Source organism: Ruditapes philippinarum, unplaced genomic scaffold, assembly GCF_026571515.1.
Source record: "Ruditapes philippinarum isolate M1 unplaced genomic scaffold, ASM2657151v2 ctg9476_1_1_1_1, whole genome shotgun sequence".
Classification (NCBI taxonomy): domain Eukaryota; kingdom Metazoa; phylum Mollusca; class Bivalvia; order Venerida; family Veneridae; genus Ruditapes; species Ruditapes philippinarum.
In genome coordinates, this window is record NW_026867171.1 from 1 (window position 1) to 72,089 (window position 72,089).

The 72,089-nt window shown below is 31.3% G+C and overlaps 2 protein-coding genes across 2 annotated transcripts; both read right to left on the minus strand.

Annotated features, from left to right (window-relative positions):
- Positions 1 to 2,133: 2,133 nt before the first annotated feature.
- LOC132735139 (uncharacterized) lies at positions 2,134 to 14,822 on the minus strand (the record flags this gene model as incomplete). The annotated part of the gene is made up of 5 exons (XM_060722038.1): positions 14,311 to 14,822; positions 13,858 to 14,115; positions 10,334 to 10,530; positions 9,669 to 9,846; positions 2,134 to 2,343 (listed from the first exon to the last, which is right to left on the minus strand). Coding segments are annotated over exons 1-5 (868 nt in total), but the record flags the coding sequence as incomplete, so codon positions are not given.
- A 3,399-nt stretch (positions 14,823 to 18,221) lies between these two features.
- LOC132735138 (uncharacterized) lies at positions 18,222 to 36,453 on the minus strand. Its single transcript, XM_060722037.1, has 3 exons — positions 35,300 to 36,453; positions 20,564 to 20,653; positions 18,222 to 18,594 (listed from the first exon to the last, which is right to left on the minus strand). Exons 1-3 carry the CDS (start codon positions 35,448 to 35,450, stop codon positions 18,431 to 18,433), a joined length of 405 nt encoding a protein of 134 aa, XP_060578020.1. The 5' UTR covers positions 35,451 to 36,453; the 3' UTR covers positions 18,222 to 18,430.
- Between the last annotated feature and the right edge of the window lie 35,636 nt (positions 36,454 to 72,089).

Genomic DNA, 72,089 nt, shown 5'->3' on the forward strand with positions numbered 1-72,089 from the left:
AAGTACTAATGATTCTGTATGAAACAAATGATAATCTGAACATATTTACTTTAAAAAATGAGTTTCTCCATGTTTCCTCAACCGAACAAAAATTGAGAAAAATAAACATGAATTCTGAGAATAATTAGAGATATTGAAAAAATCGTTTCATAGGATTTTCTATTTTTTTGTATGTTGTGTAAAATTTAATGACAAATTCAAAAAGTAAAAGAAAAATATATGTTGGCGTGTTGGATTTTTTTTAAAATGGCAGTTTCCATGGTAACCGTATATCTCAAAATTGTCAAAATAGCCAAACTGTGTTATAATAATGTATAAAATAGCTTATTTCACTCACAATAAACATAATTTTATACAAAGCTTGCTTTATCTTAGGATTCTGTATAAAACAAACGATAATTGGAACATATTTCTTTAAAAAATAAGTTTTCATGCTTTTTAACTAAACAAAAAATGACAAAAATAAACATGAATTCTGTAAAAAAATTAAAGCTATCAAGAAATGTTTTTCATAGAATTTTCTACATTATTGATATATCAAGTAACATTTGATGGTGGATTCAAAAATAGAAATAAAATAGATATGTTGACGCGTTAGTTTTTTGTAAACGGGCAGTTTCCGTGGTTACCGCATATGCCAACTGTCAAAATTTCCACGCTTTCTTAAAAAATATCAGTGTTATACTAAATGTATTGTCAAATATACAACAAAAACATGTTGTAATAAAAATTTCTTTTTCTTTTGATGTTATATTTAAGTTAATGATACTGAATATCTTTTAAAACATATCTAGGGCCATATTATTTTTTTCACTCGACTAACATACCCGAACAGTAAGCAAGTATTCAGAAATTTACAAAGAAATAATGAAATTCGGAAACTTTCTTAGATATTTATTTTGTTTTTTTATTCAACACTTTTAAAATATATCATTTTAAACTTCTTTGCCCAGTTGTCTGCCAGTAATCAAGTCGCGGCGCACTTTCGTCACTATACCACCAAGTGGGTGGTAACGCGCGCAGAATAATCATCAATGCTGTCGTACTAATGCTTGGAGAAATCCTTTATGTGATGTTGTCTAAACGACCTCTTATTCTTTTGAACCGATCTCCTTTTGAACATTTAGAAATATCTATTCTGTATTATTTACTCATTATTTGCTTATAGTCGAAATTTAAACACTTATCCGAATACTATTCAACTTGACCTTCATTTGAAGAGTAATAATCCGTGATTATCTTTCTTGGAAGCGCATAACGATGCGCACAGAAAACTACCGAAAACGTCTTTAAATACCAATATATTGTGATTACTCAAAACGTACTGAATTGGCTTTTATGAAAATTGAAGAACGGATAGGAGAGAGAGAGAGAGAGAGAGAGAGAGAGAGAGAGAGAGAGAGAGAGAGAGAGAGAGGGAGAGAGAGAGAGAGATTTTTGTCTAATATGCACAGTTGTTTTTAGGATTAGAAAGAATATGTTAAGCTTAATAGCATGCTTGAATTTTCTTGTATAATAAATTATCCACGCCCTGTGTATGTTTCAAAACCTTACCTTCAGGTAAGGAATGTTAAATATTAATTCGTCAAATACTTTATTCTTAACTCTGATAGAAGAGAATGGTTGTAAAAACCATGTTGAATAGAAAGTTAAAAAAATGGTACAGATGAAAAGCCTTCAAAAAGGCGAATGGCTTGCATAATTATGACTATTCCATCGATCGTTTATCATTAAAACAGTTTCATTACAATAAACTTTTATTGGTAATGTAGCCCGTTATTGGGCTCAGACACAAAGAAGTGAAGTTGCAATTGACCTATCATGAAATAATTCTCGTTACCGCAAGAGAATGATTAATATTCAAAAGATCTGTTAACATAGGACGAAAGCAAGAGTAGATACCAATAACATTTTTTGGTAACTAGCCATCATTTGCAGAGCTTACACAGAATGATTAAACATATTCAAACATGAAAGTATTGTTGTGTTAAGTTAAGAATAAAGACAAATTGAACATAAACAGTTACTGTGTAACCATTATGCATTTACTTTACACAAGAACCCATCAATATTCATTTACACAAAATTAAAAAAAGAACAACATAGATTTCTATATTATTAGAATTAACTTACCTAAGCCTATATATCTAAAACATGCTATGCAGACATCAATGAAGGTGATGACGATGCTTTGATGTTTTCCGGCTTGAATTTCAAACTCTTCCCACTTGAATGGGTGATTCAAATAAGAAAGGGATACAAGAAACATACTTGGTTTATTGCACAGTTCTTGTCTAATATTGGACAGTCCATTTGAATGTAGTGAAAAACAGGGTGGAGTGTCTGGAAGAAAATAAATAAAAAGCTAATTTTTTGTTTAGTTTGTATGGTTTAATATATAATGTCATATTCCATTGCATTTGTAATTTAATGAATATATTTATACTGATAAATAGGTTTGGAACAGGAAACAAATGAACAGATCATTGTGTACCTAAGTAGGTAGCTTAAACTGTAAAGTTTTTTTCAAGTTTGGGATTCAGAACTACGTCGTATCCTATCAAATGTAAACAAACGCCACAATCTTAGAACAAAAAAAAAGAATGTTTTGGTTTATTCCGCTTTTTGTTGGAAATGATTGAAATCAAGATATATGTATTAACACTCTCAACTATTTTCCGCTTCATTCGGTGTAGATTGCTTGCACAATTTTTTGTAAAACAAAAGTTATTGCGAACTTGCAACTCGAAGCCGGCAAGAAATTTTATGAAGTTTGTGGGTACGACGCAGTTTATTTTGCTTTATTCCATCGTTTTTTACCTCCAATCTACTATATACTCGTTTCAGAGTTTACCATGAATTTTAAAAAAATATAATTTTGCAAAATTCACAAAACTTCATTAAACAAAGATATGTTTTTTTCCAAGGAAATAATGATTTGTACGATATGATACGAAGGAGGCAAGGACCTCAAATGTTGCAACTGCAGAGACACTTCGACATTTTGGAGCTAGCTTGATAGGTTTTCCATGAGTAGGAATAAAAAATCCCTGGTGGTTTTCAAATTTACAGTAGTTCAGCGTATATAAAATTCGGCCTCGGTCGGATACACCTGTTTGATTTTTTTCCAACAAAATTTGTGAACTATTGTGTAATTTCAGCTGTACAAATAAACATTTTTTTACAAACCTTTGAAATGAAGTTTTAAGATTAAAAATACTTGAATTAATTAGAAATAGAATAACTATTTTTTTGTTGAAATGAATTACGTTCTTGCGCTCAAGGATCCCTTTTTTCTTAGATATTTACATTAAAAAAATAATAAATTTATAAATGTGTCAGTGGTGTGAGGAGCAGAGAAAATTACAATGTAAACAGGGGGTAATCCCCTTTAAAGTCATTGTCTAAAGAAAAGAATTGTTTATGTGTCAGGCAATACACCATTATCATAGAACAATGACACTTTAGTATAAATGCTCTAATTTAAGGAATGTCTTAAGTCTATGGGAAACTCAATACGATAATCCGACCCAAATATTGATAAAAATGTACAATGCTATTGAATCAATTCATACATCGCATATACCACTATCAAGTTTAACGGTGCCAAGTGTAAAATACCTTTTCAAAACGGACAACTCCTTGACAAAATTATTTGTAGCTTTTATCATTTTACTCGATATTGAATATTCAGAGTTTATTATGGAAAAGAATGATACTGTATTTCAAATATCTTATTAATTTTAAGAAAATATATTTCGTCTGTTCTCATCGACGATAAAGAAATGCAATACGACAAAATCAGCGATAAAGTTCCACGGATGAAACGACTGCACGAAACGCATACCTTACTTGCAAAAATATCGTAGCTTAACTTTATAATATAACACTAAAAATTAAATGTGGATTTTAGAGATAAATAATACATTATTTCAAATACCGATTACAGTTTCATATGTTCGATTATTAAGAAAATGAATACAATAAAATCGGCACTTAAAGACCTAGGTAATAACGGAATTTTCCAATAGCAAGATAGAATTTTTTTTGTTTTTTTATTGTTATTACTGTCCAGGAGAGGTTTCTTTGGAATATTGAAAATTTGTATCACAAAACTGCAAATAAAAAGTAACCTCCCCCATTCCTTTCGAACTCACAATAACAATTATCAAGCATGTTAAGGCAATACTAGAACACGTTGTCATATGGGTGTGCGATCACTGTAACTTTCAATGTATGTAGCATTTGATACACCTTTACTAAATTTGTAGATGCTTATCACAAGTGCTTAAAACAAGACTGAAAAAAATGAAGCCTTAATAGAATGTTAATACATTTTCCATTTCGTGGAACCAGTGAGTGACCTATTGACTTAAATTGTATACAAGAACACATGTGCGCATTCATAATGATAAAATATTCACAAACAATAAATGTTGTAACTAGCATACTTAGCGCATGTTTTTACAGTTGAACCTTTATTTAGCTTACAATGAATTTTCAACTGCGTCGTATCATATTTTCTTTTTAAACTGCACGGTATCATTTCGTTCAAATCATTATTTTGTTGGAAAATAAATATTTCCTATTAATGGAATTTTAATAAATGATGTAAATGTATATTTCGAAGTTTAAATTTAACTCTGAAAAAATATGTCATTGATTTGAAGATAGAAAAGATGGATTTTGCAATATGAACTGTGTCGTACACAAAACTTTATAAACATTCTGTCCCGCTTCGAGTTCCTTAGTTCGCTTAAAACTTTTGTTTTACAAAAAAATTGTGCAAGCAAGCGGAAAATAGTGGGGCGCCTTAAAACATATGTCTTGTTTTCAGTCATTCCCCACAAAAAGAGTAATAAACTGAAAAAAATATTTTTTGCGTTCTAAGATATCGGCGTTTGTTTACATTTGGTATGATGCGACGCAGTTAAGATTCCAAGCCCCGTTTTTCGTCTTTATATGTTAATATTAACTACATTGGCAAGCCGAAACCACGAACACTTGACACAGTGATCAGTTTGTCGTTTTACCGCGTTTTCGTGATTTCGTTATTTTGTCTGGCGCCCCGCGGAGCAAAAAGCGAAAGCACGAACGATAGACAAAGATATCGTAGGGATATTACAACAAAGTATCTACATAGTCATATTCATTTTGCGCCCTGCGGACCGAAAATAAGACCTGGCACAAATCAACCAGCATAATAAATTGAATGTAAGACTTTAATCACTGGATTCAAAACCTTGATTTAATCTATCAAGACATTTTATATATCGGATTCGTACTGTTTACAATCATTTCAAATGTGATATTTCAAAGACTACAATTTTGCAGACTGTTTACTTAAGCCACTGTATGACCATACTCGGTATTGGCAAATTAGATCATTACTGTATCAGTCTTCTGGTATTGATACAAGGAGTCAGAATCCTAATAGGTCACCTACAACTTTTTTATTTTTCTCGGTAAAAGAGTGAGTAAATAAAGACAAAATATAAAGATAACCTTAAATAGAAAAAAAGGTCTATAAATAAAGAACTCCAGAACGGGAAAATTGAAAATATTGCAGGGTCAGTTTCCTTATGCCAAATAGTGGTAAATCTAAGTTTTTGTGCAGATTGTCTTCAAAATAAATAAGTCTAGCACAGAAATGTTAAATAAGATTATATTTCAAAGGCAGTCATCCGCTGAATAAAAATTCAAAAAGTAACAAAGCATACAGTACAAAAAGTTTTATATTTGCAAAGAATGAATGTTAAAACTAGAGCAACAAATGTTCTTTAACTTTGTTTTATGAAATACAACTGTAATTGACAAAGATATGATTTTTTTTAAGGTTTTCCTCCTACGTTTTAGTTGCCTGCCTTGTGCTCTTTGTATCCAATTTAAAAGCAGATAATTAAATACTGTGGCAAGCAACACATCGTTTGATTTGAAATTAAATCAATGTTTGTTACTTTATTCCCTGTCAGGATGCAAACTTTTCCTTTTATTCTTATGACATGATTTTATTTTATTTTGTATATGCTGTAATGAAATGATAGAAATAAAGTTCCAGTTATGCCAAATTATTCTACGAAAAATACAGTCGCTTTACTTATTGAAACATAATTGTAAAATGTCTATTGGAAATTAAATTTTCTTTAAGTTAAAAAATCTTTGTAAAATAACTGAACATGAGCTAGAAATGTGTCCATATGTCACGGGCACCCCCAAAATGTACTGTTTAGTCAATCTTATGATTCTAGGTCAAATATTTTTGGGCTACATGTGCCGCAAGTTGAAAACTAAAATGTTTACTAAGTAAAGGGAAATAACTTTACAAATACTGCATACATCCACAAGCTAACCCCAAGGTGAAATAATACACATGCTGATCAACATTCTTGTACACTTACAGGCCTACAGGTCAAATACTTTTTGAGCTCTGCATAATCAAGTTGAAAATTGCAAATTTATACTAAGTCAAAGGCACAAAGGCAATACTCTAACAAAACTAAAAAAAGGCCACATGATGCATTGGTTCAAAACGATGTTGATTATTATTCCCGCAAAGTTGATTGATTATAACTCAACCACTCAAGGAACAAATAACACAACATAATGAAACGGTTTTTACTAAGTCAAGGGTAATAACAAATACTGGATAAATCCACAAACAAAATCCATGTTGCACAACTACATATGCTGATCAACATTCCTGTTAAGTTTCATGACTCTATATTAAATACATTTTAAGTACGCTTCACACAAATAGAAAATTGTAAATTTTCACTTAGTCAACGGCAATAACTCCAAAAATACCACTTCACAAGCGAAACCCCTGATGCAAAACTTCACATGCTGATCATCATTCCGGTAAAGTTTCATGACCCTATGTAAAAAAAACTACATGTGACAAAAGTCAAGGACAATAACTCTAAAATACTAAATAAATCTAAAAGAAAAGAAACACAGGTGCACAACTGCACATGCTGATCAACATTCCTGTGAAGTTTCATAACCAGGTCAAATACTTTTTTTTAGCTATGTGCGACACAACTTGAAAATTGCGAATTTTTACTTAGTCAAGGGCAATACCTCCAAAAAGACTAATTATATCCACACAGAAATACCAAGGTGCACAGTTTTATATACTGAGCAACATTCCTGTAAAGTTTCATGACTCTAGGTGTAATACTTTATTAGCTACGTGCGACACAAGTTGAATATTTCGATTTTTGTAATAAGTTAAGGGCAATAACTCTAAAAATACCAAAAATATCCACACGAAAATACCAAATTGCACAACTACACATGCTAATCAACTTTCCCGTCAGGTTTCATGACTCTAGGTCAAATAAGTTTTGAGCTACGTGCGACACAAAAAGGAACGGACGGACGGAAGGACGGACATGTCAGCATTTAGGGTTTATGTGATTTTACTTTGATCTTTATGTGGCATTTATCCCCATAAACCAGTAAAATTACCACATGAACCAGTAGGTTTATGGGATTTTCTTCTTCTTTTAACTAAAATTAAGGACGAAATGAAGATCATAGACAATTGGATGTTCGCCCGGATGGACGGACGGACGGAGGGATGGACAAGGGTAAATCTAAATGCCCCCCTTATGTGGGGGCACAATAAAAACTGAATAATTTCAAATTCAATAATCTTTGTTCTGACATGCATTTTTAGAAGCCTGTTCTTGATAAAATTGTATAAGCTTTTTGAAACGCTTTTAGTAACCTGCATGAAATGCTTTTAACTCACTTACATGTGCAGATTTACTAAAAAGCAGGATACTGACCGCTAAGTTGTCATGACTTGATTTAACTATAATATTATAAAGTCAATCAATGTGAAAGAAAAGGATTTACTCTAGTTTACATCTATAACGATAGTTTATAGAGACAAATGAATTCTAAGCGCCATTAGATTCTGACGGCAAGCATTCGAATGGCATAGATAAGGTCGTGTATGTTATATTTGGCATATCTGTTGTTTTTATATTAATGAATAAACATATATGTGATTTGATACCTCAAGTGATGTTGTGCGTATGACATAGAACATATTAAGCTCATTACTTGGTGAATGTATGTAATTAAATAATATGTAAATGATGTTACAAATTGTTTATTTTTGGAAATGTTTAAATCATTACATGAATAGTAGGTCCAACGTTGCCGGGTGTTGTGAAAATAAATATATCCTCATTATGTATATTCATAACACAATGTCACTTTAATAAAATTTACTTAATTTATCGTAAACATTGCAGTTTAGATTACTGCACTAATCCTAACAACTCGTTCAATTCACATTTTTTCAAGCCGCAACGTGATTTACGTGTTTTGTTGAACTTTGGTATTGTATGATTGATTCATATAAGACAACTTGATTTGAAAAAGAATATTCATTAATATCTTACTGTTGTAAATTGTTTGTTATTTATCTCCTTGAAAACATTAACATCGAACTTTGTTTTATCAAACAAATTATCTGCTTAATTGTCTTCAAGTCAAATCAAGTTAAGAAAACAAAACCTGGTCACTTAATCATATTTTAATTTTCCTAAATGACAGCTCATTGTAGCGTTATGATAATATTCATTAGAGTGTGGCTATCTCAGTTGTAAAGCATCTATGAACAAACTATTCAAAGTGATGAACCAATGTACTTGGCAACATGGACAAAAAGTCGTTTTTGTTTGTTTGTTTTGGGTTTTACGTCACATCGACACAGTATATGTCATATCGCGACGTTCCAGCTTTACTGGTGGAGGAAGACATCAGGTGCCCTTCCGTGCATTATTTCAGACACAAACGGGTACCTGAGTAGAACCACCGACGTGCCGTAAGCTAGCTGGATAACTTTCTCACATGAAAAAATCCAAAGACCCTGTCGGGATTTGAAACCACAGAGGTGAGGGGCAAGTGGTTTGAAGTCAATGACCTTAACCATTCGGCCACGGACGCCCCTACAAAAGTCGTGTCTGTCCGTAATTTGAGCAATTATTTATGACAAACTAGTATATAAACTAGGAAATATTATTGTCTGTAGTTAAACTTGTAATACATCTAAGGAAAATTACTTTCACTTTTAGATCACCTTAGCACAAAGTGACTAAAGTTAAGTTTTTGTGAAACTAATTTAAAGATGTTTATTGTCATTCATACGTTGTGATTTACTATGTCTTTAAACTACATCCCAGTTTTAGCTGCGTTAAACGTTTTTATCAAATTTCACAGTAATGATCCTAAGGTGGCACTTCAAAGGTATACAAATAGTTATACACAATGAATTATTACGTCTGGTCATTACTTCAACATTTATGACACTTATAAATCAATTGTAAAAAAAGGAACGAAAAACTTGGTAATTGTACTTTTTGTCCCTAAGTACCAGAAATATATTTAAAAAAAGAACGGACAGCATTTAAGGATTAGATACAAAAGCGTAAAACTGATTAAAATGTATTCATACATACCCAAACAAGACAGACACACAAGAAAATCTGATTAATGACTCAAAGAATTTAACTTTGTCAAGTTGTTGGAGTTGTAAATTAAACTAAAGTATTAAACACATTTCAACTTGGAAGGTAGCAGTTGGCTTTTTTTTAACCATAATACAATAGTTATTATAATTCGAAAAAGAAAATAAGTAATATTATAAGTACCCGCAGTTGTAACAATTGCCCGGAATTTTATCTTTGGTGGCAATCTTGCCGTGTTTGGCATTGCTGATAAGAACAACAGGTTTTTATCTGTTTCTAGTACAAATACCTTTTCGTTGTACCACGCGTCAATGCTAAATCCTTTGTTACCATCTTTCGATGTTTTAACAATGAGTTTACACTGCGTAAAAATAAAACATATAATGTAGCAATTCTAAAACAATCTTGACTACCTAACCAGTAAATTATCATTAAGAAAATATACTATCTTCAGGGCATTTAGTTGTGACGAAAATAATGTAAGGTAAACTAACAAATCAAATTGTTACTTACATAATGATATGAAAACATTTTAAGTTCCGAAAAAAAGACATTGGATTACATAACAGCAGAGTTTTGTTAGAACGACACTGTGTTAAGGTAACGTCAGTTACATTAAACAAATTGTTATTTAACATTTTTTCAATATTCAACAACAGATAAGTTGTATTTAAATGTTTACTTACAAATTGAAATTGACTATAAAGTGATATTTCTCAAAATTAGTAAAGAAGCCAATATTAACTGAAAAACGTTAATCTTACAATTTATAAAATAATGAATTTACTAACTTATATTGGAATGGTTTTAGAACCTAATGTGTCAGTGATAAAAAATCGAATGCATACCTCAGATAGTGAAACATTTGTGAATACAAATTTGGCAAACCGTCCTTGTGCAAAATTTACTATCCATAAAATATCATTGTCTAAAATTGCCGTCAGTGGGTAACTGAGTGATGTAATTATAGAGACGCCATCTATGTACTGTACGGTTCTAAAAAACGATTCTTTCTGGTAAGCCCTCGGAAAGGATACCATAGATACTGTGTTAACAAGAAAACAAGTTGATAGGAAGAAGATAATTCACTTGGTAAAATAATTTTAAAAAAATTACGGAAACAAAATCAAAATCCTGGTATGATTTCCACAAACAGGACTGCATTGAAATGCAATATTACGTGAAGCACAAATGTTAAAATGATGTCATCAATTCACTAAAAATCCTTAATGCTTCAGTTGAATGAAATATAGAGCGAATTATAAACGAGAGTTTTTGAGCACTGAAACAAGAGGCTATTTATCAATCTCGAGGGTTGATAGACCTTGCGTACAAATTTCTAGCTTATAATCATTATTCCTATGATATGCAGCCTTCGAAATCCTTATTCAACCTTGTTATGCCTCGAGTTACGTTGTTGTAATATTGATATGGAAAAGTAAATTAACCAGTGAACATTAGCAATGCAAAATCATAAATTTGTTTTCATTCAAAGTCCTTCTAAGTTTATTTCAGTTTTCTTTTTCTACTCTTTTAAACTTTTTGCGCTATTTCAAGTGCAAGCCTTGTTTATCCCCAGAATCTCCAGTTAACGCACCCTTATTGCGTATAAACTATATATCTTTGACACTTTTCCATAGAAAAAATCTTCTCAACTTTTGTATCGTTTGAGCCGTGTAGAAATGCAACTTTACATATTCAACTAATGCGATTTAATGTATCAGACAAGCATGTTTGTATTTTTGTCGCCGTTCGGTGACATATACGAGTGAATTGATTTAGCCATTTAGATCCGTATATTGCCTGTCCTAAGCAATCAGAATAAAGAATTTAATACCAAATTACAAAATATGGACGAAAAACAGTCTGAAGGAGGGTGTCTACAGCGGAACGCAATCCGCCACGCTTTTGTCGGGTGAGGGGCAAGTGGTTTGAAGTCAACGACCATAACCACTCGGCCACGGACGCCCCCAATGTTACGTATTAATGTAGTTAAACAAAGTGCATCAACGTACCCCGCAGCACGCCGTCATATAACACGCCAAGATAATGTCATATCATTAGAGCTGCGCATAGATTTCGATATAGCCAAAAGGACATACATTTTCTGCTTGGATATCCACTTCTAGTAGGTTTACTTAGGAAATATAGCAACAATGAGCTGGAACACATTTTAATCAAAATCTTTGTCTTTTTAAGTGACGCTTTAGTAATGGAAACACTCAGGACCAGATCACAAAGAGAGTGAACTAGAGATTCAAATTCTAGAACACTGTTCTCAAACATTGCTGAATTGGCACCTTGAGCGGGCGCGTTGACCTAGTGTAAAATGACACGTGTGAGACCTAAACCTAGACAAGTTTTGTACAAGGTTAAATGTTTGGTCGTACTTTCAAATAATTGTCTGATGCCATGACTCCTCTATTTCTACATACTGTTCTGTTACAACAACTTTAGGTCACAGCATACAGCGTTCACATTATTCGAAAAGTACGTCAAGGTACTTATGTCAAAGCCATAACACTATATCCTGTTATTTTACGAAAACGTTAACAAAATAATATGTTAAAAGCTGAAAGTTCCGAATGACGCTACTTCTAAGAGTTTTCAAATATGATTACAGAAAGAACGTTTTATAGTTGTCGGTTAGATATACATGTTAACTATGTAAATACCTTTACCAGACATATTCAATTTTTTAAGAATGCAGCTTAATAACGGTGAATTATTAGAAAGATCCTATTATAAATGAAGGAATTATAGCCAGAGCCTAGGAAATATCATACAGCCTACGTAGAACTTAAATGCTATCTCAATAGTCAATGCTTGAAACAATTTGATTTTCTTCCCGCGGGGGGTTTAAAAATTTTGGAACACTTTTAACAAAAAATTTTCAATTTTTTAAGGGGACTTAAATATTTTACTTTAAAAATGTTATACAACGCTAAAAAACTTAAAGTTAAAATTTTTCATACTTTTCTTTCTAAATTGCCCCAAAAATTTGGGAAGTCATTTAAAAATAAAAGAAACAATTGGGGGAAAAATTTTAAAAACAGATAAAAATCATGAAAACAAAAAAAGTAAAAATAACTTCAATATGTTTTTTGATTTGGGGGCCATTGTTTTCGGGAAAACCCTTGGCCAAAAACGAAAAATTGCCCTATTGTATTCAAAATTTAGCGTTAGGGGTTAACAATTTTTTCATATTGGTTTTATGACCTGGGTTTTGACCCTGGGTAAACCAATAACTTGCCCTAAAAATCATAAAAACAATTTTTCCAGATCGTTTTCCAAAGGAAAAAGGGGAATAAAACAGAAACCCTTTTTAAGTAAAAAGGGTTTTTATTTGGGGTCCAAAACCAAAAAAATAAGGGTTTAGGGGACTTTTAAAGGCAAATTTGCGTTAATTGCAATTTCCTAAAGGAGTCCATTTTTTTGAAGGGGTTAAAATCCCTAAAAGTACACTAACAACCAAAAAAATTTCGGGGGAAATCAACCCAAAAGTTTATAAATAACCCGCTTTAAATTTTTCAAGAAAATATTCCCGAAGTCGAATATTCAATTTGGGTTTTCATTTTTATAGATATATTTGTTACATAACCCATGATTTTTTACATCTTTTAGCGCGAAAAAAACAAAAAAAAAACACAAATTTATAAATAATATTTTTTCTTCACCGACAAAAAAATTTCCACCGGGGCCGGGGGTTTTGGAACGCTCGCATCAAGAGAGGTCTAGAGTTCGAATCCCAGTAGAGGCAACTCATTTTTTTTTTTAATTTTAAGTCAAATAAACATTGAATTGACTATCAGGGTTGCAATTAGTCTTATAGCCAATTTACTACAGTTAAAACACTGGAAAGCATTGGTGGCACTTTACAAAAACAAATTGGTTTATAATCTCACAACCTTCACCTTTCTAATATTCTGATACCCAAACAAATTCAGCGCCTTCTGTGCTTTGATTCAGTTTCGGGCTGAGTGACCTAATTGTTTAACCCAAGAGACCTATAATCGGACTTGACCTAGAAATCAGTAAAATATCCTTTCTGACCGAATCATTTTTTCTTCACTTTTTCTTTTTTTCATATTTTCGTACGTAGTCAATTTATACAGTACATGCTTAATTAAAATGTTTGAGTTCAATCATTTTTTATATTTGTGTTAAAACTTAAAGAAAAATAATATTGACAATCGCCTTAACAAACATTTTCTGTCTGAGGCCTTCATTCGAAAAATAACAATAAGTTAATCTTTTTAAGAAAATACAATATACACGCACATGAGTAGTAATACTGCCACAGACATATCCACCGCTTATATTGGACAGGTGAAAAAATGATAAATTATTTCATGACGAAAGAATGACATACCATTGTTTTGTAGCTTAGCAAACCATTGACTGCCGTTTGTAATCTTAGTATTTTTCCAAATCCCAAGTTCACTACCCATATAGTGATAACAAATGTTCTGTTCATTGTGACTGACAACACTACAGCCATTTTTAGATTTACAAAGATGTTTACATTCCTCAACACTTGTATTTCTAATGAATGATGAGTTTCCGGATCGCAATTCTTGATCTAGAGGTAGCATTTCAGATAAACTGTTGCTGGTAAGGTCAATGATACCTGTTTACAAAACAGAAAAGTTCTCTGTAATATACATTTATCATAAAGATACCAAAACCAAAGTAACTTAGTAAATAGCAACAAGAAAGGTGAAAATATGACCATCTTCATGATGAAATTATAGCCTCATTCAAAATGTTTGCAGTAAATATTCAATTTGTAAAAAGAAAGTGATCAATTAAAATTTATACTTACTTTTCAAGTTACAACCGTAAACCATAAAATCTAAGCGTCGTCGTTTAAGTGTTGGATTTGCAAGTGATTCATTTAATTTTACGTATCTTGCTTTGATTGGTCTAGGAAAAGTTATTGTCTGATCTTTTGTTAATACACTTTCAGGAAAAATCCGAAATTCCTAAAAGTAATGAATTACAGATACTTAATAAATTAAAGTAACTTCCACATCTTCATTTCATTCTCATAAGCAAAAATAGAGCAGATTTTATCTACTTTGGACAAACTGTTTATGATAAAGCACAAAACCTTATTGATTCATTATCTCATGATATTTATATATTTTATAAACATTCTAGCTTTTTATAAATGATATGTGAATATTGTATGATATAGAAGTTGAATAAGTAAAAGACATTTCAATAATATGTCAATAAGGTGTATTTATCTTAATGAGTCAAATTTATGTAAATTTCATTAAAGTTCACCCAAAGTGCATGGTTTATGATACTTTTTTTTATAATTTTAGAGGTAATTTCACACTCCCTGTTTGACGCATTCTCAATAAATCCAATTCATATAACCTGTTATTTAATTTGCCGATTAAATTTCTGGTTTAAAATTAAGAAAAGCACGATGAAAATAATATGCATCCATAGTTTTGATGTGTTCATACGGCAGTGATCACTAAATGTTGATTATCAATTAAATGTGAGAATACGGACTTTTATGTATCGTTTAACATCGGCTAATGTCGGATGGTATCGGAATAAGCGGGAACTACTCACGCTTTCTGTTGGCAGTTTATGAAACCTATCTTTAGTATATTTTTTGTCATGTAAGAGAGCGTTTTCCACTGTGGCATCATTATGTGATAAGATTTCAATATGTCGTCTTGAATGCCCATTCATCATTTGTTCATTACGGTCAACTAACCATCAGTTAATATCAGAAAAGAAGCGCTGAATGTGAACTTATTTGTTATAAAAGTAACAAAAATAAAAGCAACGTGGTGTTTTGATTTACATACAAAACTTTTGAATACTCTTACAATACTAACATTCTAACTGACAAGTTGTAACAGAAACAAAACATTATGACAGGAGACCTAAAAGAAAACAACAAAATAAACCAAAAACTGTTGAACAATGAAAACTAAATTTTGTGTTTACTTAAATAAGTCTTTATATGATCATGCTCGTAAAAAAACGGTTAAAGCAGCATTTTTAAGAAACGCCAAAATTATCTTTATACTAATTTAAATTCTGGCATAAGACATCTAATTGACAATGCATCAATAGTCACAAAACACTTCATTAATCTGTATCGTATTATGACAAAAAAAAACGAAAAATAACAAAGGTTTACCATCTTGTTTGAAAAATATTAAGAATCTTAGTTAAAATTTGTATAAGTTTTATATAACAACAACAACAAGTATGTTTTCATCAGTCAAAGATAAGTTTAATATGTATCAAACATAAGAATTGGTAAGAGAACCAAACATAGATTTGATTTAAAAACAAACAAAACCAAAGAAAAGCAAATGCTCGTTGAAAAAGATATCTGTCAGGCTTGAACTAATAGAAATAGGCATTGATATAGCTTTAGAAACAGTTCTTAATATTTGTGCAAAAATCAAAGGAAGTTTACCATCTTGATTCTGGCATTTGGAACAATACCTACTATTCACGCATTAAAAACTTAGAAGTACATGATAATTTTCCAATTCAAATCTGTTTCAATACACACGTCTGAACCTCTATTGTTTCATTCATATTATTTCTTTAAATCCATAATGACTTGTGAGTTGATATTGGAATATATCGTATTCAATTCAATGCACAAATTATATTCCTTGTTATGGAAATTGGGACGCAGCAAGTAGCGATCCACACAAACGTATACATTTAAAAAATCAAAGGGCTGCAAGCTCTGTGGTATTTTCTGATCTTTGCAATCTAAATCGCACTGTATATCAGTATTATTTTCCTGTACAAGTTTCTTTTTATGTACTTTTTATGTACTATAATTCTTTTTGCAGGGCACCATAGTTTGATACATACGGAATGTTGCATGACTAGAGTTGCATCAAAAAATCATTTATGTTCATTTTTATGACAGCCACACTTTATCCTTGCATATTGTGGCTACTTCCTTAACAAAGAAACTTTAAAAAATTAATAATAGTTGCCTGGAATGGGATTTGAACCCCAGACCTCGAACCACACTGGGACCCCCGGGAAAATTTATACGGGGAAAAAACCTGAATAAAATAAAATAAAACTTTAAATTTTAATTTTCCCTTGCATTTCGGGGTTGGGGGTCCTTTTTTTATTTTGATGATTTTTTTCACAAAAAACCCATTTTTAAATGGTAAAATTTAAATTTTGCAAAAATCTTCTCGCCCAAAAAATCCCACATGTAATATAAATTCCCCCACCGACTCAATTTTTTTATGAAAAAAACCCCCGATCGACATTTGATTTAAAAAAAGATTTTTTATTATTTAAAATTTATATTTTTTTCCCGTAAATTTTGAAGGCATTTATTGGGATTCATAAAACCCCAAAACCTACTTTTAAAAAATTTTAATGCTTTAATTTTTTGGTTCTTTAAAAAAATAAAAAAAGTTCTTTCTTTTTAATCGCTCGTTTTAAGCTGGTTTAAGAACTACTTGTTGTTAGGTTTGTCACGAAACCGCTATGTCAGAGATTGAATGTTAGCTTTGTATTTCCTGAAAATCGTTGTGTGTATGTCTTGTGATTTATACACACATGTATTTCACATTTAATATTAGAAATACGCCGATATTACCTTGTATTTCTGTAGATGAAACTTATCCATGCCAAAATATAAACTGCAATGTGTCCACGTATCTGTGTGTAAGTAAATTTTAAGTGCTTCTATTGTTGTTAAAGAAATAAGGTCCACCTAGATGAAAAATACACTGGTATTAGTTTATACATATAATTGGTTAAACGTTGCTGATGTATCTCAATTTTAAAGTGAACTAGTTTATAACGGAAAATCTTATACCATACAATAATCATGTTTAAAATGTTCTGTATCATATGTGAGAACAAACCACAAAATACTTAGTATGAATATTGTTTGTTAGTGTTAGATACACGATCAAATAGGTATTTTTTTTAATTTATATCAGATAATTGAAGTTTATACAACAAAATATTATTATTCATAATATTTATTTTAATGATAACTCACTAAAGTACGATGTATTGTTTTTTAGAAATATTTCATAAGATTATCAAAACTTTCATTCTTATTATTTTTATCAATATTTGAAAGAGTTACCGAAAATGTGCCTGCTGCATTTCAAGACTTGTTACTTTAATCCTATACGTTACACGAATTAAAACTAACCAAAAATAGCGCAAGTATTACTTTGAAATAGTTAATATTCCTTTAAAATAATTAATTGTTGTTCATAATGTTTGGTTATTCAATCGTGTAACGAAAGTTAAAGAATCTTATTCAAATCATTTTCAGCAAGCTTGCTCGACTTGCTTGACATTATTGTCACGTGACGAAAAATGTCTGTGACCCTGGTATATGAACTTGTATGTGAATCTGAAGTTGGTGTGAAGTTGATTTCTACATACACACTACATCTACATTGTATTTAATTAAAAAGATTCCCTTACAAATCTGTTAAAGTATATTGCATAGAAAAGCTATCGCATTTCTTAAAAAACTAAACGCCTGTAATAGTTTCATGCTCTCACTTTATTTTAAGAGTAAAAATTAGTGGTATACAGCTTCAAATACAACAAGGAGACCTTTATCATGTCAAGTTATATAAATAAGTTTTTCATACAGACAATAAATTTTAAGAAAATATCTTTATTTTATGTCCCCTAACACGGAGAACTCATTATTGAAAACATTAATCCAGTTATTTCATTTGAAAAAAAAACATGACAGCAACAAGTATATACATGTATATGAACTATTAATTATCAATTAAAAACATTATTTCCTATAGTTATCATGTTAACAAAAAATATACATCGACATCCTTAGGAAACGTTTTTTTTTTTTATTTAATCAGTATCTATGAATACATTATCAGTGTTTTCAATTCAATTAAGTATGCAAAAAGTGCTTTAGAATGAATTCAACAAACCAAAATCCAAGGTGTCATGTCTGCTAAGTCCTTAAACAAAAAAGTAATCCGGGACCTCAATTTTTGATCAACCGCTGAAAGTTCAGTTTTAAAATAATTGCCGGATGCCTGGGTCTCTTGTATATGAATACTTTCAAAACATGGCTCACCGTTTTCTAAAAGTAGTAGAAATAAATATAAGAATAACCAGAATCAGAAAAAAACATGACTTTCACAAATATACTTGTAGTGTAGACTTAACTAACTTGTGTCCTAATGTACGGTGGCACAGAGGTATCATATAGCAGTATTATTTAATCTTGCAAGTCTTGTGGCCATAATTTTGTATGATTATAAGTTGTGGCTACACCATAAAAAGTCCTGACCTCAAGATAATATCTTGAGGCAACAAGATGATTACTTGTGAACGCAATATAATAAGTCGTGACCACAAGATAATAAGTCTTGGTCACAAGATAAAATAATACTCCAGATGCCACCTCTATGCCACCGTAAGAATGTCACATTACCTGGTAATTGGCTATTGAAGCACTATATCAATTATAAAGTAATAACTTCATTTATAGATATGACTTGATTGTTTGAGGTTGTAACTTTTAGCAGATAAATGTGCCCTGTATGTTGTAATTATGGATGTAACTTTCATTTAAGTGAAGTTTTATATATGTATATAATTATTCTTCTAAAAACAATTCTTAAACATCCAAAAAAATGTTAAATATGTACTGCAAATGTTTATATAAAAATTATTATTAAATGTAAAGATTAATGCATTCATATCTTTATTGAAAAAAAAAATCCTGGCTAAGATTTTATCGAAAATAAATTTCTTATTACCTCCCTTAATTAACATGAAATGTTAAATTCGGTAATATCTTTACAAATAATGCTTTTTAACTTACAATATTGATAAATCCTTATTTGAGCATCATATTTATGATATAAAACCATAACAAAATTGCGTTCCAGGGCCTTTGATATCCCATAAGTAAATCAGGTTTTATTTTTGTAATTCAGTTAGTAGTGTTAATTTATTAACATACACTTTATGTGAATTTTACAATGTTGATATAATCGTTCAGAGAATGCCACATACTTTATATTTGAAGTTAGAAAAATTTATGTGCATCATTTTGTCATGAAACAAAGTAGTATTTTGACTTTAATACAGAATACTCATGCACTGTAACTGTTCTTGCAACAAGCCAAAACAGCAACAGACGAAAAAGATGGTTCAAGTAATTTGCCAATGAATAACTTTTACGATACTATAAAAATACACCAATATTTAAAAACTTTTGAGAAATAAAGCTAAAGCATTTCTGAGGCATAACGGGCCTTTAAGTGAATTGGACAATAAAAGATTGGACAATAAAAGAAGGTATTTAATAACATAAACAATCGTGTAAATAGTATAAAGTATTGTACGTGACAACAAACCACGAAAACATTATTGACCAATGTTGTTGGTAAATGTCAGATACATGATCCGATTTTAGATATCATTGCAAATTATAAATTGTTATTTCTCAACGGTTTAACTGTTTATTTACTTAATATCTCCTAAAATTACAATATTTCCCCCAAAAATATGTTATCAGGACACCATGACGATGTTTTTCTAATATTTTTATCAATATTTAAAATATACATATATTTATGGAAGATATTTCAATTGCAGACCAATTAACTTTGATACTAATGTTTTTTTTTCATGCAAGCATATGATAATAAATGAGCCGTGTCATGACAAAACCAACATCACGCGTTTGCGACTAGCATGGATCAAGACCAGCTTGCGCATCCGCGCAGTCTGATCAGGATCTATGATGTTCGCTTACAAACCGTATAACAAGTATAGAAAAAGATAGCGACTTGTATGTATAGAGCATTCTTGTAATGAGTGATACATTTGAGCCGCGTCACGACAAAACCAACATAACGCGTTTGCGACCAGCATGGATCAAGACCAGCTTGCGCCTCCGCACAGTCTGATTAGGATCCATGCTGGTCGCAAACCCGTTATGTTGTTTTGTCGTGACGCGCCTCAAATGTATCACTCAATACAAGAATGCTCTATACATCCAAGTCAGTTTTTTTTATAATTTCAGCTAGTATACTTACGTGCGTCTATACTTGATATAAAAATCTTAAACGACACTACCTCGTGTATGGTGATGGAATAAGAAACGGAAAAATCTACCATGAGTCCTCCTGTAATTTGACAATCTAATAATGTAAATCTCAATATCGTAAAAAGTCATACTGTAGCCATTTTTAAGATGTTTATATTATAAAGGTCAGTCATAAAAGAAATGTGGTAAAACGTATTCCTTCATAAAAGTTTTCTTGATTAAATTATGATAAACATTATCTTCTTTTTGAGAATCCTAAAAAAACGATCATAAAGATTAGAAAAAAAAGTCGATATAAAAATGTATCTCTTAAATTACACCATAATTTTATGTCATTCACGTCCGATGACGTCACCTTTATTATATTTTTGTTGAAAAATCTAAAGTTTCTTCAAGTTCAGCATTCCTAATGCAAAGGTGAGTAATTTAAGTTATTTTTATATTTTGCTTTATATATTTTAAGTGTGTTGATCTTTTACTCACTGTTATACATTGTTTTCTTTCGTAGAGTTATCTTATGCGACACAGAAATATCATATATTTTCCTGAGTGTTATAAAAATGTAAAATGCACAAATTACGTAAATTTTTAATTTATACGGACGCGTATTGTGACCCAAATCACGAAAATCTAGGTATTTTGTTATTAAATGTTGAATAACTAAAGAGTTCTCATTATTTATGACTTGTGGGAATCATAATTAAAATAAATATAAATGTTAACTTCATGTAAAAAAAACGTATTTTGTAATACATGATACATTGCTAAAAGAAATGTTTTTATTGCGGTATGTTACATGAAAATAGAAAGCGTATCCAAACATGATGTAATCAAGCTAAAACTTTTGCCTACTAATGAGGAGGTTGTAACTGGTTCTTTATACAATTCTTTTACTTCTTTACAAAATTTATGTCTTATGTTTGTAGCTATTTTTTATTCTATCAATCAATTTGCATAAGTCACATTTTATTGACAAAATGCAATAGATTCTACTTACCAAAAGGGTTGAAATATCAAAATTTACTTAAATACTAGGTTGTCATATTCGGAGAGAAAAAAAAGGTGTTAACAGACCAGACTTCAAAATTGCATTTGATATAGATTTTAATCTGATCTACTCTCATCTTAAACCATTTAATTTTTTTAAACATATTAAATTTGCTTCAATTGTTTTCTTTCGGAATGCTGTTTAGCTTGATAATCTACCCTTATGATACCATACCAAGTGGTATGTATATTTAATTAATGTTTTCCATGTGGTTTTCAGCATTTATAGAACAGTTGTTGCGTATTTAGATAGAAGAAGGATGTGCCCGTGACTACTTTATAAAGGAAGGGCGATTGATCTGACGAAAACAGGCGTTTTAGATATATCTTATTAAATAAATGTAAACAAAACAATTTGGTGTCTTTCAGGTTGGTTAACACAACAGATATATCAACACAAATTAACACCAATATCCTACAGCATGACTAACGGTAAACTAAATGTACAAACAAAAGGGTTTGCTCATACCAACATTATCTAAGGTAAGGCGTTTCCCTATTATACGTATCATTTTAATACTATCTTTTTGATAATGTTTTGGGGACTTATTTTCAGAGAAATATTGACTGCAAAAAAAAAATATTCAGCGAAAGGTAACAGCCTGAAACCCTGCCTTATACGTTTTGTCGAACATAACTTGATACGCTGATTGGATGTTGCAAGAATTTTTTCATTTCCAAGTTGAGTGAGGCTAAATGGGCCCTGTTTAAAAAGTATCTAGCATTTTTTAAAACAAATAAACAGTTAAATCAACGACATCTGTTTATATTTTGAATACATTGTTGCTGTGCCAGATTCAGTTTCGTGTGCTACTGCATAGATAACCTTTCTACAAGGATTCCATTTAAGTAAAAGCTAAATAGTTTTCTTTTAAAAGTTTTTTTTTTATTTTTAGTATACTTTTAAAATTTTCCAAAACAGTGCACTTCTCATTGACTAAAATATGACTCATCTTTTACCTATGCATTCTGGGAATAGGTTAAATGATAAGAGATTGTTTTTATATTTTTATTAACATTAACCCTTTACAAGTCATATAATAACATAAGCCTTTAAGCTTTACTGGTGTGAAGGAACACGTTTAGTGATTCTTGAGTATTACTTTAAGCGCGTTCACCACCAATATTCAATAAGCCAGTTGGTGATAGCTATGCCGCATAATACAGTCCAAAACCCAGGCAGTACTCTAACCTACAGTGGTAGAAAACAAGTGAAAAAATGTTTTCAATACTGAGGCTTAAAGCAGCACGCCTCCAGATTCATCCTAATGTTCATGACAATTTTGAAAATGTATTTAAAGGTAAAATATTGTGAAATGAACAAAGAAAGTACTTGACACATTACAATCCGCACTTAAATTTTACGTACATTACCAAAAAGTGGTCAAATATGCAAAAATAGCCCCTACTGCGTTAGTAACGCAGTAGAAATATGGTGATAAATACTGCAAAATGCAGTCATTAATTGCACATGATATATAGATAATTACTTGATTCATTAATTTGTTTACTTTTCTCAAAGTTTTAGTCTGTTTTTTCCAAGTTTAATTTTCTTGAAATATTTTGGGTCATCTTGAGGCATGCAGATTTAACGTGCGTCATTAATGCAAGCATTTTTGTAGATAATTCAATATAGAAATATAAATCTAAAAAACACAATCCTTGCTTACTTAACACTTCATTTTCATATGACATAAAATTGTTTCATTTTAAAAGCAGAATGCAAAGTTCGGTTATTTTAATAATCATCTTATGTTCACTGCGGTAAACCGTACCCCGGATATTGCTCGATATTATGAACACTTTCATCCCATTTCGCGACTTCGAACGAGGAAGGAAGTAAGTTCAGTGACGATATTTAGTCATTTGAAATTGGTTTGATATAAATTTTATAGAAAAACAAAATATTTAATATTTCGATAATTTCTCTAATTGCTGAAACCCCAAGAGTGTTAAGAAATAGCTTTGAAATGTAATTAGGAGGTAAAATTCGTCTGTTTGCTCACGTGATAAATGAGCTTGGATCAGTCAAATTTGATGTTTTTGTGCATATACTTCCTTAAAAAAAAAGCTTGAATCGAGTGAAATGTGATAATGATGATAATGTTTATGATGTAAATGTTCAATCAACAATAGAACCCCAGATGAAAGTGCATTTTGAAAATAAATACACATGTCAGTGTTGAGAGTATTGCTTTTTAGTGTAACGAGTATTGGTTATCAATATAGAGTAAATGCAAGTAGTAAGCACAGAGTATTTACCACATTTAATTTTCAATATTTCTTATTGTGTATACTTATTTACACTATATGTACAGAATATGCAGAGCTCGGAGGTACTTTACTGGAAACATCTGCAAATAATCCAGATTTTCATTCCTGCTCATGAAAGATCTCAGTCGAACGAACTCAGCCATTTTCTGTGTTTACAAGTTTTCGTTGCTATCGAAGGATCAACCTTTCCAGACTTTGTTGATAATTATTGCATATCGTACTCTAAATAGTAAAAAAAAGCATCCAAAGTGCATAAATGCTGCCTCAAGATTGTAAATATTAGATGGTATTGAGCAAGTGTGCCAATATCTTTTATCAACCGACTTCCTACTATGCCAAAAATCCATATAAAGGTAACTTTCGGTCATTTTGTACATGCACTCTATTAGCAATGAGTTACCGTATGACTGCCGAGCGGGTACAGCTAAAAAAATCGAATAATGGAGTTTGATAAGATTATGATAAAAGGCAGCAGATGCAATAAGAAGATTATGTTCCTTATTACCTTTTACCTCATAAAGGCGTGTTTTAGGGCTGTCTTGTGCTGTCTTGTTTTCGTTTGGGGTCCGCCTGGGCTCCTTGCCACTGGTTCGTGTTGCTGGGTCGTAGAGGGGTTGCGTTCATTGAACGCCGCCTTTCCTTTTCTTGTTTATCATATTTGACGGCTTTACATCCCACCCCTTTTAGGCCTCAAATAGTGTAAAACATGCGCTATTTAGAATTTTGAGTTTGAGAAATGTTGTTCAAAATAGTGTTCACCTTCGGCGCCACCACCCCCCCCCCCCCCATTAAAAAGGTACATCAAGGGGGTGCAACAGGGGGGGTGCCCCCTTCTGTTTGGGGGTTTGAAGTGGAACAGTAGCCCCTCTTATCGCCGAGAAGATTTGGGACTAGAGGGGGGGGGCTTAAATGGCCTCAGGTCGATTTAAACGTACCGTGTAATCAACGCCGAAAATCTTAGACTTTATCGCTATCAATTGAGAAGTTGCTGCACCTCGAAATCAGTTTTGATGGGGGAAAAACAACACAAACAAGAGATTTTCGGCAATTTTGAGACGTCCCCCGTTGTCATGGTAACTGGAAATTTATAATTGAGCACGGTGTTCCACAGGCTATGGTCCAGCCAACATTTGTGCCCAGTTTTATCAGTATTGAAGCATTAAGGCTTAAATCAATGAAAACCGGCTTTTTTCGCAATATGCTCATGCAGTAAAAGGTGAAGACGATATCGGCATGCTTGGACGGCATAAGCCGTCGGGGCAATATTTTACTAAGTGTGTCTTTTCCTTCTTTTCAGAGATGGGTCTCTCTTGAGACATGCATTTAAAGATTTTTATCTTCTATTTTGATTGTTCTACCCTGCTCCAGACCCTGCTTCCGACCCTGCACACACTTTATTTCATCCATAGTGTGATATTCAATCAAATGGGAAATTAAATCTCTGTATTTGCCCGTGGGAGAAGAACAGTAATAAAACTGAAAATGCATTGTTGAATCTGAATATTTGAATAAATATCATATGAACAGTACATCATCAGCAGAATGTAATGGAATCGATAAACAGACGTGAAAATTAGACACAAATATCGATTTTTCATACTAATGTGCTCATTTTGTTTTGCAATACACTGTACATTAAAGTTGGGCTATTTTGCAATACTCTGTACACTTAAAATCAATACTCGGTACACTTTTTTGAATCTTTTTTGGCCTGTATCATTTTTGTACTTTCACAGATCGTTTAGATGTAGTTTAATCAATTTTACAAATACCTGTAATACTTTACGTCTTTTAGAGCTACAAAAATACATTTAGATATATAAAACCCGTTGAAATAAATGAAATAGCCATTAGTTTTGAAAAAATTGTCGTTGAACTTACCTTCGTTCTCCGTTCAAAGTTGCGAAATGGGATGAAAGAGCAATATCCGGGGTTACGGTTTACCGCAGTGATGCTGTCACAATTTTTACAGATGCGATACAATGTTTCTCTAAGAAAAAGGATCAAAAGCACCGGCCACAAAAGTTGAGATATAATTCTAAGCATTGTACATGGGCAGGTCAATATGTACATTTGTAGTGCTTTCCGACTATATGGATAATCGTGCCAAAATTTATAAGAATATTTCATGGAATCTCACTTAAAGTAAAAAAAGAAGATTTTATCATTAATAGGTAGTTTAATGTTTAAAACCAGTCTGAATGATACTGTAAAGATCATATTGTTGCGACTTTTTTAATGGAATGAACTTTTGTTTAAGTGTTTTAGATTAAATAAAGCATGCTTGTGTAACACAATGAAATAATGTGTTACTTTTAATGACCATATTTGCGTAGAATCAGTTAAAACTCACATGATTTCAATACGTTACATTATAAGCATACTAAACTTAGATTCTCTTGAGGACAGTTTTTCATGAAGCAACCGATATATAATAGACAACAAATAGATAACCAATATGCAAATATCTGATGGAAATTGTTAAAGGTTTGGTCTTATTTTTGGCTGAAATGCTACATTCTTAAACAAACCCGTATCATTAATTTTGCTGTTACATTGAACTTATTTTAAGCAGCATTCATCTTTTCTTAAGGTAAATTATGTTTTTATTAGATAAATCCTTTCAAGTAATTGTGAAACCAAAAGAATTAAGGTCACTGTGGTAAAAGAAAAGAAATTCGCCGTCGTTAATCTTCTTATACCTCCGTTCTCTATAGTGATATAATGCACTTGCCCAAGATTAAGTTACTGAAAAACTTAGTTTGAAACAACACATACTTGTTTTCTAACAGAAAATAAAAGCAGATGGGCGCTTATACGGATTGTTTGATGTGTGGATGGTTTTTGTGTAAAAGAATACATGGAAAAAGGAACAATTTTTAATAACATAGACTTTTCTGAAACATTTGTCATGAATTTGAATTTCTTCAATTCTAAGGAAATGTATAATAAGTAAAACATAATTACATTAAGGCTTCAAAATTATGAATTTTAAAATTCATCTTTAGTATATGTGTTAAACTAAGAGAGACGCATCAAAATGTCTTATCTGCAATTTCGTTCAAAGGTATTTCAAATATTAAAGTGCGTCCTGCATGTTTATATCTACATTTTATCACATCACAATATATCAAAAATACCAATATATTATGCGATGAAAGATATGCATATAGATCCGATATTTGTCACTTTTTAACAAAATTATAATTATGGTAAATATCAGTAATAAAAAAACGACGAAAAATATCTGATATGTTCAATATTTATTAATTTATCATTATGGAGAACAATCGGAGAACAGTGGATGTAAGGTGTATTTTTTCCATTATAAATAGATACATATAGATAAAGTGGTTATTTAACGATGTGTGGTATAATTTATGTTAAGATTAAAGAAATTGTACATATGTATTGTGGATGATATCGCAAAAGTTCTTTTAATTTTCAGAATTTTGAATTCCAGTGTTATGTTCAGAGGGATGCTGTATAAGAGTGTTGAGTATGTATACCTGCTAAACAAAACAAGTTTACAGTCACCTGGTCGTCTCGCATGTTTAGCGAACTTACAAAATTGTTTGATTATGGTAATTAATTGCTATTGTCGACTTCTAAGGAAAAAGAGTGTTTCATCCTGAGGGCCAAATACACGATTCGGTCATCGGTATTAAGCTCTCGCGGTGGCATTTCATGAGTAATATAGGCTTATCGAACTAAATGTTCAGTGTGTCTTTGCTACCCCTATAAAGTGTTTCTCACCAAACAAACCGGACATGAAATAGCTGTCATTTTCATTCTGTTCTATATCAAATATATATACATGTATATATTTATCACATATACATGCACCCATATAGCATCGTTATTATTTTCAGAGTCCAAAAGGTTCATCAAATCAATATCACTCCTTCTAACCTTGTTAATATTTTTTAAGTAAAAAAAAAACAGATCAAATAATTGTATTAACTATAGTACTGGGGTGGTTGTCTCGAAAAATTCTCGTATCTTAAAGTTGTGACTAAACTTACGAGATTGCTACGGTATAACTTAGATGTTCTTGTTTCATTTGCTGGAAGGACACCTTAACGTTATTTACGACATCGTATATGTAAAGGTGAATTTATATAGTTAAAGTATGACCCACCTAATGCATTAACTCAACTTTGAAGAGTATCCAAATAAGTTAGAACTTCTGTCAACGGTATAGAAACTGAGGGGCGTGTGTTCAAGCCCCAGAAGAGGCAGCCTTTTATATGGAGGGTGATTTATGCCAAAATTACATCTTGCTTTCTTACGTTACATCGTGCTTTCTAACTTGTACATCCCCAGCAAACATACCTATATCGGGCCGATATCGGCTAAATGTCGGAATATCGAAGTCGGCTTTCTGCCATCGTACCGATATATATCCGATGTAGACAAATTTGTTAACGACAGGATGATATCGGTCCGATATAGGTCCAATATACATTTATTTCTTGTTATTCAATTAAATGAGTTTTTTAGTATATTCTTCTCAAATTCATTTCAGCAAGAAATCGATGCTTTTGTAAAGAGTAATTAAGTCGTATTCATAAAAAATACTTCGGTGCTATATCGGCACCATGTCTGTTGCGATTTGGTGTAAAAGTGATTTGCACAACGTGGCAATTTTCTAGCCCACCTGCCATCAGAAGAAGTTTGCGCCAAAACTAAAAAAAATGGATTTTTTCTCAAATACTACTGGTAAATTTATAAATTACTTATGCTTTTGAATAAATTCATTGTTGTAGTATTCGGCGTCATTGATATTTTGAATGTAGGTTTGGGAATTTCATAATTATCTCGCCAAAAATTATTTTGTAATACATTTTCGCGACTGTTTTTAAATTGTTGCCTGCAATTTAGTGGCTGAGAGAGAATAAACATCAAATTATAATTTTATTTTTATTCAAAGTTATAATTATGATAGAGATGTCAAATGAAAGTTTTAATCAGAAATAATTAAATGTTGATTACTTTAAAAGAAATGGATAGTGCCTGCTTGCCTTTTGAAAGGACACTTTTCTTTACATAGCCCTTTAGTAATAAAATGTGAATATATTATTATGTTGATATATTTTCTTATAGTACAATGTTTGAAACATAAATGATTCATTGCAGGTAAATCATCTGTCTGTGACATGACAAACATACCCGAATCAGAGTGCTGACAACTGAAATAGCTGGTTTTGGAGAAAGGAAATGTCATTTTAGAAGCTAAAGATGACCAATTGATGTAATACAGAGCCCTAGGCAACACTTAAAATGAGTAAGTAGACAAAAGAATTCTATGATAACGAAAATATAATTATTCAGCTTGAGCTTTTAGAGTTATTATGTAAAGTTTCATTGTTTTTTACTGATTTATTAACATAAATGTTTAAAAAAAAACTGTTTAATTAATATATATTCTTTTTATATATGTGTTAAATAAAGATCAAGACAATATTTGTAGCTTGTAACTTGTATCTTTACACACACACACACACACACATATATATATACTTATAAGGTTTCTTTTCAATTTTTGCTCCAGAAAGTAGTGATGAAAAAGAGGGCAACAGTCACCGTGCTGAAATTCAATGGCAGGAAATAGCTCATCTGGCAAATGATCAAGACATGGTGGAAATAAAGAACTGTAGAATACTAAACAATTGAAGAAGTTCATATATATCGGGACTCCTGGAGGAACCACAATTGACACTTGGCATTATTAACTCATGTACAAATTACAAAATGCTGTTTAACTATTCAACATGATAAAGTGAAAAAAGTCAGCTATTCTTTTAAAGTTTTTCTCAAACTCGTAATAACTGGAGTATGAATCAATGTGCAAAATCTAAAAAAACAGTTACTAAATATATCAGAGATAACAGCTTGACATTTTCTAGACAGAAATTTAAGTCTACAGGATGTAAAAAAGCAAAGGAACAATAAAGAAAAATGCCATTGAGCTTATTTATCTGAGTTTATTTTGACTTAATTATTTTTGTTAAAACAATTTAATTTTGACTGATCTTGATAGAAAACATGGAAAGCATAATGTTTAAATTTTTATGTGTATTAGCAAGGAAAAATCGGAAGTTAAACATACATGGTTTTTAAACATGGAAGTATGTATGTGTAAATTATAAAATATATTATGTATATGAAAGTTAAATGTTGCTGATGTAATAAAAGGTATTGCAAAATAATATATGTTCTGTTATATGTTAAGGAAAGCAAACCAATATGATGTAAGAAATAAAAAAGCTTATTATGAATGAAGGTAAAAAAATCGGCTGCAAGTCGGTACCCGATATCGGCCCGACTTTGAGCCGGGTTGCACATCCGATGTCGAGCCAACTTCGGATGTCGATATCGGGCCGACATTGAAAATGATATCGGGCCGACATCGGTCCTATATGTAATGTTTGCTGGGTCGTTCTTTCTAACTTGTACATTATGCATTCTGACATATACATCTTGCATTCTGACTTTTACATGTTGCTTTCTTACATGCACATTATGCTTTCTGTTGTGTGCGACTTGCATAATTTTATGTTGATGTCGGTATTTAACGATCAATTATTATTCATTTGTTGATCTGGTATATTAATTCAATAAATTAACCTGCAACTTTTTGTATTTGGGTCTATTTACTCAGCTTGAATGACGAATGTCATAAGGTAGAATGCGCATAGCCGAAAGCCGAATGCAGCAAGCATAATACAACGCGACATCTGGTGTAATAATATGTGACACCCAAATTATGCTAACAGGTGGCGCTACAGTTATATTCTCGGTAAAGTCCGTATTGCGGTTCGGAATCAGTTTACCAAGTTACGTCCCTTTGTTTTAAAATTTCCATTTGCACTCATGGAGAAAATATAAAAAACGATTTAACCAATATTTATATTTATTAATGAAACTCTGTAGGTCAAATTATATTTCCAGCTGACAATGACAAGTTGCACATTTCCAAATCAATGGTTTTAGAAAAAATGTCTTTTTTCACTAAGTTGAAATTATTCACTAAGATGCTTTAAGAATACGGCCCAGGTTCTTGCTCACAATGTCAGCTTAAAACTGAAGGAACTGCTGCCAAAATCAGCTGATTCTGAGAAAAACAAGAGGGCCATGATGGCCCTGAGGTCGCTCACCTGTATATAGGCCCCCGGAGCGGGGCCAGTTAAACCCCCAGGGCTTTTATTTGAACATACTTGGAAGACACTCATTAGAAGATGTTTCACCATGTTAAGTTTTTACAACACACATGTAATGAAAAACAATGATCTCACTGGCAGGGCCAATTTTTTCACCCAAGGGGTTTTATTTGAACAAACTTGGTAGATATCCATAAGAAAATATTTCATGCTAAACATCTAAGCTCTAGCTCATTGGGTTTTTTAAAAGAAGATTTTTAAGTTTTTACTACACACATATAGTTAAAAACAATGACACCCCTGGGGCGGGGCCAGTTTTGACCCCAGGGCTTTTATTTGAACAATCTTTGTAGACATTTACTAGAAGATGTTTCATGCTTAATATCTAAACTCTAGCTATTTGGGTTTTTTCAAAGAAGATTTTTTAAGTTTTTACTATATGCATATAGGGAAAATCAATGACCCCAGGGGCGGGGCCAATTTTGACCCCACGGCTTTTATTTGAACAAACTTGGCAGACACCCATTAGAAGATGTTTCATGCTGAATATCTTAGCTCTAGCTCTTTGAGTTCTTTCAAAGAAGATTTTGTAAGTTTTTACTATATGCATATAGGGAAAATCAATGACCCCCTGGGGCGGGGCCAATTTTGACCCCAGGGCTTTTATTTGAACAAACTTGGTACACACTCATTAGAAGATGTTTCATGCTGAATATCTTAGCTCTAGCTCTTTGGGTTCTTTATAAGAAGAATTTTTAAGTTTTTACTATATGCATATAGGGAAAATCAATGACCCCCTGGGGCGGGGCCAATTTTGACCCCAGGGATTTTATTTGAACAAACTTGGTAGACACTCACTAGAAGATGTTTCATGCCAAATATCTAAGCTCTAGCTCTTAGGGTTTTTTAAAAGAAGATATTTAAAGTTTTTTCTTTCGATTGCCATGGCAACCAGAGTTCTGCATGGAATTAAATTCTTTGAACAATTTTTAAAGGTGACTACCAAAGGAACATTCCTGTGAAGTTTGGATGAAATTGGCTTAGTGGTTTATGAGGAGATGTCATTTAAAGTAAAAGTTTACGGACGGACGGACGGACGACGGACGGACGCCGGACGAAAAGCGATCACAAAAGCTCACCCTGTCACTTTGTGACAGATGAGCTAAAAAGAAATAAAAGGCAAAACTATCTAGTCTGTCAATCTGTGAGAGTTTAGCTTTAGGACGAATGATTTCATAATATTAATTGATGCGTACATAAAAACAAAACGTACTAAAATGTCCCAAGAAATGGTTATAAAATCAAATGAATTGTTTGTCATAGAATACATTAATAAACATTTTTTCTACATTCTCAGTGGTGTTTGTATTGCAAATACTATTGCCTTAAAGGTATAAAACTTTTTTGTTTTAAATGAGTAAGATCTGCTGTACATTTCCAATATCATGAACGCTTTAATTAAAGAAAACTACTAATAAGGCATCTTCAGCCAAACATGCAATATTCATTTTGTAACCATTTCTTGGGACCAATTTTGTACATTTTGTTTTAATGTACTCATCAATTAATATTATGAAATCATTCGTACTAAAGCTACACCACGGTGCATATCTATATCGGAATCTGCTCAAACGGTACCCTCTTTTCACATGCACAGGTCATTCTCTGCTAAAAACAAACCAGCGATGGATAACAATCCAGTAAAATTTCAATGTAATAAGGAAAGGGGGTTTGACACGTACAAAAGATATATACCACGGAACACTAGAATGTTTTATTTATGTGCTGATTTGACATGTGCCCGTTTTTATGTACTGCAACTTCACAATAAGCTACAAAAAATCGACATGTCTTGCCTCGCCGATCACCTCGACATACTTTTCGGGCTGCAATGAACCGTGGGCTTGATTATATATGCATCATACATATTTAATATGTTCATTTACATATCATGTTCGGACAAATGGCAGTATATTGTAAAAAACAAATGTAAAATTCATAAAAACACCCTACTTTCGGGTTTTCAGAGTACCCTCATGGCACAACATATGCTTTTATTTGCGTTGTTAATCGTTAAATAGGTATGTAATATTTCTTACTTTTATGTAAATATTACATACTTAACGATTAACGCAAATAAAAGCATATGTCGTGCCTCGTGGGTATACGTATGTGTTAAAAAATGAGAGGGTACCTGTGATATAAAAATTCAAAAGAAGAGAGGTCTTAAGTCTGTCTTAAGTCTGACAGACTAGACAGTTTTGACATTTTTTTTCTCAGAATCAGCTGATTTTGGCAGCAGTTCCTTCAGTTTTAAGCTGACACTGTGAACAAGAACCTGGGCCGTATTCATAAAGCATCTTATTGAAAAAAAGACATTTTTTGACAAGTTGAATTTAAAAAATCTAACGTGTGTACAAAATCACAGGTGGCAGTATCAGTGTTTGGACAACCGACAAAATAAGTATACAAAATTAGTTTGAAAATAGGCAAGAAAATGTCCTAATTAATAAAAACACATTAAAAATGTCGTGGATGGTCACAGGTATTGGAAATAAGCCATGTCAAAATTTAAGAACTTTTCAAGAGGATGAAATATTTTAATAAGAAGTTTTTTATGGCCCAAGCACTTTGAACAATGTTGAACAACTGTTTTATTTTATAATTATTTTGTTGATGAAAAAAAAATTCTAAAACCATTGATTTGGAAATGTGCAACTTGTCATTGTCAGCTGGAAATATAATTTGACCTACAGAGTTTCATTAATAAATATAAATATTGGTTAAATCGTTTTTTATATTTTCTCCATGAGTGCAAATGGAAATTTTAAAACAAAGGGACGTAACTTGGTAAACTGAATCCGAACCGCAATACGGACTTTACCGAGAATATAACTGTAGCGCCACCTGTTAGCATAATTTGGGTGTCACATATTATTACACCAGATGTCGCGTTGTATTATGCTTGCTGCATTCGGCTTTCGGCTATGCGTCATTCTACCTTATGACATTCGTCATTCAAGCTGAGTAAATAGACCCAAATACAAACAGTTGCAGGTTAATTTATTGAATTAATATACCAGATCAACAAAAGAATAATAATTGATCGTTAAAAAACGACATCAACATAAAATTAAGCAAGTCGCACACAGCAGAAAGCATAATGTGCATGTAAGAAAGCAACATGTAAAAGTCAGAATGCAAGATGTAACTGTCAGAATGCATAATGTACAAGTTAGAAAGCACGATGTACAAGTTAGAAAGCAAGATGTAACGTAAGAAAGCAAGATGTAATTTTGGCATAAATCACCCTCCATACTTTTACTTTAAATACTATTTACATGCCTCTCGTATCACTCTTGATAAGAAAAAGTGTTTCATTTTAATTATAAAATTATTATCGGTATTTATTGGCTAAATTATGCCAAATTTATTATCAAATATGGTACCTGAAATTTTCAAAGTCTAATAAAATAAACACTTGACGGTAAAAGTATTTTATAACTGACAAGACCAACCAATTTACATGTACTTTTTAGAAAATTTCGACAATCTTGGTAAACAGGCCCTCACTTTGAAAAATAAATTTTAGGGGTATTTTGAACAAGGCACTCCAAGTAGAAAAATGTTCAAACAACTATTTAAAATGTGTGGGGCAGGGTAACATTTTTATACATATTTCAAACATTTTGAGTAGAAACAATAATAGCATAGCCTGGTTTTGACATTGATGCACACATATTTTTGCAGTATTTTATATCATAGTTGAAATAACTTTTAAAAAATGGCGGAGTCTAGAAAATTGAGGACAATTTTTTTCTACAAATGAACTTGAGGTACTTGCAAGAGAGAAAAGTGAGCAAAGTTTTTTTCAGCAACTTTTCTAAATAATCACAAATGAAAAGAAAACAAAAAGTGGGCCCAGATAATAGCAAAGGTGAATTCAGTTTCGACCTGCGAAAGAAGCTGAACAGAAGTAAGAAAGAAGTTGAGTGACTTGTGATATATATGGCATGAACAACAAAAAAATTCTTATTAAATCCCTTAAAGTGGGAGAAAACAGCAATTTTCAACTGTTTTTAACGACGCGGGGGTAACATACGCACGTAAAAAAAGATGACGCAATTTAAACGAAGAAAACCATTTACGTATAATTATACATATATGCGATGCAGCTTTCATACAATATATGATTTAATAGAATCAGTAGCTGAACAATTGTAAAAGAACACTTTCCTTACCTGAAGTATATTTTGACAGGAATACTGTGTTTTGTGACGCTATCAATGTTACATTTAAACATTTCCCAAAAACGCAGTCGTGGTACATCACTGACATAACAATAAAACTACAAGAAAAGATAGGTACAACTTTTGCATACAATACCACCATTCTTCAAATAGTGCCGTATTTTTGCGGCTATATGATCAATTAAGTTTTAAACACTGGGTTCTGAATAGCCATAGGCAGCTCGGAACAAGATGTAAATGGTATTGGGTTATACAGATATCGTCAAATTAGTACAGTAATGAGATAAGTCTTTCTAAATTTACTAGGAGTTAACCCGTTTCGTCACTGAGGGGACGAAAGTCTAATTAGTTTAGCAGGCGCTGACTTCTTTGCAAAATATATTTACAAGCAAGTTTTAATAAAAGGTCACATCACACCGAATGATATATTAATGTAAGAAAAAAATTGATAACTGCCGTGCTCCATCCTTTAAAATCAAATTCTGTGTTGCAATTGTAAAATTTGCTTTATGATGTATTGAAAGTACAATGCGATTATTTAAGCAATAAACAAGTTAAATGTTGATGCTGCACACCAAAGACGCCGCAAAATGATGTGAACAGTCATAAGTAATGTACAAAATCAGCAAATTGCTCTCTGCAGTTGAATATCCGAAGCAGTAATCAATTTTTTATGGTATGTGCTGCTTGTTTAATAAATGAAGACGAAAACAAACTTGAGAACACAAGTGTGTTCCGATGCCGGGAATCGAACCAGGGTCGCCTTGGTCTACAACCTAATACATAAATTCGCAAAGTAATGCCATGTCAGAAATTCTGAATAATCAGTAAACAATGGTTGTCTGTTTTGACAAAATAAATTGGGTATCAAATAAAAATGAAATGATTGGTATACTTAGAATAAATTGAAGACAAAAACAGAGGTAGAGAAATAAACTAGCTTTTAAACGGATTTTTGTTTTATTAAATAATTTGTATATATGAATGAAATAATATTGTAATGAAATAGTACACGTTTGTTCGGTAAATATGGTAAATTACCCAAATAGTATATACGGTAAAGGGTCAACTCGGCCCTATACCAACTTGGCACGGGTCAACTCGGCACAGGTCAACTCGGCCCTCTTTTAAAAACCTATATAAGGAGTAAGGAGTAAATTACTATCAAAGTATTCAGAAGTACGATCAGAAATTGAAAAAGTTGGCAGTGTACATGTACCACAGATATATGTACAAATTAGCTCCGTGCATGTACGTATTGTTTGAAATTATCTTTGTTAAGAAGAGATATCAAGACTATATATTTTAAATATTGATCCATAAATAAAGTTTTTATAGATTGAATGTTATGACAATAAATGTTGTGTTTTTTAACACTGTTTATTCTTTAATACGACCAATGTTGTTTTAATGTTATTTAAAAAAGAAAAGAAAAAAAAATCTGTAGAAGATAAAACATGCATATAATTGTTAATTCTTCCTTTCTCAAAATTCACATACAAATTGGTACTGTCATCAATCAACCTTTTCAATATACTTGAGTAGAGGTCTGTTACTGTGAAAATGTTGAACAATGGAAGTTATGATGAAAACATACAAAAGTAATATAAGAAATCATTGCTAGTAATATATAATTATGGGCCGAGTTGACCCGTGCCGAGTTGAAATAGGAACGAGCTGACTCGGGGGGAGGGCACGTTTAGAGGCCGAGCTGACCATGTTTCAGTAAATACAGTATATAAATCATGCATGCTTAAATAACCCAAGAAGGCAACTACACGAAAATAAGATTTGTAAACATGGTTCATAATTTTTATTAAGAATTAATAACAACAAAAATACGTTTTAAATACATTCAATTTGTAGACCCGATCTTGTTTTCGCTTCACACGGCCATTTGAGGTATTTTCATACGTATATATTTTCGGCTCAGACTGCATTTTTTACATAAATATATGATTAACATAATTATTTAAACAGATAAATGCACTATTTCAAAAATAAATCTGATTTTCGTAGCCGCGAACTTGTTTTCGCGAAAATAGCTTACACGTGTGGTTTAAAACCTAACAGTGTATTAGGGTTAAACAAATTACCAAAATTCACCTAGCCTACAGTGTCAAGAAATATTCCCCGACTGACCGAGGCATAATTAAGTGATTGTATACTAAATTTAACATTTTCAATTCAACCCATTTTTATTATTTTCAAAATGTAAGTATACACTTTTCCGTGTTTGTTGTAAAATATATTCTATATATCGTCGATACAATGACCACTAAATAAAGATTGAAAATGCATTACGGTAATTGAAGGAATTACGTTGATTATACGCTAATTTCCTCAACCGCAACTTTTCGGCCTTTCTTGTGGATATAGATAATAACCGAGGATATTTCGCTTATAATTTTCTGCTTAAGAATAAAGACTGACTCATTTGCACGTTATTTTATTGGTAAATTATGAAAAAAGATAAAAATTAAAAGAATGTGATATTTAACCATGGAAGTATCATTTTTGTTGAACGTTTATTTCATTCCATGACGCTTGATCATCAGAAAAGCTATTTTTATCCGAAACTTTGAAAAATGTATGATTTTGTTAGAACAAAAAATTTAACATAAACAGGACTAAAATTTTCCCCATTCCTAACTGAACGAATGCATATCTACTAGACGCCGTGTGCACGCGGCGTCTAATGATGAAGATATAAAATGTTGTCTCATGCTGCATGAATTAGGTGAAATCATATAAAACAAGCAATGTTTATAATGATATATTTATATAACCATTAACTAGTTTGTCTAATGTTTTGAAGCAGTGGTCAATAAATGCAATATGATTTAGTTTATTAATAATTATGTAAGATCGATTGTGTTGAAAGGTAAAAGCTTATTGAAACAATGTCGAGTCCATTCCTAGAATCAACCAGTATTAGTCAATGGGTGTTAAGCTTCTTGCTCAAAGAAACAACGATTTCCCTCTTAAGTGGTTTGATATGTGATATTTCGATTACTTGTCCGACGCTTTATTTAGTCGGTCAAGCCGCCACTCAAAAAAAATATGATTCATTTGATTCAAACTGTATGTGCCTGTTCGGACTGCTCAGATATCAGACGGGTACCTAATAAAATCTTGCATGTTTCGTCATAACGGGGTAAAGAATATGGTAAGTACGTGCCATCGTCGAAAACCCCGGTACACATTCAGTATATACTACATTCAATGTTATGGTAAACGGTAAATAGCCTGGGTTACCGAGGATGAGTACTTGCATGCTCAACTTACTGCGGATGAGGTATTCAGCTCAATAATTACGACTTCCAGTATCCGCTGACAGTCAAGGATATACCAAGTTAAGTCCTCATCTGTAATTAAATAATAACTTGTATATGAAATATGACAACGCATTTAGTTCATGTCAGATATTTAAGCAAGAATGATAGATTACTAATAACAAACTATACACCTTTCTATCAAAAAGTGCATGTCTATTGTTTTTGTTTTTTATATTTTTTTTTTCATTTAACAGTAATTCACTTGCTCTATGATATCTTAGAACGTTAGTTTAATGGCAATGATTGTAATTGTATTTCAGGACCTTTCAACGTCACAATGTGTTGTTTCACCCGTCAATTTTATTTACTATTCTCCAGGCTAGGGTAATCTATATAGACTTGAGAAAAGGTAATGTTCTAGTTGTCTCCCCTCATAAAATCAATATTAATTGAATGGCTCTTGGAGTAATAATACATAAAGGTGAACAATTACATTAAAATGTTTGTTCGATATAATGAAAAATAACACGACGGTCAGGACAATAGTGCATATTAGCAATGCTTGAACTGAAAATGCACTCCCTGTGAAGCCTCGGTGTTATGTGAGGTTATCAGGTGTAAATGCTTATATGCACTATTACTTTTCGAAAAGTGTTATTTTTACATTATCAACCATGCAAACATGTGTGGTTTAGGCGTTCAAGACAATATGCTAAATCCTACCTTCATATTTGTTGAGGTTTTGTTCATCATGATTTAGAATCAATTCTGAAATTTGCAAAACAGGAAAGGTTAGCACTACATTTATATATAACACATCACATCACGACTGTAAACCGGTTGCGTGTACAACAGCTGGTTATATGCGTTATTTTTTTACAAGATTTGCACTTTTTATTCTTGCAGCAGTCAGTTGCAAAATATATCAAAGAAAGTTATGCCTTGAAAAAGTGACATAAAAGAAGAAAGTATTTTGTGATGACGTTCTTCAAGTATATCGTGCTGATTTAAATATATGCTTCTATTGAAAATAACATGAAAACCGTCATTAAATGCGATTTATTACATTAACACATCTATTGTGTACAATATATTGTTTGTCTAAGTTTGTGCTGTCATACTTACCAATAAAAAACAATGTTCACAGAGCTATGAATATTTTCATATTTGATAAGATTTGATAAAATGGTTGCGGCATTGGAATGCTAGGAGGAAACATTTTGTTCCGTTTGAAATAGCTTCATTGCAATGAGTGTACGTTTTTGTTTTTTTACCCAAACCCCAAAACTACATATTGAACGCGCCATAACGTACTAGATATATGCTAGTTTTAAACCGGATGCACAAGGTATGTTCTTTGATGTCATTATTAAAAGACAGTATTATCTGTGATACTTTTGTGCAGCAATCGTTTGCAGGAATGACAAAAAAACTTACTGAAGGTGAATCCTGTCAAAAATAGCGCACAGCTGTTTTTACGGTAACGAACTGGTCTACTCGCAACCGGTTCATGGGTGTAAACATAATCATCTGATAATATATTTTTTCCTTTGGAAATTATACTTAAGGCAAGGGAGAACTGAAATTTAATACAGACTAACGCAGCAATTATTTGTATATGAATGAAAGGAATTAAAAGGTTTAAATAGATTAATTTAGTTTATCTATTAAATCCTAGTTATCAGAAAATAAAGCATTAGTTCTATGACAAGTGCGATTATTATCCTCTTAAAAAGAGTGCGATTATGTCCATCCAACGGTATATTGTGAATGAAAAGGTTAATGTTCAAAGTTAACGTTTGACACGATTCTCATCTTTTCTATAGTTTACTTCGCATGAAAGATAAATAACTCACATACAGCATGGAATATATATAGATATCCATCACAATTTACCTATAACGTTTAAATCATAAAAAGCGTGGACAGTCTTTTTGTCTTTTAGGCAGATTCATATTTTATCCTAATCATCTTTTCAAATATTGGTCAATCTGCATAATAATAGTTAATCTTTTGAAATTATATAGTCAGCTATATTCAGCGAATCTTTACAATGAAAAAATGAGCATTATGCCACTTAAATTTTGATATTTTCCCCTAAAGAACGTCTTTTATACTTTCTGATTGAAATTAACTTTTAGCTTGATATATTTTGTTGTAAAAATATAAATTGTGGTACAACAAAATATACTATGACTGAGTTTAATTATATTATAAACAATACTGCAATGGCTTCAGAATTGATCATCATAATCATAAAGAAATCTGTCACTAAGATGCAAGCATTTCAAATTGTAAAAATATTTTGCATTGCATGCCATAAATGTCTTAAATAATATATATAATAGTGTTATTGAAACATACCTGTAGCCAGTTCATAGTCAATGTTCACGACTAAAAACAAGAAAAAAAAAGAACAAACAAACATTAAACATTCACCCCCGACACTTTTTGAAATAATGAACAGATAATGTTCCGAAAACTCAATCTGTAGAGAATATATACATGCATCATTTATTCATTCATGTCATACATAAAAGTTAATACTGTACTTATGTAACACAACACGTATTAAGAAATTCTTTAAAAAAAATACTTGTGTTTCTTTTCTCAGTTTCAATTTTAATAATTGGTTTTAGTATTTATAATCGTTACTGATCAAGTGAACCAAATGAGGAAATAACTAACAAAAAATCCGTGTTTTGTATGACCTTTCTTTAACTGAGAGTACGTTGAAACAACAGTGTAGAATGTGTATAAAACGTGATAGGTTCAAAAATCATGTGTGCGCCCGCATGACTCAATACCAAGTATCGCTCATTCGACCCTTGAGTGAGACGGATTTTTTCCGCTACACTTTATCTCGGACATTAAGATTAATATATCATTTGTCTCTCCCGCACATTCAGAAATCATATGAGTCACTTTAAGAAAATGGTTATTACAAGTTAGTTTTTCTTGAAAGTAAAACGTAACCAAAGTTGTATTATAAATTCCATACAAAATACAAATTCACTATAACTAGACTAACTTTACCAAAAGGCAACATAAGCATAATATATGTTTTATGTGATTTGCCATTTGGTAACCTTTTGGAATTGTAATATGACACCAAAAAATAAAATAAAAGGCTTTTTGAGAAATAAAAATAAAAGCATTTCTCGGGCATGATGGGCCTTTAAAAATAATGCATACATATTAAGTTAAACTGGCCGAAAACTCTTAGAAAATTGTAACATTATATCTTAAATGAGTTTTGATGTTGTTACATAACTTGATAAAGAGACATACCTTTAGGGCTATAAAAGCAGGAATCTCCTAGAATCACATATTCTATCAGAGACACTGTTGAAACGTCAAATTTGGGGCAGTTCATAACCGGATCCTGTCAAAATGTAAAGATATGATGTGTTCGCGGCAGGTACATCTTCTATATAAATGGCAATTATGTCTTAATGACATTTAACATGTCACAATTATTAACCGTATAAATAATATACAAAAAAAAAACAGTCGAAAATTTCAAGCGTGTATTGCCAGATCATGATTTGAAAATGGTGCAAATTAAGAACAAAACAAAGACATGATCATGAATTCAAAAAGTTGTGCACCAGTATTTTACAGTTATACTTGAATAATAACAACACTATGTAGTACTTCTATTACTATGAAATTTTCAATTATATTAATTAATTAATTAATCACTTATTTCTAAATGTTGCAAAAAAAATAAATAAACATTGCCTTTAGAACAATGAAATCAGTTTCCAACATTCTGAATGTTACGCTTGTATGTATATTTCCCATGTCAGTAAAATTTCTTCTTTTACATGTCGAAATGTTAATCAACCTCCCTTGAATGGAATGAATAGTCATACAAAAATAGAACAAATGAAGACAACATATTTAGTAAATACCTTGTTGTTTACGGTTTATAGTACGCAGTTAAACATTGACTTACTTTGAAAGCAAGAAAATAAAACCATGAATCCATGAATAAAACTTACTTATTCAATTAGATGTAAACGATTTATACTTCAAAATGAAAAGCATCCTATGTCAAGCAGCCTTATCGTCTTCTCATGATAATATGTGATATAGAGTGATATCGTGTAATATTCAATGAAATCAACCCTGCAGACCCTTTATTTTAAGCAATAAGCGTCGATGAAGAGTAACTTACCTTACCGGATGTGATGTAAATGGAGGAGTGTTCTATTCAGACCGCTTCTTATGTTAGATTATTATTTTTACATTTATTTTCCTTTGAAAGTCCGCACTTTCAGCACCCTTACTGTAGCTGTTACTTATTTGACAATACTTAAGAGAAGACCCGAATAAAAAAAATAATTCATATTTTAACACACAAACCTTCTTTTGTTACTACAATATTAGGAACTTGACCATCCAGCATAAAGTCAGGATCGGAAACTGATATGCTCGACTCTTCGAATCCTAGAAAATAAAAGAAACAAGAATCAATGTGTTAATGTTTAACATCTATTCAGATATATCTTATTTACAAAAAAAGACTAAAAAGATATAAACTTTTTTTAATAAGCAATAAGTGGTGTTTTGACAAATCATCTATAAAGGATAGGTCACAAGGAAGCAATTAAACAGAAATAGAAGAAAATGACAGACCCGATTAAATGGAGTCCGCCCATGCAAAATAATGGCACGTGTAAAATCTCACCTGCCTGATTACACCGGATTTATAGAGAATTCATTCTTCTTATATATACCTGTAGGACATGATGGCCCAGCTTTAAAAATGCTGTAGTTTCCTGGTATCCATTGTCCTTGGTCAAGAGTGCTATCATTTCTGAACTTCACACAAAAAGAGATCACTTCATCCCTTACCAAAACATTGCTTTTAAACCATCCCCGAGACTCTGACTCCGGGCAGCCATATTTGGTCGTCTTCTAATGCGTACGGCCCTGGCGGCCACCCGCTTTGTTTTTCTTGCCTTTCTATGAACAAAACGTAATGATCAAATCCATTTTAATAACAATATTCTATTAGAAATAAATATATAGAGAAAGCAAATGTTCTAAACAAGTTGTCTATATACACTGTTAGACTTTAACAAATTTAAAACATCAAAGTTGTTAACGGCAAATGTAAGCTTTTCCCATCTACCTTTTACCAATCTGGCTTCGCGGTAATTAACTAATAAAAATACAATGAACTGATTTTTGATGAAATTAACTGATTAAAAAACATCAGTTATGTAATGCAGAAATAAATTGTTAATTTAGGACTGCTACCGTAAGCCATGTTTGGTGGTTTTCGCTTGATGTTCGGATAACCCAAAAGCTAGGAAATGTACATAATCTCTATATCGTCACAAATGGTTTGCTGACATTTAATCTTTTTTAAGCTCATTATGGTCGTCCGGCCACCAAAATGAGAAGAGGAGTCGATATAAAACCCATTTTAGTAAACAAATGAAGCGTTTTCCTGTTTTTATTTTACATGAAATTTACAAAATTGCTGCTTTAACATCTGATGTGGAAATGCACAAATTCTGTTTGTAGCTGGCCCCCACCGCCCCTGTATGGTCATATGTTTTTTGTTTTTTTTAATTTAAAGTTTGAGCAGGTATATGAATCGCATTGTGTTTTTTTGTATGAAGGTAGTTTGTCATCGTCTTCTAGTAAAATAAAGTTTATTTCAAAATATCAAGTTGACACCGGATAACAAAAATGGTGCCATAGGCTGGACCTCCTTTTGTTAATGAAATTGGAAGATTACCTCACTTAAGACCAACGATTACATTTAATTTTCTTCTTTGTAGGTTTATCGGGATTGAAAACATAGACAAAACTGGTACAATTGTCATATTACCTTGTTATATTTTGTAGATTATGGGAAAAGTATAAGTTCCTAAACCTTTTGATACTTTTGTAATGAAAGTATTTTTTAAGTATATATATGATATAGGCTGATAGGACAACTTTTCCGTTGTGAAATTGTTATTGTTTAACATACACAAATACAAATATTTCAATATAATTAAAGTTATTCCTGATTTACTAGAGACATCATAAAAATCTTTGTACAATGCTCATACTCAAAATGGTACAGAAATGGTCGAATTATATCCATATTCATATATCATAGTTTTATATTCCCTTTGATGCTATAGGAGTGTATGTGACATTCGTTGGTATAATAGTTAACTGCTGATAAATATCACAGGTTTTTTTAATATCTACCATGGTTGTTAAACGTTGCAATATTCAATAAATTAAATGCTGTTCTATATCCGATAATTATAGTGCATAACTCTAATTTTATGTGCTATTCCATGAATGTTATTCAATCCTGCTGAATATTTGTTCATCATAAAAAATATTTGTGTGCGATAATTTTCTATATGTATGTTCTATACTTGAAAATATATATATTGTATAATTAAAATATTTATTGTATAGATCTTCAGAAAAATATCTATTCGATAATTGTAATCATGGGATAGAACTCTTAGCATACTAAGACCAGCCCATAAAGTAAGCACGAATTTCTGATAAAGCGTTATCATCCTGATTTAACTAGACTATAGTGGAAATGATCAGCGTCTCTGTGAATGTCACTTGTAAATAGTGCATATGTTTAATCCTCCTTATAAATGTATATGTATATGTAAAAATGGAAATAGATTTTAAAAACTTCAGGCCATGCAATAGTATAATAATGGTTTTTCATATGCTTAATAATTTAACCACGATATGAACCCATGTGATTATATCATTTAAGATGCATTTGCATAAAAATACACGGAACATAAATCATATCCCCTATATGAAACGAAAAATACCAACAAGAAACATTAACAACTGAAATTGTTATGCCGTTAATGCAATGTACATGTAAAGCGACCCGGCGCAGGTATAACTTTAAAATTTGAGGTTAACGACGTCGCAAACGTATTGTCTGTAACGGAGCAGCTCTTTACTAATTTACGAAGTAGGCCAATACGTGTTTCACATGTTGTTAATTGCGGCTGATCCACTGCATGTATAAGTCGGTGTAATAGACTGTATGATTATAAATGAGCTCTTGTAATAACGCAAACTTCCGTTATTTCCTTCTGTAACTTGATTGCTGGAAAATCGCACATGAATTAAACTATTATATGTCTTATATTAATATAATTTTGCTGCATGATAATGTGTCATTCTTACGAGAAATAAAATGATAATACCACTCAGAACAAAATTGTCATTATTAAAAAAAAAAAATAACGCATAACCAATTTGAACGGGACTGTAAAATTGTAAAAAATCAAAATAAGATTGTTACGAAGAACAGCAAAATGATTCATACAATTGTTAGCCAAGAACGTAATAATCACACTGGCCATAGCTTTCGCAGAAGCGGTTGGTCCATCGAAGCCGCGGTAGGAATTTCATTGCAGAAGTTGTGGATAAAATATGGCCGTTTGCTTTTGTCTGAATTTTGCTTTATGCTTTAATGTTTTACTGGAAACACCTAGTGAAACTAGGGCCCACATATGTAATTTTCCAACTTATTACACGACACGGTGCAATTCAGTGCCATTTGTGCAATCACTTCTATACAGTTTGACGAGGGGACGCCACTTTTGCCTAATTTTTTATAAAACACGTACACATGTGTGCAAAACGACCAATAAATACGCCAACATTAAATGGCATGTAAGATAAATGCACAAAACAACCATAGTTTGGAACTTTTGAAAATTGTTATTGCCGACAAAAGTTGTTTTCAACGCAGACGCGGTCCATTTGATTGCAACACAGTGCATTTGTCCAGTTACAATAATTGTCTATTATGAGGGTATACTTGACATAACTCATTTTTCAATTAAGAACAACCATTTTCTTACTTTGACATCAGAGTAACGTGTTTCTTTATTTTATTTAAAATAATTTGATGACATATGAAAATAGATGTTCTAGTTGCTCTTCCATTTTCCTTCCATTTTAATTCCTGTGGTAGAATAGTTAACGTTCAACCTGGGACATAAAACCTTGAGTTCGAGGTTTAACAACAAACACATAAAAGAAATTCCCGTAAAGATTATCAGAACCTGCTTCTTAAATATCGAAAAAAAAATCTCAGTTTTGAATGTCACTGTGTTAAATTACCATACTGAGAACACCAATTCATACTTGTATCATAGTTTGGGGACCTTTCTGTTGAAAATGAGTTCAATCGTTTACATATACATAGTGCGTTAACTGGAGTGTATCACTCAAAAGCATGTCCATTGATTGGTTCATTGTTTTCTTTTGATTGCAACGACAGAAGAAATGTTGTTTTAGTACGCTCCATACGCAGTTCACTGAATACACTCACGTAATTTCAGACAAGAAAGTGAGCGATAGAATAATATTCGACCGATGCGCTAGAGAGTACATATTAAGATGCTCGTTCATTGGTTACCTTTTTCTGGGGTTTCATATTGCGACAACAGGGAACGTGTTTATATTTTTGTCTATGATACAAAAGAGCTTTTATAGACCAATAGCCACACTTGTATTGGTATAAACCTTGCGCATCATGTGTATATGTCAATAGTTGATATATATTTACAAGAAAAGCGTTGATGCAAAGCATCAAAGGCGCCGCCAAATAAATTTGATCAAGTTTTGCACCTAAATACTTAACAAAAGATTTGTACTTTATATCAGTACCATTACATGTGACCTGGAGGCTAGGCCCAGTTTAAGTTGAAACTTAAACCAAAAAGAATAGACTCTGTCTTGCTAAGATGCAAAGACAATTTATAGTCAATTAACCAATCTTATAAGACTCATGCCATAAGAGGGAATTTCTTCAGATTTATTTTAATACCAGATACAAGGATACCTGAGTCATCAGCATATAATAAAGGCTTATTGGTTTGGGTTGCAGACATGTCAATGACATATATTAGACATAAAAGAGGACTTAAAATGAACCCAAAGGGGGACACCATAGGTACTAGAAGCAGTCGTAGAATGAGTACCAGCCACACCCACAAGCTGCTGTCTATCAGAGATAAGACTTGAACCATGTTAGAATTACCTATGGTAGATTCTTGAGGATTCATGAAGAAGAAAAAGAATAAGACATTCTCCATGTGCAATATAGTTTGATCAACTGTATCAAATGCCTTGTATATCTAAAAGTATCATGCAATACCTCTGTCCATTCCAAATTCAATAGAGTCTGTTAAATGAATCAAACATGTGTCAGTTGAAAAACCACTTCTAAACCCTGACTGAAACTGCCTAACCATGACTCGAACCCATGACTGTCAAAAAACCAACTTAGCTATCCGGCCAGCTACACATTTTCTCTTTAATAATGAAACAGTTCTAAACCACAACATATTTCCCCACTATATTGATTTGTGTCCTTGAATTTCCTGATGTTTACAGAGCATAGTGAATTAAGCTCAGAGTTATATGCAGTCACAGGATGAAAAAAACTTTCAGCTTGACCAGAACTCGAACCTATGACTCACAGAATAATGTACCATGGCTGTAGCGATTGAGCTATCTGGCCCCTTACACATTTTCTTCCCTAAATAGTGAACAGTTCTAAACCGTGACAGATACTTTTAGATTTTTAAATTAACAGGTACACAGTATATAAGCGATTTGTACCCCAACCGGATCTTGTGAGAAGATCTCAACATCTGTTCAGTGCAAACAGGCGGGTGACCAATAAAACTTTTTTAGACGGCTTGCATTTAATCTGAGACTGTATGTAAACATTTGAATCATATTAAGAAATATTCTTTCTTTGCTTATAGATACATTTATATCCAGCTTCTTTAAATTTATGCGCATAAAACGCTTTGCTCTTCGCTTTGTGTTTTGTTTTTGTCATCCCACGCCGATTACACAATCAAATTTATGCCTAAAATTGTTTAATTTCTCTATAACTCATCTTTATTGTCTAAACTTGTCTTACCGCACAGACACTTGTGTGGATATCTTTGAATATTGATAAAAACACAGTAAATAATAGAGGCGAACATTCAAATGAATGTACCCGTCTTGCTAAAACAATTTTAATGATCTGTACCCTACTTGTGTTTTCACTGAACCATAACTTGCGAGTCACTCTTGATGATTTTTATTGTTTTTGTCCTATGTTCCAAATTATATCTTGCAGAATATGAAGTAATTGTGTCACAAGAGCATGACACATCTTTTAGTTCTATATAAGTAACCAACACTGTACATGAATGGACCTTCATCGTGTTTTCACTTTCCATGGAATTAAAAGCATGAAGAAGCTGGTAATACGAATTAGAAAGAAAATTATTTTTTGACAGGATTTATCAACCAACAAATCTTATCTTCAATTACCATTAATTTTTCTTTGAAAAGATATAAAGCTAAGATATAACATAAGTACTTTAAACGTTTCTACTATTAAGTTCAACAGCATTGTTGTTAGTCTTGACATGACCGTTATATAACGTCACATATCAATTCATCCTCCTCGAAAGATCATCACAGGATTACTTATTTCAACATGTTGAAAGCTTTACACGTACCGTTGATTTCATTATGCTTTTTGAAACACGGTTTTATATTCTCATAAATGCCTTGAATTTATATTTCTTACATGCGCGACTAAGATCACTCATAATAAATCATTTTAAGGAGTTTCCTGCATATTGTTGTTAAATGTCTAAAAGGTAGTTTTCACTCTTTGCAAGTTTAATTCCGCTTATTTTTAAATAGTTTACAGTCTTGCCTGTGCTTAAGACAAACAGTTAGTTTTCTTTTCACACAACTTGAAAAGTTTATCATTGGCTATCATAAGTGATCTTAAGTCAATATATATATATATATATATATATATATATATATATATATATATATATATATATATATATATATATATATATATATATATATATATATATATATAAAGCCAGTTCCTTTCTATAAATTGCCATATACATGTACATGTATTTCAAAGGGATGAACCATTTGTAGTTTTCAAGTCCGTCTTGTCTTGAAACTTTTACTGTTTTTGTAATATCATTTGCTTTTAAAGCCCTTTTTTTATTTTTTTTCAATTCTTTTTGGAATAATTCTTAAGTCTTTGGAGTATGATTTTAATGTTTATGTTATTGTTGTCAGACTGAGAAATTGTTATTTTAAGCTTTTGTTCTTATGTCATAATTGTGAACAATAGTGTTTCCGATTTTTATAAAAGAAAGGGGGCAATTAAGACAACAGAATTCTTCCATTTTGCCTGTCAATAAACAAATAAATACGTTAAATGATAAATGTTCTCTCCATTAAATCTTTTAAAATACTCACAAGCCAGGGTACAGATAAAATTCGTAAACTCACAAGTAGGGTCACAATCACCAGCAAGTAACGTTCAGTTTACGGAATTAACGTCCTTGGTTAAACTCTAAATTTAATGTTCAAAATACAGCAATATTTGTTGCAGATGACTAAATTATCGTTTGTTATTGATTATTTTAGTAGTTCGATATCACAATTCAATGTTTAACTAAACAATCCTTGAAATAAGACAGATTTTTGTTCGTGTTCAGTGTAGATCACATGAAAGCAGTTCGTGAGTTTCGATTATTTTATAGCTTTAATGCTAACATTTATATATTGCATAACTTAAACGTTTAATAAAGTTTTGTCTTCTACGATATAAATAAAGATTTACTAACCTAACGTCCATAAGTATCAATATAGATACCAATACATTAAATAAGTCAAGCGTCAGAAAATGGTTGACACTGACATCTTCTCACAAGATCCTGTTGGGGTTCAAATCGTTTATATACTGTGAGGTAGATTAATTCTTTTTTAAATTAACAGATATATTAATTCTTAATTAAACAAATAAGAAAAAAAATCTTACATACCCATAGTCTTAATCAAAATAACAATTTCTATATTGTATAATTAGTTTTACTAAAAAGGGCTTAGACAGTTATTGTTTGTGCCATTATTTATAACAGGTTAATTTGAAAGTGAACATAACTGTACTTATACATGTACAATATCTATGTTTTTGTACAGATAAAAAACTAACCTTTTTTCTATGATAAGAAATTTTATGATGGCTGATTTGTATTTTGCATCTGACAGGGGCACGGGGCTAAACATGAAAAGGCAACAAACGAACCACTTTGTGGTAAATGTATTTTAATGTTTTCATCTGGCGCCCGGTTACTTTTTGAACTTTGTTGAGTTTCATGTGGCACAAATCACCCACTATAAAATTAAGTGCACAAATTTATTCAAGGGCAAGTAACAATCTACTCTAAGTCTGCTGGAGACCTGGAAGTAGAGACAAGTGTACCTCCATTACAATAGATAAGACAGAAGCTGTCCTTTTCAAACTACAGTATGCACATGTTCGAAAAAAATTAGAATAATTTTTCAGAATATGATTTTTTTTTATTTTTATTAATTATATTGCTTGATCCAAATTTAAGGACATTTTCAATCAATACATGTATTATCATTTATAACTTTTAAAGAAAGTATCATCCCTTTGATAATAATGTCATAACTTTAACTCTTTAAATAAAGAAATATTAGAAGTCTCATCATATCAATATACTAGATTTACATGTATGCACATAACATTAATAATTCCCAGTTTCTATTAAATAAATATGAAATCCTAACATTAACATTAGCTTTGGTCTCATCCATCATAACTGTAAGTCTTTAAATACAGAAATACACATTATATCCATATACTAAGATATACATGTATGCACATTACATTAATAATTCCCAGTTTCCATTAAAAATAAAAATAACATCCTATTAACATTGGTACTTGAGTGAAATTCATAATCTTGTAGAGAAAGAAAACTACATGTATAATGTATAGTATGAAAGTAAAAAAAAATCTCAAATAGTCTATATCATATGATTGAGTTGTGTGAGTGTCTAAACATTAAATGCACATCTCTTACAGTAACAAATACTGTCCCTCTTTTAACCTCCCATTAGACTTTACTATATAACTAACTGCATATATATCAAGTGTTTAAAATTTGTAACTTCAGGATGTTAACCTTTCTCTGTTTAAATATATGGACATGAGCACCTATATGCTTAGCTTTAATTTTCTAAATTTCTACCTTTCATTTTTACCAAAGGTTATTTTATTAACAATTTATATACAAACACATAATAAATAATAATTAGTTTCACATAGTGATTTTTAGATTCCTGTAGCAGAATACCTGTAGGTATGTATTAGAAAAAGCCAGTAAAAAATATTTATCAATATTCACTCCTCAGGGCCTCTATGCTTTTGATGACCTTACAAGTGGTAAATTGTATACAACAAAAATAGTAAGTAATACCTAAGGTAGACAGAAAAGAACAAATGATTTATTGAACATGAGTTACCTCCCCTTAAAATAGAAAAAACCTGAAACCCAAAAGAACACCATAAACAGCAAAATAATGAAATGTTGCAGGCTCAGTTTTTAAGTATAAAGTATAAATAAAAAGTTAGATGGTCATGTGAAAGCAGTAATTGCAGAAAATCAGATAGCTTTAAACATCTGGAAACTGGTACACTTTGTAAAAACAATCATTCTGTGCAATAATATGGATAAATCAATAGGATAATCGTTTACGACAGTTCCATTACTTATCCTTATACTCATTTGCAGGTGAACATTCTTCTTGTAGGAAAATTTTGAAAATATATAAATGAATGAACACGAATACGGCATCAATGTTGACCACAACGATATTTGAAATCCGAGTTTTAGTATTGCCAATAAAGCTAAGGGACAAATTGTTAAACTGAGCCTGCAATTTTGTAAAAATAATATCACAATGCACATGTTTTTTACATAAAGTAATTAAATACAAATATAACAACATATTTGTTTCCTTGATTTTTACGAATCAAAACTTATTAACAATATGACATTAACTGCTAATAATAACAGCTCCTTCCATAGGCCAAAATAAAAAGCATTCCATAAGAGACGACGCCGCTCACCGGCGTCGCCAATAAAATATGTACATATACATATGACGCGCAAGGTTTATAACAATATCATTGTGGCTATTGGTCTACAAAATATATATATCTTACAATCTTACATTTGGTTAAAAATAAACATAATATGACAAATAAGAAAACGACAATCTTAAAGTTTCCAGGTTTAAGTCAGACTCTGCAGTACATGGTCGCTTAGGGTTCAGTACAGAATTATAGAACACGTTTGATAAAATATTACTACTCTATTTAACCAACGACTTAGAAGAATTAAGTAAAAGAAAATATACGTTTATCACATTTCCAAAAAAAGTAGAGTTTACCTCCAAAACTAAAAAGGAGTCAGAATTAAAAAAGTTCTAAACTTTGCATTTAAGAAAACCATTCACCGATCTCGTTTTCAAGTTTATCACATGAAACGTAAATAAGATCGATTTTTCTTATTTTTATTCGCTAACATTCTATGTATTTGTAACTAGTAAAGAACAATATATTAAGTTTTCCTTCTTTTGCTTAAATTGTGACATTTATCGAAGAAAATGGTATGTGATTTCAAAAATGGTATATTTTTAAAAAATTAAAACTACCTCTTATAAAACAGGTAACAGAAATATTTCATGGATGTTTTTGTTGAAAATATGGAGAAAAAAGGTTTTTCAGACGTATGTATAAGTTATCTGCCCCTGAGATTAAACCAAATAAGTAAAAATGAAGTTCATGTGCAGAATATGAGATCAGTGACACCTAATTTTTTGGCTTGAAATGTTTATCATATTCTTACATCATGTCACGTTTCAATAATATATTTTTATATTTTCAATTTTGCCTATATGTCTTTATATTACTGCACGTTCGTTACGTCGATTTCCATTTGATAATCGTGCAGTATTTTAATATTAGTTATAAAGATTTTTGACAGGTTATATGACCGTTTTTTTGACATGTTATATGGCCGTTTGTTGCCGAACCGCTAAGCTAAGGTTTTGTTGTAACCGTTTATATACGTCCATATAACCCGTAAAAATCTTTATAACAACACATATCAGATAGGTGTCTCTACCGTTTGTACACCGATGCTAAAACACCTGTTAACTCAAGTCGCGCGTTTTATATAACGTCATTGCCGCGCGCCATTAATGAATGGCGTTCTCAGGAAGACGTCATTTAACCATTATGACTGAAGTGGTAATTTCATACGCTACTATAAGAAAAAAGTGCGTTATTAGAATAGCAGATTTTGTGATTTCTATTATGAAAATAATTGATATGTAATGTACAGCAAAAAGAATCAAACACTGGCTGTCGGTACAGCCGGCAATATCTTGCTCTCGGGTAACTTTTTAGCGGCAACTCGGCAGAGCATCGTTACCACAGTAAACAGTTAACCTCTAGCTAGACATTCGGTCTCTACCGGCAGCCAGTGTTAGATTCAAATAACATAGCATCATATTGTTTTAAACACTACACGAAAGCGTTTTTCAGATGTCAACGTAAGAAAATGGTTGTTCTAAATTGAAAAATGCGTCATGCCAAGTTAAACCCTCAAAATAGACAATAATGGTATCGGAACCACCGCACTGCGTTGCAACCGAATCCAACGCCTTCTGCGTTGTAATCAATTTTTGTCAATTCTTTTATTATAACAAGAGGGCCATGATGGCCCTGAGGTCGTTCACCTGTATAAAGGCAACCGGAGCGGGGCCAATTTAAACCCCAGGGATTTTATTTCAACAAACTTGGAAGACACCCATTAGAAGATGTTTCGCGATGTTAAGTATTTACTACACACATATAATGAAAAACAACAATCTACCCCCCTCCTTCCGCCCCCCCCCCACCCTTGGCAGGGCCAATTTTAACCCAATGGCTTTTATTTGAACTTGGTAGCCACCCATAAGAAGATGTTTCATGCTAAACATCTAAGCTCTAGCTGTTTGAGTCCTTTAAAAGAAGATTTTTAAGTTTTTACTATATGCATATAGGGAAAATCAATGACCCCCGGGGCGGGGCCAATTTTGACCCCGTGGCTTTTATTTGAACAAACTTTGTAGACAATTACTAGAAGATGTTTCATGCTTAATATCTAAACTCTAGCTATTTGGTTTTTTCAAAGAAGATTTTTAAGTTTTTGCTATACAAATATAAGGAAAATCAATAACACCCGGGGCGGGGCCAATTTTGACTCCAGGACTTTTATTTGAACAAACCTTGTAGACACTCACTAGAAGTCGTTTCATGCTTAATATCTAACTCCAGCTATTTGGGTTTTTTCAAAGAAGATTTTTTAAGTTTTTGCTATATACATATCAGGAAAATCAATGACCCCGTGGCGGGGCCAATTTTGACCCCAGGGCTTTTATTTGAACAAACTTGGTAGACACCAATTAGACCATGTTTCATGCTAAATATCTTAGCTCTAGCTCTTTGAGTTCTTTAAAAGGAGATTTTTTAAGTTTTTACTATATGCATATAGGGAAAATCAATGACCACCTGGGGCGGGGCCAATTTTGACCCCTGGGCTTTTATTTTAGCAAACTTGGTAGACACTCACTAGAAGATGTTTATGCTAAATATCTTAGCTCTAGCTCTTTGGGTTCTTTAAAAGAAGATTTTTTAAGTTTTTACTATATGCATATAGGAAAATCAAAGACCCCCTGGGGCGGGGCCAATTTTGACCCCAGGGCTTTTATTTGAACAAACTTGGTAGACACTCATTAGGATATGTTTCATGCCAAATATCTAAGCTCTAGCTTCTGGGCTTTTTTAAGAGATGATAATTAAAGTTTTTTCTTTCGGTTGCCATGGCAACCAGAGTTCTGCATGGAATTAAATTCTTTGAACAATTTTTAAAGGTGACCACCAAAGGAACATTCCTGTGAAGTTTGGATGAAATTGGCTTAGTGTTTTATGAGGAGATGTGATTTAAATTAAAAGTTTACGGCCGGACGGACGTACGCCGGACGAAAAGCGATCACAAAAGCTCACCCTGTCACTTGTGACAGGTGAGCTAAAAGGCAATAATAAGTTTCAAAAGTTCCAAATGATGGTTGTTTTGGTGCAAGTATTATACATATGATGTAATGCTGGTGCATTAAGGGGCCGTGTTTTTCACAATTGTACTGTTTTAACCTAAAATAGGCAAACGTGACGTCCACACGTCAAACTGTGCATAAGTGTTAGCAAAATTGGCAATAAATTGCACTGCGTGAGTGTAATAAGTTGGAAAAGTACATTTGTAGGCTCCAGTCTAACTTGGTGTTTCCGGTAAAACATTAAAACATAAAGTAAAATCAGCCATAAACTAACACACACAGCAGCAAACGGCCATATTTTATCCACCTTTTCTGCGACGAAGTCTCCATCGCCACTGCGATGAACCAACCGCTTCTGTAAAAGCTATGGCTAGCGTGATAATAATTGCATAAATCATTTTAAATTCCTTAGTTAATTGCACAGTTCCGTAGCTACTGTCGAACATCGTTTATAATGTCCGCAGTCAATCGCCTGCCACTTTTCAACGTCTCTCTCGGCGATTGACGTCACCAACGTCCTTGAATTTATTTTCTTTCTGCCTCTCACTTATTTTTCATTTTTCAATTTCTCAATCACCCTTTCGGAATCATTTATTTCAATCAAAAACTGTGCTGTGACTACCTTAACTTTTTCCCCTTTTCCATTATCCCTAGCTATGTTTTAGACAGTTTCTCGACTTACTTTTGACACAATTTCTTTTTGATCGAATTTCGTGACGTTCCGACGTCATAATTTTAACGCGAGTTTTTTCTTTTACAAGTGACATATAAATTGTGTTTGCAGAAATAAATGTGGTTTAAATAAAGTCATTTTTTCTCACAACGTCAAATATGGCTCATGACGTTTCGGCGTATTTTGAAATCTAATTGTGTCACATTGTAAAATATACGCCTCGCCGGATGTGCTTTGCCATGGTTTTTTAATTCGCTCTAACGTACAAGCTATTTGCATTATCAAATTAGATATGGTATAGTTTTTCGATTAATTGTGATATAATAACAATAAGTGATAGTTTGAAAGTTCTTTAATTGACAACCCAGTCCGGTTTATTCTTGATCATCCCTCGTATGCACTGAAGACTTTAAAATCTTTTTCCATATATATAACATATATATCAATAAGGAGGATTAAACATATGCACTATCTACAAGTAACATTCACAGGGACGCTGATCATTTCTACTGCACTATAGTCAATCAGGATGATAACGCTTCATCAGAAATTCGTGCTTACTTTATAGGCGGGGTTAAATATGGTGTTCTATCCCATGATTCAAATTATCGAATAAATATTTTTCAGTTCTGTATCCAATAAATATTATAATTTTACAATATATATTTTTTAAATTAAGAACATTAATATAGAAAATTATCGCACACAAATATTTTTGATGAACAAATATTTTTAGAAGGAAAGCATAAATATTATGGTATAGCATATAAAATTAGAGTCATACAATATAAAAAATATTGGATTTAAACCATACATTAAATATATTGAATATCGCAACGTTTAACATGCCATATTATGCCAGTCATTTGCTGGAAAGTGCCAATGAATAACAAAACCTCATAGGAATTCAAATATCACAAATATATGTAATTACATTATTTTATTATAGTGTATAAAGGTAGATATTTACTCCAAAACTTATTATTTGATATTTTTAATACCATCAAAATGCATTGGTAGTATCTTCCTAAAAAAGAATTGGCGCAGTGAAATTTATCACATCCTACTTATAATATTTAGTTTCGGAATATTTTATTTCATTAACATACAATGTTAATTAATAGAGGTCTACTACGTTGCAACGTTTTCTTTTCGAGAATCGACCATATAATTTTTTAAAGATTATTATTTTATCGTATTCTTTTAAAACATACTTCATAAGATATAGCTTAATACCCTTAAACTTGCTATTTATTTTATCTAAATACAAACGTGTATTCTGTGTAAATCATTGAATAACAAAAAGAAAATCTTTACATACCTTTACTGATATTAAGTTCTTCACACGTTACTCGGTCCGTACCATTTTCAAAACATCTTGAGTATGGGTACTCCGTTGGTTTATAAACTACTTTAGGTTGAAGACATACTGAAATAGCACACATGAAGACAACATATTTAGTAAATACCAGTACCTTGTATGCTCATTATAGGGCAACATTGAGACTTTTGTATCTTTTTTCAATCTTTTTTAGCCTGTACATTAAACATCTCGAACATCCAACCCATTCCTCTCCCAAGGCATCTCCTAAGAGCTGTTCAATCCTCAACACTCAAGGATTTGAACCAATCATGCAGAGGAGCGAGAACAAAAGTATACTGTCCTATACTGGAATGAAACTAAGGGCAAAATATTTACTTTGGTATTTGACAATTAAATCTTTAATGCTTGAAATTTAACGAATACTCGACTCCAAATGCAAATTTACAATTCTTTTTTCACAATGATATTGTTAACTGCTATTTTTATATTCCTTTAAAAACCGCTTTCATATGGTTCCTTATTTACGCCACGTCGTGTTTTTTCTTCTTGGTTACAGAAATGCGGATATGCGAATACATTAATACACAACAAAGTTGACTTTGGCGTGTCTCTTCGTGTGTTTGCATTTCGGATTTTCGAGGCGAAAAAGCGAAAATACGCAAAGGAGAAGCGCAACTATACGACACGTAAAATCTGTCGTCTACTTCCAAATTGTCTGTCGTATATTCACTTTTTCCCATTGTTGCATTTGACTTTTTCGCATTGTTGTGTTTTCGCTTTTTCGCATTGTTTTATTTTTACATTTTCGTCATTTTGAATCTTCGCGTTTCGATTAAGCGTGCGCAGTTGAATTCACATTTGGCCATTGTAGTGGCATATTTGTAATGTAATTGATGTCTCCATGCTCATGTACAATCGGAACGAGAAAATGTAACAATGCGAAAAGTGAAAACGCAACACTGCTAAAATGTAACAATGCAAAAATGTAACAATGAGAAAATGTAACAATGCCAAAATATAACAATGCGAAAATGTAACAATGCGGGAAAGCAAAAACAAATGCAAAGACACGACAATGTTATACTTTCGAACAAGCGAAAATACGACATAGCGTAAATCAGCCACCATACTTTAATGCTAAATGCTTAATTACTTACTGCAATAGGCTTAACTGCAATACGCTCAACGCAATATTATTCATAAACTGAAATTGTTTACTTCCCTCTGGTATGATAATATTTATTTGAACTTACTCATTCTTGAGTCCCGTATGACACCTGTCACTTCGCCAGCAGGAACACTTATATACATAACGTTTATCATATAAACATTAAATGTAGTACAATTTTGTAAATTAGTCAAGCTATCCGCCCAAGTTAGATGTGTTAAAGTGAATTGTGTCCATAACGGAGGTCTGTTATACCATTGACAATTATGTTGGTAGTATTTAGTATCATACATGCAATAAACCAGGAAATAAATATATCATTTAATAAATAGATGTTACATTATTAGTCATAAAGATTTTTAACAGGCTATTTGGCCTTTTATTCTAACCGCTGTTTTGAAATATATAATCCGAGCCGCTAGGCTCTGTATATACAATTTACATATTGTTTATATTGTTTTAACAATAATTGAAATACATATGGAAAATGTGCTCATTGTAGACTAATCAACTTAAAATTAGTAATCTCACGTAAATGATGACTTCAGTTGTAAAGTGGCTGGTTAAGGGCCATGACTGCACATGTGCGGTTGCCAAATTGGATTATTTAAGAAGAATGATATCATCGGTCTATTTTTGAATGACATCACGTTATGAATAAATAAAAACAAACTATAAGATTTTTTTCTTCTTTGGTTAAATTTATCGACCATGTTGCATTCCATATTGACCCATCCTTGAATTTTTGAATATTTTTTTTTTTACTTTTTTGGTTTTTTTTCCATGTTAATTTATTTTCCTCGTCAATAGGTACATGCAGGTCGAGGACATCCTACTCTATACCGTACATAATATTTATGTAATATTATATAAAAACATATGAAATAATATTAAAGAAAAAATAATACAATAGGGGAGAAAAAAATGTGTACGGTACCGCTATAACTACCGCGCGCAGCAAGCTTAAGTGTAATTTTTCACAAATTTCATTTATCGCTCAAGTACAATTTTATTAAGATATTTGGATGAAATTTCCACTGTATGGTAAGGAACAATATTGCATTAGAGAAAGAACAATAAATATTATGATATATCTAAGTACATGTATTTTTCGGGAAAAAACTTAAATCAGATAAAAGATGGACTTTCACTTCCACTGAATATTTAAACATATCGATATTTATTAAGATATATAAGGATTATTAGATCGGAATATAGTTAATTACATATACAAGGTAGACAATGATACCTTAGGTACGGAAAACACGTGTATTATACCGCTATAAATACTGCGCGCACCTAACTAAAGTTGAGTTTTTCACAAACTTCATTAATCGCTTAAGAACTTATTTGTTAAAATATCTGGATGGAAATTTCACTGTATGATAGGTGAACATCTTGCATTTAAGAAAAATAAAAAAATATTATAATATATTTAAGGGTGTGCTGGAATTGTAACGTATAAATACATGTATTTTTCGTGAAAAAAAAGCTTAAATCGGAATAAAAGGGTGGTTGAAGTTTCAAATATATAGATATTTATTAAGATATATCGGGATAATTTAGATCAGAATAACGGTAATTGTATATACAAGGTAGACAACGAAAGCAATTTATGAAATCTTAGGGAGGAAAACCGGGGCGGGAAAACACGCATATAGTTCTGTTCTTAAAAACCGCGCAGCGTATTTAAGTCGTGTGACTGATGAAAATTTCACTGAATACTAGGGACAATGTTATATTAAAGAAAGACTAATAGATATTATAATTTATCTATCTATATATCTAAAGAGGAAATTATATGTACAAGGTAAACAATAAAAGCAAACTATGATATCTTAGGACAGAGAACACACATGTATACCTGATAGAAGTACCGGGCGCGGCAAAAATAAGTTTTTCACGAACTTCATTGGTTTCGCGTAAAGTTATACAGTGATATACTTTCATGGAAACTCTACTGATATATAGGTTGAAGCATTGCAATTAAGTAAAACAATTACATTATATAATATATCTATATGTTTGTATGGTACAAGACTTTAAAATACATGTACATATCGAAAATTGAAAATTCCGAAAAATCAGAAGTCGTAAAATCTCGTCTGCATATTATGAAATAAGGGCGTGAGACCAATGTCGTAAAATGTCAGTTTGATCACGGTGACATATATTCTCCGGCGACAATTCGAACTAAATGTTATCATATCAAACTAAATAAGATAAATAAGGAAACAATCGATACGTTGGTACGACACTGTCTCTTATTCAAAATGCACATAATTCAAATACATGTACGAGGTGCATGGTGAGAACATATAATGGTGAAAATGAACGGAAGCTATCTATAATCACGACTGTCCCACAATTATATGCTTATTATGGGACAGACACGTTGGGAGGGCTTTTAGGGTGTCGGGCTATTGCCGATTGTATGATGAAAGCATTATCCAGGGACAGGGGTGCGATTACGCCTCCTTCGGAATCAAGTATATTAAATGATGATAGTGCATTAATAGACAAAAATGGTGTTGATACTGTTCAAGAGATGCCGTAAAATGATAAAAAATCACTGTATGGATTTATTACATGCTTTTCGGTGATATATATCAGTGAATTAAAAACTGATAATTTCACTGTTTTTAATTTAAGCCCCTTACCTTGTTTAAGTGAAATACAAGCGTTCACAGTGCTTGAAACCAACTTAATGACGTGACGTCGTAAATGACGTCACGTTGTATAATTATTTGGCGCGCTTTCCATTTAGTATTAGGTTAAATGTCATTTAAATGTTTATAATATAATACAAAGAAAATGTATTACACTGAAATAAACAAATATCCTCTATATATAATATTACTTCAACAACGGGACAGAAATTCAAGGGATGAAAATGTCGTTGTCTTCAAGGTTGTGTAATATTTCGATATTAAATCATTGTTCCAAGTATATTAAAAAAATGTTTTATAACAATGGCTGTTTTCAACATTTTTCGAAAAATCATTATTACGGCGAAAAACGTGGTTTTCATAGGACAACAATCATCGCATTTTTTAACAATAAACTTTCATTAATCAAATATTTCATCTATATATAAAGCATCATATTTCCCTTGTTAATTGATTTTTAGTGTTAAATAACATTATTTTGGACCGCTTTTCTACAATAAATACCCCCAAGGAACATACAGTAAAGCATATGCAACGGTTCTCATTTAGATAATGTTTGTCCAGGGTTTTGATTTTCTATAGCACATGATTAATTGGGCGGAGCGATAAACCGTTTAGCGTCTGGTCGATTCCGCTGCGTGGCAGACTATACCTTTACGATACTGTACAAATGGGCATGTTATGTTAATGTGTTAAGCGACGATAATTTCCATTACGCCGCCTGTCAATCAAGCTGGCAGGGGTCACAGAGATAAGCTAATCAGCGATCGTTATCAGTTTCACCGTAAGATGCCTGCGAAGCCCATCATTTACCTTAAATAAAACAATGGTGCAGAATTAATTAAGATTGAAATTATTTTAATTTTATATAAATTTAAAGCTATTTAATCGGTATATTACATTATTAATAAAGTTACCAGATATACTGACATATTGACATATCGAGTAAGTTAGTTTATTATACAAAAGTCAATTGATTTCTACAAATGGAAATAATGAGTTTTGTAGTGGGTACAAAACATTTATCCTGGCTGTAGCACAATGCATTGAAAAATAAAAACGTTTCAATAAATCCACAATTTTTGCCATTACCTATTCATAATAACATTATAAACATATAATAAGGTCCCAGAATATCCAAAAGATATGACATTTTGTAGTTTATAACGTATAGCGTCAATAAAAACGCAGCCGTAAAATGCAAATGTAATGAGTAAACACAATACAGTGAACGTTGAGAAAACGATGCGCTGTGAATATCGGAACTCTTTAAATACCGGACAATTAATTTAGTCATTCGTTAAACGATTGCATGAAACATTGACAATACCGGAATCTGTAAAAACCGAGGAGATAGCGAAAACGAGGCTCGGAAATATGGCGGTCTTTTGAATTTGTGCACAGAATTTTTTTTCAAAATATCAAAAATAAAGGATTATTAAGTGTTTTTTATAAAGTGATATTAGTAAACAGATGTTTGATCATTAGCAATGTCAAGTACAGGTAGCAATAAAAGAGGTAAAGCAACAAACTCTAGCAATCAAACACCAAATAAGGAGACCAGTGAAACGGCGGGTGGGGTACTCGGAATAGGTAACAAAGATAACAGAAGTTCAAACGAGCAAGTGTTAAATCAAGATTTATATTTACCGCCATGCTATTAGCCTTTGAACAACTAACCATCCGAGCAATTTCCAAATGGACAATACAGGTTCCACCCTTTCCCGCACCCCCGTATCAAGGATTGCAGACTTATCAGCATCTACAGCCAGCTTCACCCCGTCAACTGCAACTAACACTGAAATGCAAGCCAAACTAATTTAACTTGTTAACAAAATGGACTCACGTTTACAATCTATAGAGAAGAGTGTATCTAAATTAGATACAATCCAAAATGATACATCGCACCTTCGAAACACGGTAAAAAGTGAAAAAACATGAAATGAAAACACAAATGAACGATATGGAAACTTTTTGTCAGACCGTAAGTGACCTGTCAGATAATTTCAATGAACACAAGTATACATGTACCTCCTCTATAAGTTCCCTACAAAGAAAAAACTAAGATTTTAAAACTGAAATGCAGCAATTGAACACAATAAGTACACAACTTAATGCACAAGTTTCAAATTTTAGATGTAACAGTATGCGTGATAACCTCCTTTTTATAGGTATAAAAGAAACAAACGATGAAAATTGTGAGGAAAGCCTGCGAAATTTCTTGACTGAACACATCATTAATGATGATACCGTTAACCCAGACAAAAATATAAACATTGACAATGTTCAGTTAAAATATGTAAACAGAATAGGGGGCGCCAACAGAAATTTAAACAAACCCCGCCCAATCGTTGCAAAATTTGTGAACACAAATGACAGAGATACTATTAAATCAGCCGGAGTCAAATTGAACATGAAAAAGAAAGGTACATAATTATATTAACGAACAATACCCCCCAGAAATCCAGACACGCAGAATGGAGCTATTTCCAGTATTACGTCGTTACAAACAAAACAAAAATAACAAGTGTTTTATTGTGAGAGATAAATTGTATGTCCACAATAGACTTTATGACCCAGTTACAGATACACTATGTTCTGATCGCTCCAATTTTAACGGTAATAGCCAACATGTCCCCGAGAGAACAAGCAGACCACGACAACGTTCTCCTATTTTTCGCACAGCTAGTAACAACAACCCATGGGGAAATATCAACTTTGCAACCCCAAATAGATTCGCTTCGTTAATGAATTGCGATTCCCGTGAACAGTCACCTGTGAGAAATAAGAATAAAGCAAATTCCCCATTGGAAGAAGCGTTCAACAAGAGATCACGTGACAATTCTGTATCAGCACGTCTTCAATCAGAGGGGTCACGGAGTCACGGAAACTCCGGGCATATACAGTTAAATGATCAATCTTCATATAACAATACTGTCGCTCAGTCAGCCATGCAGTCGAACAACGCACGATAGGACAGTCAGGGAGAGACTTTTACATGTAATATCTCTACAGAAAATAGTAACAGTTATAATCACGTGAATCAACAGAGTGGTGACACTAATTTAGAATTTGAAAATGACAAAAATAATGAAATGTTCAGAAAAATAAGTATTTTATCTTTAAATGTATGTGGTTTATCATCAAAAACAGATATACTACCAGAATTTTACGATACTTTGAATAACTTTGACATAATTGGTTTCCAAGAAACAAAAACAGATAGTTTAGATACAGTATGTTTTTGAAAATTATAATGTTTACATTAAACACAGAAAAGAAATATCAAAAAGGAAGTCAGGCGGCAATTGGCTTAGCTGTAAAATCTAATTTAAAACCATTTGTTCATGTACTCGAGGGTAAAAGTAAACATGTACTCTGGTTCTGCTTGTCAAATAAAATCACTAAAATAGGGGATATTTTGTATGGTGTAGTATATGTGCCACCCGAAAAATTCAGAGTATTCAATCGATGATCCTTTTTTCTGAAATACAAGACGATATTAATTATTTTTCAAATAAATATACACACTTTTGTATGTTTGGTGACTGGCATTGTTGAACTCAATTATTGCATGGCTATACAGATTTAGATTTCGATATTTTTCATGAAAATGTACTGAATGATATTTTTAGTATATTCAGTCAGATATGAACTGTTTACATGATACAAATGTCTGTCTCAGACGAAATAATCAAGATGTACAATAATCATGTTAACCATTTTTGGTACAAGTTAATTGATTTTTACAGTAAAATAATATGTATATTTTAACTAACTAAGGGAGATTTTCTCGGGTCAGTGACCTGAAAAAAGTGAGCACCGTTTATTATTTTGTGTGTTCGTCAAATGTATTTAAATCTATTGTTGACATGAATGTCCTTGAATACTGTCCATTATTATCAGACGTTCATAATCCTATATAGCTTTCTTTTAAGTTTTTTAATTCTGAGGATCATATACAAAATAAAACCGTATCAAATGAGAATGTTAGATTATGGAACGCCGGAAAGGCAAAAGATTTTGTTAAGAACATCGATACGACTAGAGTAAATGATATAATGAACGCTTTAAACAATATTGAGAATAATGATTCTTTTTCTCCAGATGACTTAAATGATGCAGTGTCAAAAATAGGTGATATTTTTCATGAAAGTGCCTGTAAATCTTTTGGTACATTTAAAACAAAACATAATAAAGAAAGTAACAATTCTGCTTCTAAACATTGGTTTAATAATAAATGTAAAACTACCAGACGTGATTTTCACAGAGCTAAATATTTGTATAAACTGAGAAAAACAAATGAAAACAAAACAATTTGAAATTTAAAAGTCATGAGTACAAAAATGAATTACACCAAAGTTATAAAGAATATAAAATACATAACATTGAAAAAATAAGGAAATTGGGTAAATCTAATCCCAAAGAATACTGGAAAATATTGAATGGTAAGAAAGTTTCCAATTGTAGCGCGGACCTTAACGAAGTATACGAATATTTTAAAGATATAAATTTTGATAGTAATGTATATGAAAATGAAAATCCAAATGATATTTATCCGAATGACATATGTGAAGAACTGAATACGGATTTTACTATAGATGAAATAGAAAACGCTATTAAATCACTTTAAGAACAATAAAGCTTGCGGTGTTGATCGTATAGTAAACGAACATATAAAAGAGTCATTCCATATCTTCAAGACCATATATGTTAAACTTTTTAATATTATTTTTAGCAAATGTTGTATTCCAAAATGTTGGACAATTGGTGTTATAAATCCTATTTACAAAAATAAAGGGGATGCGACTGATCCATCGAATTATAGACCAATTACACTTCTTAGCTGCTTAGGGAAATTGTATACTGCTGTTTTAAATATCCGACTGCAAAAATTTACATCTAATCATGATATTATAAATGAATATCAGGCTGGTTTTAGAAAAGGTTATTCAACTATTGATAACATGTTTGTATTAAATACTCTTGTCGATTTGCTCAGAAATAGTAAAAAGAAATTGTTTTGTGCTCTCATCGATTTAAAATGTGCCTTCGACAAAGTTTGAAGACCAGGTTTATGGTCAAAATTATTGTCATATAATATCAATGGAAAATTTATAAACACAATTAAAAACATATATGAAAATGCAAAGTCATGTGTACGTGTTAATGGTAATATGTCTGATTATTTCATATGTAATATTGGAGTACGTCAAGGTGAAAATCTTTCACCGATTATGTTTTCATTGTTACAGTATTTAAATGATTTATATGAATATTTTAGTAACAATAATGTTTCCGGTGTAACATGTAACAGTCACGATTTAGAGGATAGTGCTTTTAACTATGTAAAACTGTTCTTTTTGTTGTACGCAGATGACACTGTAATATTTGCTGAAACAAAAGATGACTTACAACATGGTTTAAATATTTATAAAAACTATTGTGATACCTGGAAACTTACGCTCAATACAACAAAAACTAAAATTTTGGTTTTTATAAGTGGACGACGCATGTCATATAACTTTACTTACGGAAATGAACTTTTAGAAGTTGTAGACAAGATAAGTATCTTGGTATTCTTTTCAGTAGAAGTGGTTCCTTTTTCAAAGCAAAATTATCTATCGTGAAAACAGGGGTCCAAAGCTTTGTATAGTCTTATAAAAAAATGTAAAATGTTAGAATTGCCAATTGACATGCAAATAGATTTATTTAACAAAATTGTAAAACCTGTCCTACTGTACGGATGTGAGATATGGGGTTTTGGTAATATTGATTGTATTGAAAGAGTACAGCTTAAATTTTTAAAATATATTCTATGTTTAAAGTCAAGTACACCAAATTGTATGGTTTACGGTGAAACTGGTGTTAAACCACTATCTATTGAAAATTAAATGTAGAATTATATCATATTGGTCTGACTTAGTCATACCACAACAGAACAAGTTACCGTGTTTGATATATCGTATTTTGTTAAATAATTTTAATAACTCCCAGACTGTATCTAGATTAAGATTTCAGGGGATAAATTTGTTCAGAATATTTTGTATGAATGTGGGTCCTGTATAACATTTGGCACAACCATGAATTCATAACCATAAATGGTTAACGATGTCAGTCAAACAAAAATTATCAGATTTTTTTTTTAAATGAGTGGTATTCTGATATTGAGAATTCTAGTAAATGTATAAATTATAGATTATTCAAACATAATTTTTGTTTTAAAACATATCTTGTAAAAACTCCATCAAAATTTTTACAATACATGAATAAAATTTAGAACAAGAAATAACAAATTGCCAGTAGAAACCGGAAGTTGGAACAACATCGAACTTAACAGGCGTGTCTGTACACTGTGTGATAGATCAATTGGTGATGAATTTCATTATATTTTTTGAGTGTCCTTGTTTTGATAACAGCAGGAAACGTTTTTTGAAACATAACTATTTACAGAAACATAATATACATTCTATTGATCTTCTTATGAACACTGATGTTAACATTCCAGATTACAAAAAACTTTGTTTATTTATTAAAGAAATTATATTAAGATTCAAATGAGCCAAAAATTGTATAAATTTAATGCTGTGGAGAACCCTATTGAAGTATATGTTTTAATACCGACTCTCCCGCAATATTTATGTTAACAATTTATATATCATGTTATTTTGATACTGTCTGATAACGTAATTATCCGTGGATTTATAATTTAAAATCAATACAAATAAAATGCGTTTTCAACAATTGTTGGAATAATCACACTTTTTAAAGTACCTAAACGTTGAAATTAACAATAAGACAAAAGCTGAAAGATTTTATCTTAAATGAATGGTATTCAAAGATAAATGAATCGAGCAATAGTTCTTTTTACAAAATTTTTAAACAATCTTTTGGAATAGAACCTTATCTTTCGTACTCCCAAAATGCAATGATTTTTAATTATGTCAAATTCAGAACAAGAAACCATAGATTACCAGTTGAAACTGGAAATTGGTCAAATATACCTGTCAATGAAAGAATGTGCATTTTTTGTAGAAATATAATCGGTGATGAGTTTCATTATCTTTTCGAATGTAATAGATTTTCTAATGAAAGAAGACAATTTATAAAACCATATTTTTATAGACGTCCTAATATGTATAAATTAGAACAACTTTTTACAATGAAAGATTCGCCTGCATTTTATAAACTATGCAAATTCTTAATGATTATTATAAGAAATGTAAGAATGTAATCAAATATTTATGTTTTCATTTTAAAGTCAGTTGTTATTTTGTAATGTTCTGAGATATAGTTTTGTTTTAATGATATTCACTTACCACTTTCTTACTATACAGCAAAGGTCCTTTATACCTCACATATACTTTTTTTTTCATTTCTCATAAGACTAAGTTTTTGCTGTACTTTTATAGTATTAAACGATTAATCACTGGTTTATTTCATGAATCATCTTTCATTTCAAAATTTGCTTTTTAGAAATAAATACAAGTATAGTAAATAAGCATTTTGTATGGAAGTTAAAATATTACTTTATTTATTTTACAACTTTTATGACAAATTATATCACATTTATAGCTACATTCTCCTAGTAATAAATATCTTACATTCTGTTCAAGCAGTATTTGAATGTTGTAAAATTCAGGTTTGCATTTTCTTAATAAGTTAAAAAAAAAAAATTGTTTCCTAAGCAAAATATGCATATAATTTAATAATATGTAATAGATATGTTGATATTGTTTAGTAATTATATTCTGATCTCAATTTGTATAAATGCCTCGTTAAATATTTTGACATTATCCTCATATTACATGTTGTATGCATGTTTGAGTGAATAAAAGATGTGTTGTTGTTGTTGTTGTTGATTCTGAAGCCTCATTTATTATGTAATTGTATTATTACCTCATGTTGTCATGTTTGTATGATCTGATTGAATAAATAAAATTGAAATTCAAATTGAGAATTGGACGGTTGAAGGGGAAGATTAACAGTATGAAGTCAATTATATAGATAATTACCCTGACAATACCGGACGTCGAAGGTGTGAATAACCTTGCAATTGTCAATTGGTTGTTTCTTACATGTCTTATTCGCTAACTGAGCGGTAACGAAATAGTAATTGTCTGATTTGTTTATTATGTCTCTTTTTACAGTTTGATTTACTTTGATTTATATTTCTTTCTTTAAAACATTAAAAAAGTGTATTATATTTTATATTTCTGTTTAAATAATGACTAAATGACTATTGATACTGCATTATCTTTTCAGGACTTTACAACCGGATCATATATATTGTAAAATATTATTTTGTAAACCCCTTATGTATTTTATTAATACCTGGTTGAATAAAGATATTTGAATTGATTTGAATTGTTTATTATGTCTCTTTTCACAGTTTGATTTACTGTAAAGCATATATGTTACCGTTTAATAGTTATGCCTAAATGCGCAGGTAAAATCGGTATGAATAAAAACACAGATTTTTTTATAATGCGTTGCTTTTGTATATTAATTTCCGTATGTAGAAATTTATTGACTATTTGTGTAATAAACAAACTTACTCGGTCCGTCAATATGCCAGTTTATTTGGTAACTTTATAAATGTACTTATTAAATAGTTCTAAATTTACATAAAATTAAATAGACAGGAAGCTTGTCTTAGGTAAATGGTGGACTTCGCAGGCATCTTAGCGTGAAACTGATAACGATCGCTGATTGGCTTATCTCCGTGGCCCCTGTCAGCTTGATTGACAGGCGGCGTTATGTCAATTTTCAATGACTGCATGTTTATATTTATATTGAATATTGAACATAATATTCCATGAAACATCTTATGTTTGCTGGAAAAATCCATGTTTTGATCTCCAAACATTGTATATATTACAATTTATACTTGTTATAAGCATTGTACTATGCTTTATACAAATAAACTTTTCGTATTCGTATTCGTATATTTGATACGAAATAACTACTTGTATGGCTTTATGCTACGCACGCCTTACGGCACACTTGTTTTTCATCCCTTATTACATAATCGCTACGTCTTAAAAATCTGTATGACACCGATTAGATTACCATTTGAGCATATTACCGTTTAATCTTATAAATAATGTTTATTTTTGTTTGTTTGTTTTGAAAAATTTTCAGTACTAATTTTTCATCCGACGATGATAACAATAGAAAAATGAAACAATTTCCATTATTGGAATTGCTTGGTTTTATCCATTATATGAACAATATTAAAATTTGTTTTCTATAAGGTTATTATTACAACTAAACGAAGTGATCAACATATTGTTTGTTTTTCGAAAAAAAAACCTTACCGCGTATATATTTTATGAATTCAAATAAGTTATATAATTCAAAACCAGGAGAGACTTGCAATTTAGCTTGTGAAACTATTTGAATGTCAAAATAGACTGGATGAGACAGAAAATAAAGATAGCAGACCGGCGAAGAGTACATCAAAGCATTTTGGATTGTTTTATATTTAAATGAATTTTGGTGATTAAATCGTTACATATGATACTTTCCTGTATTCATTCCTGTCATATTCCAAGATAAAATGCCAATGCCTGCTTTGTTATAATTATAATAATTATTATCATTATTATCATTATTATTATTATTATTATTATTATTTCTTCTTATTATTATTATTATCATTATTATTAATATTATTATCATCAATATTATTAATTATTATAATTATTATTATTATCATTATTTTTTATTATTATTATGATTTTTTTTATTTTATTATTATTATTATTATTTTTATCATTATTATTTTTTATTTATTATTATTATTATTATCATTATTATTATAAATTATTATTATTTCTTCTTCTTCTTATTGTTAGCATTATTCTAATCATAATTATTATTAACATCGATATTATTATTAATTAATTTTATTATAATTATTTTTATTATTATATTATTTTTATGATCATTATCATTATCATTATTATTATTATTATTATTATCATTATTATTATTATTATTATTATTATTATTTATATATATATTATAATTATTATTTATCTATTATTATTTTTTATTATCATTATTATTACTATTTTATTATTAATATCTTTTTAATAATATTATTATTACTATTATTACTATTTATTTCTTATTATAATTATTATTATTATAATTATTATTATTTTTAGTATTTTTGTTATAAGATCTATTATTAATTATTTATTTATCTATTATTATTATTATTATTATTATTATTATTATTATTATTATTTTGTTGCATATTCCCTGCCATTTTATTTGATTTTTGAATTTGATTTTATTCGTATATTTTGTATTATATGTTATAAGCGCCACACCTAAAAGATAGAACACTCTCCCATTTGCAAGGAATGGGAGTAATCTCCCATTATAAGAAATTGGATTTTATCCCATTTATCAAAATAGGATTTTCTTCCCATTATTAAGATGGGTGATTTCACCCATGGGTGCGTTTCACCCATAATGAAAATGGGAGATTCTAAAAATATTTATATTTCGATCTATATTTTAAGGAAGGAATATCTAAAGTCAAGATTAGTGATTTTTTTTAAATAATGGTATATATTTTTTTTTAATTATCCCGTTTTTTTTTCTCCAATTCTC

Bases quoted from the DNA above. Each gene is read 5' to 3' on its own strand.
- LOC132735138 (XM_060722037.1), bottom strand. From the start codon at position 35,450: ATGGTGGTATTGTATGCAAAAGTTGTACCTATCTTTTCTTGTAGTTTT. The intron at 20,654-35,299 runs GTAAGGAAAGTG...GTCAAATTACAG, and splicing joins CCTGTCAAAATATACTTCAG to GAGGACTCATGGTAGATTTT. The intron at 18,595-20,563 runs GTAAGTATACTA...TACTACTTTTAG, and splicing joins TATATCAAGTATAGACGCAC to AAAACGGTGAGCCATGTTTT.